Below are 72,089 nucleotides of genomic sequence, written 5' to 3' on the forward strand. Positions count from 1 at the left end.
TATTTGCCTGGTTGCTTTCTATGATAACTTGTTATTTCTTTGGGACACGGTATGGGACGTGTCATTTAAACTGAATTTATATTATAGTCGTTGTGGAAACTTCTGGACAATCTGTTTCGCTCAGTGCCGCGCCCTGATGATTCCGCCATCGGTTGGGGTGTGACATCATCATAGTCTGCAAAAATAAACCAAGTACTTGTATATTTACCCACATAACATGGAACAACACAAAAAAGCAAACTCTATAAAAATATTTGCTAGTCAACCCAGGTAAACATCTTCATCACCTCTGCAGGGGTATGAAGAATGCAGTGTGTCCAACACAACTAGGTCAGGAAAAACATCCAGACCATCTCCCAGCACAACGGGATGTCCCACATCGTCGTCTTCATCTAGTGACGCATGGGTTACTATCGGAACACCCCTCCGATAGCGAACATAGTAAGCACCAAACCGACGAGCATTGGGGTCATCAGTGACAGTCCTCAATACGGAACGTCGTTTTCTTCGTGGACACTTAGGAACTGGAGGATACAATCTAGGCATCATAGGCAATAGCCCACATGATTGAACCTGAACTGGCCTGCCGGAGCTGAGCCAGAAGAAGCAACATTAACATTCTCCGGCAATCAGCATAGATCAAGCAAGGCCTCAGCGGCCTCACAGGCATCGAGCACCTCTAACACACGATGACGACGATAAGGATTCTTCATGAAGTTAAGAAGTGTTAATCAGGTGTTCTTACACGTTCATATTTTATATAAGAAACGAAGGGTAATTATTATGATTGACTTCCGACAGTCACATCGCCCCCATGTCAAAGGGAGAGTCAGAGATAATACTGACAGGCTACAAGCAAAATATAGGGATTACATCATTTAACAAAAAGTAATTAAGTGTTTGCATACATAACTGTTCACAAAATCTCCCTAAACACGTCATATGTTAATAAAACCCTCAACTTGCATCAACATTGGAAGTGGAAGAGTCAAGCAATCGGCGTATTACCTTCGGGTCTGGGTTCCCCGCGGCTTATTGAATTTGTTAAAACTTGGGAAGAGGATCGTTTGCCACAGCGGATAGGGTCTCCGCCATACAAGTAGAAGCAGAAGCAGTGGCCGACCGCAGTTCATCGGTAACCAACTCAAGCCGACCACACTCGAAATAGGCGGCGTGCATCCCATCATGCTGACCAGTCTCGTATGCCGTAGTGGCCATATCGTCCAGCAAACTGCTAAAGTGTGGGGACCGCCTAAGGAACTCAAAGCAAGATGTTACGCCATGACTAACCCACCAGGATCTCTCATCCTTAAGTGCAACAAGTTGGACGGACAGTTCTTGTGCCTCGGCTAGTGCATGGTTCATAGCATTCTCGCTCTTAGCACGCCGTGATTTCTCAACGTCCAGGTCACGCTGCAATTGAGACCGTTGCACCACCACTTCATCACACCCCTGGTTGGCTTGGTCAAGCTTGGCCTGGGTATCCTCCATCTCCGCCATTAGAGAATGATGATGTTCCTACAGCTGTGACATAAATTCACGATCAATATATAACTGGGTAACCTGAGAGGGCAAGGCACGAACCTTTTCCGCCTCCAGTACGGCTTTCCTCTCCAGTTCCACTTGGACTTTTAAAGCATGAGCTATCACCCTCTCCTTCTCCTGAATATCCTGAGCCCATACCACATGCTCTTCGGCGAGGTTCGACGTTACCCTCTTAAGGTCTTCTTTAGCTTTTTCTTTTTCGGCAAGGAGACGGGATTCCCTGGCTTTGGCAGCTTCCAACAGGCTGTCCCGTCGTTGGATGTCGTCCAACATCTGTTGTACAGCATGACGACTCTTCTGAAGCTCACGGTTGTCTTGACCCAAGCAGCGTTTGATCTCCGCGATTCTTTTAACTCCCGCCACGGCATCAGCCAAGGTTGAATCTAACAGCGGTCCGGAGTCTTGGCCCTTAACATAAGATACCTCCACTGGGGGGAAGGCATGATCTACCCAGTGGTTGATAACCTGTGGGTATATGAGACAGGTGGACTCGACGATCTTCCAGTGGGGCTTATACGGCTTGTCAGGCATGCGCGGGTCCCAGGTAATGGTCGGCAAGTATAAACCTTCAATATGGGGCGTTTCATCACGCATACCACCATTGGATCCCGCTGTCTCCTCGTGACTGAAGCCTCGGTCACTGGAAAACTCATAAGAGGAAGTAGGTAAGGTGGCAAGCGTAGTGCTGGTGGGGGCGTGGCAGCGACACAGTCTTTTTATGGCTCGATGCTGAAGGAGGATAGGGAAGAATTCTAAAGGCTCCCAAAGAAGCAATGGCCGGAGCCGCAGTAGTGGAAACACTTGTGGCCTCAGTCAATATTGGGGCAGTAAAGGCCCCCAAGGTAACTGGAATCTCGGCAATGGCAGGCACACCCGTAGTTGCAGTCACGCCGGTGACAACATTGCTAATGGCGACATTCTCCGTTTCAACCCTAGTGATTTGAATGGGGGAGGAAGGAATAATAACGTCAGATGATGGTATGATGGGGGAACCTGCAAACGAGATAGCAAGTTAGATACGGGTGTGAAGCAAAAGTCAAAAGGTCAAATTAATCACACTTACAATCCCAGCAAGGACGCCATGCCTTCGCGCCTCAAAGTTGGTCAATTGAGGCATAACAGTTCTGACCCTCTTCAACGGCGGTCCAATCAGTGCATCCACTGTTGTTGTCGCCACACTGTTCTCAGGAACTTTTACCGCTTCAATAGCAGTGGTAGCGACAGCAGGGCTAGCAGCCCTGGATGGCTGACTCTTGGTATTACCTTCACCTCCGGCCCTCCGGATACGAATAGTTTTCCTCGGACCGGGAGCAGCCGAATCGACCCCTTCAGTATCCTCGCTAAGGGGAAGGCGCTGGAGCACCCTATCCATATGGGAGGGCGAAATAAGAAAATTACTAACATGAGCCCGTAGGATATCATCCTCTCCACGGCGCAGCGGACGGTCAGCGGCAAAAATGGACAACGACCTTTCCGGATATAGGAGGTTGGCGAGAGTAAAAGGAGCTGAAAACAAAACAAAAACCAATTTTTTTAAGAATGGCAAACTAGTTGCGACAAGCCAAGGGATATTGACAATATTCAATGGCTGATGACTTACATCCATCCGCGGTCTTGAAAGCGGGATAGATTTGCACATCACGCCAACATAAGCTCATGCCCACCAAGGCGAGGGCACCATCAGGAACGATAGAAATCTCCGAAGGATGGGTAGTCAATGCCTTGAAAATAGCGTTTTCTTGATATTCCGCCTTCGGCGGAGCAACATCTTTCACTTTTTCCTTGGCTGACATAGAACGCCAATACATTTCCCCTGGGATCACATCAACATCAACATAAAAGAACTTCTTTTTCCAGTCCTTATCCCGGCAACTGGCAGGCACGAGTCAAAGACACGTCTCGTCAGTGCTCCGCCGGTCAAAGGTGAAGAAGGGTGCTTTCCAAACCAAAGAGTACAAAGCATGAAATACCAGTGATTCTGGTAGATATCCCAAACTCAAGCAAGCATATTGAAATGACGGAGGTTAGCAAGCCCAAGGGGATGCATTTGAGATATGTGCACAACATACTCATCTAACATCGATTTACAGAAAATCGTAATCGGAAGTCGGAAATTACAGAACTTGAAGAACTCGGCAAATAAAGTGATCTTGCCACTCTTCAAGGGGAAAGTAGTTTCTCTCTCCGACGGCATTACCGGATGCCATTTCGGCCTTATGCAATACGTCTGCAGGAGTGCATCAAAGGCAGTCCTATTCCATTTGAAGTATAACACTTAATCACGAGACGAAGAATCTGCAGATTTGGGGGCCATGGTGAGCAATTGAGAAATTCTGCAGCGACGGTTAAAGTAGTGTGGAAGGTTCTGATTGTTTGGAATCAATCCCCATTTTATAACCCTAATTTGCACGTTTTCGAAATTTGAAAATGGAACCCAAAATAACGCATGACAACTTAGGTAATGATGGGCAGGCTGTTGATGTGACAACTAACGCCGCCAAAAACGCCCTTCAGGTACCAGGTGTGATGACGTATTTACTCTATTTTCTTTTATTTTTATATATACATTTTTGGTATTGGTTTTGTCGCTTTTTTAAGTCCGACCCCATGCAAAACCCCATAGAATCGGACTGAGGGGACATGTGGAAGAATGACGCGACTCGGTGCTTCCGAGTAAAATACCAATCGTTGACAAAACATAAATAAGGAAGATATTTCCACATATCTTTATCCACGTATATCTCCAATAAAATAGGAGTCGCCTAGCAGGCTTCCCAAAATATAGGGAAACCCTAAAAGCCACCCATAACTATAAATAGAGTAACTCGTCATAAAGGTAGGGACATTCTACTCTCTCTACTATTCTTCCATACTCTCACAAACGGATACTTATTCTCACGCCGGAGAGTGGTTACAAAAATAACCCCATTCCTGTAACGAGTCCTAACGGTGTCTTGTTTTGAAGACCGGAGGTTGGATCACTTCTCATCAGGTTACTGTTGTAAAATGATAATCAGAGACAAAGATAATCAAAGGGAACTTATTTATTGGTTTATTTCTTTCATACAAAACAGGGAAAAACGAGCCTTTATTTATAGGTTTTACAAGAACAAATAAAAGGAAATACTTAAATATGGAGATGATCTTGAGGAATAAATAATTTTCTCTAAATTATTTTTTCCTTTTCTAACACTCCCCCTCAAGTTGAATTGTGGGATTGCCACGATTCAACTTGGATGGTTTTGATTTTGGGTTTTGATTATGTTTGGTTTTTGGTTTGACTACCGTCTCCTTGACATGATAGTTTGAGCTATTGAGTTACCTCCTTTAGACATGGTAACTTTTGGTTTGATTTGAGCTACCGCCTTTCGACATGGCAACTTTTGGTTTAATTGATGCTACCGCCTTTCGACATGGCAGCCTATTTTGGGTTTTGGTTTCCCCTCAAGTTGAAAAAATCAACTTGGCCATTTGGGTTTTGGCATTCGTTTGGGTTTTGATTTTGTTTTGGTTTGGTTTTTGGTTTTTGGTTTTGGATTTTTGGTTTTGGGTTTTTGGTTTTGGGTTTTGTGGTTTTTGGGGTTTTTGAGGTTTTTTTTTTCAATGAAAAGTTGCAGGCTTGTCTTTCGCAGCCGGCTTGGCCTTCGCAGCAGGTTTTTTCTTCGGAGCAGAAGCTTTCTTCGTTTTCTTTATTTGCTTTTTCAAACTAGCACCATAACGGGTACCGTACTTTCCAGCGATGCCAGCCTTCTTTGTCCTCTTCGTCATTTTACAAAATCGGAAGACAAAGAGCAGTCTTCTCTTTATTTTTCCTTCTTGCGACCTCCTAATGTTATCGAAAAAAAAAATATGGCCACTTCCTCAAATATAATATGCCTTCCAATTCAGTCTAATATATATTGCCTTTTTTTTCTTCCTGCCGTATGCTCATTTGACTTTGTCTCCTTCTGACGCCAATTGCTTCTCCACAAATAATAGGCTTTCCCTCAATTGCCAACTGCCGTCAATGTCTTCTACCGTTTCCTGCCGTACCACTGTGTTTTTTTTTTCGAGAAAATCAATTGGCCACCACAATAATTCCTCCTCCCTCTGCCCTCTACGAAGAATGATTAGATGAAGTATGAATCTTCGTGGGCGAAGATTACTGTTCGTGGGGAAGATTCTTCGTGGACGAAGAATTGGTTTTGACGAACAAGGTTCTTCGTTGAGAAAGGTTCGTGGGCAGCGGCTGGTGTGACTGGCTGGAGATGGAGTTTCCGGTAATGGTGACGGCAGGTTTGATGTTTGATTTTGGTTTTGGTTGTGATTGATTGTAGAAGAATGGGAGTTTGAACGAAGATTGATTTGTTTGAGATTTGTTGAACGATTTTGGTTTTGGTTTTGGTTTTGGTTTGAGATTGACGAACAGAGTTTTCAAGGATCATAACTCCGCTCTGATACCATGTTGTAAAATGATAATCAGAGACAAAGATAATCAAAGGGAACTTATTTATTGGTTTATTTCTTTCATACAAAACAGGGAAAAACGAGCCTTTATTTATAGGCTTTACAAGAACAAATAAAAGGAAATACTTAAATATGGAGATGATCTTGAGGAATAAATAATTTTCTCTAAATTATTTTTTCCTTTTCTAACAGTTACTCGATCCAAGGACGTGCTCAGGTAGTGTTCTTACATTTTTGCTTTCTCTAAAATGTATAGAGAATGGGATATGGAGTAGTGTTTAGAATGGTTTTTCTAAATTATTCTATATAATATAGAGAAAAGAATTAATTTGTAAACATGTATAAATAGTTAGTGCTTTAAATGTCCGTTGTGAAAGTAAAAGGGTTAGTTTGTAAACATTGTAACAAACATTTGAAATGTTAGTTAACGGTTGAAGAAATAAAAGATGCTCATTTGGTTAAACTTCTCTCTCTAGTTTTCTCTCACTAAATTTCAAGCTAACACCGGTCACCTTTTCCCGAAGGGAAAACTAGATAATCAGCATCGAACGTTCATCAACCGGAGGTTATTCTCCGTCACCACCGTCATCACCTGTACGATCAAAATCGCATCTATTAAATCATCATTTATGTGTTTATGATCTTCGTCCACTTTTTCATATTTCTAATCGTCGTCTACATGATTATTTATTTCCCTTCCTCACAGATTTCATAATTTAGCCCGGTTTTGTTTAGCGTTGAAGATGATATTGTTTGTTGATATGTGGAATTATTCTTTCGTTTTTGTTGATTAGTGATTTGAATTCATATTATAATTGGATTGAACATCGCGATCTTGAATCGTTTGTGTTTATTCAATTAAATTTCACATAGGAAGATCTTCACATTAATTAATTAATTAATTAGGGATTGATTGAAGATAATCATATGTCATCGCCTTATGCAATTGACCAGTATTTGAACAAATTAGACCTTACAAGAGATGATGATGATTATATATATTTTAGTGTTTAAAAGCTAACAAGTTACGATATTATTGATACATATTTTTTCTTATTATCGAACGCCTCGCATACTTGATGCACGCGCTTTGCGTATCGGCTTTGAAGCATGCTTGTTCATTTTTTTGCAAAAATGACAAACAACTTTGATGTCAATACACTGATCTCAATGCATAGTTTTACCATTATTATGAGATTGCTTAAAACTTAAAAAAAAAAAAAACGCATTGATAAATGATGTTACAAAAATTGTATTTGCAGGATAGTTAGATATGGATATGGATTCAGTTAAGCTATGGCCTCCAAGCCACAGCACGAGGCTAATACTCGTGGAGCGAATCATAAAAAACCTTTCAACTCCGTCCATTATATCACGAAAATACGGGCTTTTAAGTAAAGAAGAAGCAGAGGAAGATGCCAAACAAATTGAATCTGCAGCCTTTGTGGCTGCAACCCAACACTTTGAAAAAGAACCCGAGAGTGATGGAGGATCTGCAGTCCAAGTTTATGCGAAAGAATCCAGTAAACTAATGGTAGAGTTTCTCAAAACCGGGCCCAAACACAAAGAAGACCGAGACACTATACCAGGGTTAACTACATCAAACCATGAACACGTGTTTGATATTTCTGGAGGGCGTCGGGCCTTCATTGATGCAGAAGAGGCTAAAGAGCTGCTAAAACCATTAAAAGAGCCGGGAAACAAATTCACGAAAATTCGCTTTAGCAATAGAAGTTTCGGGCTACCAGCAGCCCATGTTGCTGCAACGGTCTTGTCATCTGTTAAAGATCAGTTGACCGAAGTTGACTTATCGGATATTGTTTCTAGGAGGCCTGAGCCTGAGGCTATTGGGGTTATGCAGATGTTTTCATCAGCACTCGAGGGTGCTCAGCTGAGTGCTTTAAATTTATCGAATAATGCTTTGGGCGAGAAGGGGGTTCGGGCTTTTGGGGCTCTTTTGAAGTCTCAAGGTAATCTTGTTGAGCTAAGTTTTATGAATGCTGGGATCTCACATGAAGCTGCAAAGGCGGTTTGCGAGTTGATTCCTTCGACAAGTAAACTTAAGATTCTTCAGTTTCATCATAACATGATGGGAGATGAAGGTGCAATCGCCATTGCTCAACTTGTCAAAGGATCGCCAAATCTAGAGGATTTCAGGTAAAATTTTCACTTCTTCAACGCAATATCCAAATCTAGAGGGTTTAGGGGCTTGATATAGCAAAAATCAGTTCCGGGACTTTTACATATATAGGATCTTCAAGAGTAAAATATCATTTTAGTCCCTGAGTTTTTGTCCAAATTGCCATTTTAGTCCAAATAGTTTTTTTTCTTCTCTGGGTCCCTGACTTTTCCTTTTTCTTGTCATTTTGATCACATTGCCTAACTTAGTCTAAAAACCAGGTTATAATCAGGGGTATTTTTGGCATTAAATTATTATGAGGTTTATAAATTATGTTGTAAACTACCCATGGTTATCACTACACAATAGTTATGCCAAAAATACCCATGGTTATAACCAGATTTTTAGACTGAGTTAGGCAATGTGATCAAAATGGCAAGAAAATGGAAAGTCAGGGACCCAGAGGAGAAAAAAAACTATTTGGACTAAAATGACAATTTGGACCAAACCTCAGGGACTAAAATGGCAATTTACTCGATCTTTAATACAAAATTTAGGTAAAAAAGTTGTAAAAAAAAAACAATTGTAATTTCAGGTGTTCCTCCACAAGAATTGGGTCAGCAGGGGGGGTTGCACTAGCTGAAGCACTTAAAACATGTACCCTTCTGAAGAAACTGGACTTACGTGACAACATGTTTGGACCAAAACCGGGGGTTTCTTTGGGTAACGCTCTTCACGCAAATCTTACAGAAATCTACCTCAGTTACTTGAACTTGGAAAACGAAGGAAGCATAGCCCTTGCGAATGCACTAAAACAATCCAAATCTGCCCTCGAGATCATAGAGATGGCTGCAAACAACATCACTTCAGAAGCAGCAGCCAAAGCATTGGCTGACTGCATGATCTCAAACAAACAATCTCTGACCCGAATAAACTTGTCTGAAAATGAAATAAAAGACGCGGGTGCTATAGTGATTGCCAAAGCACTTGAAGACGCGTTTGAGCGATTGTGTGTGGTCGATCTGAGCACCAATGGGATTGAAACAGGTGGAGCTATGGCATTGGCTAAAGCGGTTGTGGGGAAGCCGGGATTTAGGCTGCTAAACATTAATGGCAACTTTTTATCTTCTAAAGGCATTCAGGGTGTTAGAGAGATATTTAAGGATTTCCCTCGTATGCTTGGACCGCTCGATGAGAATGATCCTCGTGGGGACGGATTCGATGAACTTGAATCGAAGCTCAAGGACCTTGAAATGAAGCAGAAAGAATAAGTTTGTGTTACTAACATCAAGCATTTTCAAGATTGTTCACTCAGGCAGTGGGTCTTAAGTTGGGTCAAAACGAGTCGGGTCGGGTAATTATAGTGAGTTGAGCTGACCCATCAATAATTGTTTTTGGTAAATAACTAAGTTTGCATAATAAAGAATGAAAAATATTATTTAAATAATTATTTAAATTTTAGTAAAACAATTGCGGGGTGGTGAGTATTTAAGTAGTTTATACAAGATTAGGCTAAAATATTTGTATGTTTGTATGGTTATACTTTCTGAATTATTTTAGAAATAGCAAGATAATGTTGTTTATTTTTGTTTGTTTTTGGTTTTCATTTATCGTGTTCCATCACAACTTTTCTAATATTTCATAATTCTTATAATCGTATTTCAATGAGGAGCCAAACCAAACGCTATATGTATGGTGTGGTTTAATTTACCAGTTTCAACAATATGAACCGGTAATGTAAAGTGGGGTTGAGTTACTAGTTATTACTTATAACTAGGATCTTCGCTCGGGTAGTTCCAAGCTCCCAACTAGTTTGGAAGAGCCTAATTCCTACATTTTTTTATATATTCCATATATTATATAGAGTAAACTGCTAAAATCATCCCTGAGGTTTGACTCAAATTGCTAGATCAGTCCAAAATCAACTTTTTTTGCTAAAACAGTCCCTGAGCCTAGTTTCTATTGCTATTTCAGTTCAATAAATTAACACCGTTAGAACATCCGTTAATGAATGGGTAAAACTACTAAATTCGTCCCTGAGGTTTGATTCAAGTTGCTAGATCAGTCCAAAATCAAGTTTTTTTAATTTGTTAATTATAAACTTATTTAGGTATATAATTTTTCTAGACTTGCATTAATTTTTTGAATTTGTTAATTATAAACTTATGTAGATTATAAACTTATTTAGGTATATAATTTTTCTAGACTTGCATTCATTTTTTTGAATTTGTTAATTATAAACTTATGTAGATTATAAACTGTGACAACTCGAATTTCCAAGATTTCTATTTCGCATTTATTGCACGTTCAAGTATTGTTTAGCTGTTTAATTGCACAATTGATTACTATAGAATTGTATACGTGTTGGTATAATGAAGTGTATTGTGTGATTGTGCATGACTATGTGTTAATTATGATAAACTTGTCAAATGTGTAAACTTGGTGGTGAAACTGTGTAATTGATTGGAATAGTGCACTATTGTAAAATATAATACTTGAGGATGTAGAGGACAATTAGTGGAATCCTAGTAATACTTAACCCTAACCTCTTTCACTAATCATTCTCTAATCATTTACACAAGAATTCAAGCACGTACTTTCATTTCTTTGGCTCCCTAGCAATCATCACCATCATCATTGGCACTAGATAATCATCACACTTGATTCCTCTTCCTCTAGAATCATTCAAGGTAATTGTTTAATCATTGTTCATGATTGATTGTTGATTGATTTCTTGGTTTTGTGTTCATGGAATGTGTTCATGGAAAACCCTAATTGATTGCATGTGATATTCTGTGATTTGATCTTGAACAATTGAGATTATGACATGATTAGATACATGCTCGATAGATTATCTTTGTGAGGATTGTTATTGTCATTGTTAAGCATAGATTGAATGATTATTGGTTCTGCCGTCATATGTATGAAATCAGGGTTGCTTGAAAGATAAACGTAACTGCTCAAATGGTTTGTGCGACTAACTGTTGATTGTTATGATTACTCGCTTGTCTGAGGATATTGATCCGAGTTTATTAAGATTTCATAAGGTCTGAGTTTATTAAAATGGCACATGGTCTGAGTTTATTAAAATTTCATAAGGTCCGAATTTAATTTGTTAGTGATGGGGTCCGAGTTTAAAAGGGTGATCAGGTCCGAATAACATGTATGATCCGAGTTTAACACTCATGTATGGACCGAGTTTATTCAGTCCATGTGTTGTCCGAATTTATTTGTATCAAACATTATGACCGAGATTAATATTGGAAGGTTGTCTGAGTTTAATATGTTCACTATGGGTCCGAGTTTAATGAGGTTACACTTGTCCGAGTTTGTGTAAAGGACCTATGGTCCGAGTTTGATTAAAGGAGCATATGTCCGAATTTGTTTAAATGTAATTATGCCCGAGTTTAACATCATGTCCGAGTTTAATGAGAATGATGGGCCGAGCTTATTTGATCAATGTATGGTCCGAGTTTAATTCCATGTGTTCTAGTCCGATTTTAAAGTAGGGAAGCCCCCCCCCCCCCTTCATCTTTTATCCGAGTTTTGGTATAATATGGTTTTATACTAACTGTGATTTCATGTTAAGGGGTTTAACTAGGTGGAATGTAAGTGTGTTGGTGCATTCCGTTAAGATATGTGCAAATTATGTCAACTGATTTGTCTGGTAAACTGTCTGCTAACTTGGTGAAGTATGTTGACTACATGTTCTTACTATCGCACATGAATTATGTGAATACGATGAACTGAGTTCATGACGTATGATTTTATATGTATATAAGTGTACGGTACTGAATGTAACTATATGATTCTACATGCTACTGTTTACTACTGATACGACTGTGTGATATTGTCTGATTATGACGATACGTGCTACTGAATGATACTGCATGATACGTTACCGTATGTTACTGTTTGAACACCAAAGAGTTGTAAACGTAATTGAACGTGACATACTTACATCAAGTCGTGTGCAATATATCCTAGGTCGTGTGTAACGGACTTAGAGATTAATAAACCCTAGAAGCAATAACATACCGAGCAAACCAAGGTGAGTTCACACTCTTACCAAGGCATGGGATTCCCGGAGTGTTGGGAATGGGATTGAAAGGTTGATTAGATACTCTATTGACACTATGACTAGACTACCACTTTACTATCCTCGGTTGTGAAGGATACCTATAGTTACGAGTAGTCTAGTGGTTATACAACGTGGAACACCACCACCAGTAACGTGGAACACCACCACCAGTAACGTGGAACACCACTACCAGTAACGTGGAACACCACCACCAGTAACGTGGAACACCACCACCAGTAACGTGGAACACCACCACCAGTAACGTGGAACACCACCACCAGTAACGTGGAACACCACCACCAGTAACGTGGAACACCACCACCAGTAACGTGGAACACCACCACCAATAGAACATACAATCGGCCCAGTAGAGCCACCTGTTACAAACGAACTTACTATTACGCATTTACTTTCTGTGAACTCGCTCAACTAGTTTGTTGATCATTCTGTTACATGCCTTGCAGATCGTTAGGTACTTGGAGCGTGCACTGGAGAAGCGGGTCGTTGGGGACAAGGATCGTGACCTTTCTGTTAAACTATTATGACACTTAAAACTGTTAACTACTACTGGTTTATTTACTATGCTTCCGCTACATTTTGAAACGATGATTTGTTTGATCACCTTTTGTATTGAATGGATGGTTTTCATTTATTTTACTTAATATTAAATGCATGTTCAATATGATTGGTGGCTTGATCCTGGTCAGTCACGCTCCCAAGCGGTGATACTCCGCAGGTGGATTTTGGGGGTGTGACAGATTGGTATCAGAGCCATTGGTTATAGAGAACTTGGTTTTAATATGGAAAAACGTTTTTATTAAAACCAGACTATAACCAGAACAGTGCTCTCAACGATCCACAACGACGCTTCGCTCCACGTGCAAGACTCAACTTCCTAGGTAATAAGGTTTATGTTTATTGCCTACATGCTAGAATTTGCATAGAACTTTGCTCGTAGTATGCTTACATTACCTTGCTCACAACTTGTCATTGCATGAGAATACTTATGTGCTTACACTCTTCTGTCATCGCACTATTCGTGAACCATTCTTACTTATGCTACCTTTACTGTTCGATCATGTCTGGACGTGTTGACATGACTCAAGCCCAGTTGACGGCTCTCATTAACGAACAAGTTGCTGCGGCACTTGCAGCCGCACAAGCAGGAGGTATAACCTGCTATTCCAGACCTATTCTAGGATGTTAGATCCTACTCTCGTGACCCAACTCTCGCGCTTAACCTTGACCTATCTTTCTCGCGCAACGGGTCAGAACGCATAGCAACATGCCTGCACATTCAAGAACTTCATGGACTGTCGTCCAAACACATTCAGTGGCCTAGAAGGAGCAGTTGGACTACTCCATTGGTTTGGGAAGCTCGAGTCGGTATTCGAGATGTGTGAATGCCCTGAGGCTCGCAGGGTCAAGTACGCCACTGGTACTTTGGAAGAAATCGCGCTAATCTGGTGGAACGCGCAAGTACGGATACTAGGGTTGGCAACTGCTAACGCCACCCCATGAAACGAATTCAAAGAACGCATTAAAAGGGAACACTGCACACGTTATGACATCCACAAGTTGGAAGTGGAGCTTTACCATTTGAAAATGACGGGGTCAGGAATTGATGCTTATACGAAACGGACGAACGAATTGGCCATCTTGTGTCCAACCATGGTGGACCCTCCAAGCAAGTGTATCGAATTGTACCTCAAGGGTCTAGCCTCAGAGATTCAGAGCCATGATACATCGGCTAACCTCGACAATATCCAAGACATTCAGCGTCTTGCTCATCGCCTCACGGACCAGGCAGTGGAACAGAACAGGCTGCCTAGTTGTATCATCCCTATTACTATCGCTACCACTTCTGCTACCGCTTCCAGCAAGGGTTCGGCTACCGTTCAGTCTCAAGCATAGCAGCAGCGCAAGAATAGTGATCATCAGAGCGCAGCAGAAGCTAAGGATTCAGGAGTCCACGACCTGCAAATCGGAATCGCCAGCAGCAACAGCAAGCAGAAATCCCATGCAAAGAAAAGAAGTTGGAAGACCATCCAGCTGTACGCGACTTTCCTCAGGTGTTTCCTAAAGATTTACCTGGTCTACCGCCTCATCGTCAGGTCGAATTTCTAATCGAGCTCGCTCCAGAAGCAGCACCCATAGCTCGAGCACCGTATCGCTTAGCTCCATCAGAATCGGAAGAACTATTGACGCAACTACAAGAACTCTTGGATACCAATTATCTGTGAAAAAGAAGGATGGCACCTTCAGGATGTGAAATTGATTACCGTGAACTAAACAAGATCACAGTGAAGAACCGTTATCCTCTTCCACGCATTGACGACTTATTCGCCCAGTTGTAAGGGTCGAGTTACTACTCCAAGGTTGATCTACAGGCTGATTATCATCAGCTGAGAGTCCGGGATGAGGACGTCTCCAAAACCGCTTTCAGAACTCGCTACGGTCATTACCTAAGCGCGTGTGAGCGCTACAGCTTACTATTCAGTCCAGTCTTCCTGCACAGATACGAGCTGCTCAGTTGGAAGCACTGAAACCCGAAAACGTCAAAGCTGAAGCCTTACGCGGCTCAAGGCAACGAATGGAACAAAAGGAAGACGGTGCCTACTATGTAACGGGGCGTATTTGGGTCCCACTTTATGGCGGTTTACGCGAACTTGTAATGGATGAAGCTCACAAGTCTCGCTATTCGGTACATCCAGGGTCGGATAAAATGTACCACGACATCAGTACTACTTATTGGTGGCCTAGTATGAAGGCTCACATCGCTACGTACGTTGGAAAATGCTTAACCTGTGCGAGAGTCAAGGTTGAATATCAGAAACCAGCTGGTCTACTTCAGCAGCCTAAGATACCGCAATGGAAATGGGAAGAAATTTCCATGGATTTTGTTACAGGTTTACCTAGATCTCAGCGTGGGAATGATACAATATGGGTCATAGTTGATCGACTCACCAAGTCTGCACACTTCCTGCCGATTAAGGAAACGGACAAGTTCTCCACTCTCGCAGACGTCTATCTTAAAGAAGTTGTTTCGAGGCACGGAGTGCCCACCTCTATTATTTCGGATCGCGATGCACGATTCACGTCAGAGCTTTGGCAAGCGATGCACAAATCCTTCGGCTCACGATTAGACATGAGCACAGCATATCATCCTCAGACGGATGGGCAGTCTGAGCGAACTATCCAAACTCTAGAAGGCATGCTTCGAGCGTGTGTCATCGATTTCGGCAACAGCTGGGAAAAGCACCTCCCTTTAGTGGAGTTTCATACAATAACAGCTATCATACCAGCATTCAAGCCGCTCCATTCAAGGCATTGTACGGACGTAAATGCCGGTCACCTCTCTGTTGGGCAGAGGTGGGGGATAGTCAAATTACGGGTCCAGAGATTGTAGTGGACGCCACAGAAAAGATTGCACAGATACGACAACGCATGGCGGCAGCACACGACCGTCAGAAAGCCTACGCGGACAAGCGTAGAAAGCCATTGGAATTTGAGGTCGGGGACCGGGTTTTATTGAAAGTTTCACCCTGGAAGGGTGTGGTTCGATTTGGTAAACGAGGCAAACTGAATCCGCGGTACGTCGGACCATTCGAAATCTTAGAAAAGATTGGCAAAGTAGCCTACAGATTAAACCTACCTCCTGAACTCGGTGCAGTTCACAATGTATTTCACGTGTCGAATCTGAAGAAATGCTTATCAGATGAAACCCTCATCATTCCTTTTAAGGAACTCACTATCGACGAGCGGTTGCAGTTCGTCGAGGAACCAGTTGAAATCACGGACCGGGATGTTAAGGTCCTCAAACACAAGAGAATCCCTCTTGTTCGAGTTCGTTGGAACTCCCGACGTGGCCCAGAGTACACCTGGGAACGCGAAGACCAGATGACAGAAAAGTACCCCCAGTTATTCGAAACCAATGCAACCACTACTGAGGCTGAAGCTACTACTACTGAATTTCGGGACGAAATTCCAAATCAACGGGGGGATGATGTGACACCCCAGGAAAACCAGTGAACGATGTAACTTACCTAGCTTCCTCAGTGAGTGCGTACCAAATTTCGGGACGAAATTTCTTTTAAGTTGGGGATAATGTGACAACTCGAATTTCCAAGATTTCTATTTCGCATTTATTGCACGTTCAAGTATTGTTTAGCTGTTTAATTGCACAATTGATTACTATAGAATTGTATACGTGTTGGTATAATGAAGTGTATTGTGTGATTGTGCATGACTATGTGTTAATTATGATAAACTTGTCAAATGTGTAAACTTGGTGGTGAAACTGTGTAATTGATTGGAATAGTGCACTATTGTAAAATATAATACTTGAGGATGTAGAGGACAATTAGTGGAATCCTAGTAATACTTAACCCTAACCTCTTTCACTAATCATTCTCTAATCATTTACACAAGAATTCAAGCACGTACTTTCATTTCTTTGGCTCCCTAGCAATCATCACCATCATCATTGGCACTAGATAATCATCACACTTGATTCCTCTTCCTCTAGAATCATTCAAGGTAATTGTTTAATCATTGTTCATGATTGATTGTTGATTGATTTCTTGGTTTTGTGTTCATGGAATGTGTTCATGGAAAACCCTAATTGATTGCATGTGATATTCTGTGATTTGATCTTGAACAATTGAGATTATGACATGATTAGATACATGCTCGATAGATTATCTTTGTGAGGATTGTTATTGTCATTGTTAAGCATAGATTGAATGATTATTGGTTCTGCCGTCATATGTATGAAATTAGGGTTGCTTGAAAGATAAACGTAACTGCTCAAATGGTTTGTGCGACTAACTGTTGATTGTTATGATTACTCGCTTGTCTGAGGATATTGATCCGAGTTTATTAAGATTTCATAAGGTCTGAGTTTATTAAAATGGCACATGGTCTGAGTTTATTAAAATTTCATAAGGTCCGAATTTAATTTGTTAGTGATGGGGTCCGAGTTTAAAAGGGTGATCAGGTCCGAATAACATGTATGATCCGAGTTTAACACTCATGTATGGACCGAGTTTATTCAGTCCATGTGTTGTCCGAATTTATTTGTATCAAACATTATGACCGAGATTAATATTGGAAGGTTGTCTGAGTTTAATATGTTCACTATGGGTCCGAGTTTAATGAGGTTACACTTGTCCGAGTTTGTGTAAAGGACCTATGGTCCGAGTTTGATTAAAGGAGCATATGTCCGAATTTGTTTAAATGTAATTATGCCCGAGTTTAACATCATGTCCGAGTTTAATGAGAATGATGGGCCGAGCTTATTTGATCAATGTATGGTCCGAGTTTAATTCCATGTGTTCTAGTCCGATTTTAAAGTAGGGAAGCCCCCCCCCCCCCTTCATCTTTTATCCGAGTTTTGGTATAATATGGTTTTATACTAACTGTGATTTCATGTTAAGGGGTTTAACTAGGTGGAATGTAAGTGTGTTGGTGCATTCCGTTAAGATATGTGCAAATTATGTCAACTGATTTGTCTGGTAAACTGTCTGCTAACTTGGTGAAGTATGTTGACTACATGTTCTTACTATCGCACATGAATTATGTGAATACGATGAACTGAGTTCATGACGTATGATTTTATATGTATATAAGTGTACGGTACTGAATGTAACTATATGATTCTACATGCTACTGTTTACTACTGATACGACTGTGTGATACTGTCTGATTATGACGATACGTGCTACTGAATGATACTGCATGATATGTTACCGTATGTTACTGTTTGAACACCAAAGAGTTGTAAACGTAATTGAACGTGACATACTTACATCAAGTCGTGTGCAATATATCCTAGGTCGTGTGTAACGGACTTAGAGATTAATAAACCCTAGAAGCAATAACATACCGAGCAAACCAAGGTGAGTTCACACTCTTACCAAGGCATGGGATTCCCGGGGTGTTGGGAATGGGATTGAAAGGTTGATTAGATACTCTATTGACACTATGACTAGACTACCACTTTACTATCCTCGGTTGTGAAGGATACCTATAGTTACGAGTAGTCTAGTGGTTATACAACGTGGAACACCACCACCAGTAACGTGGAACAGCACCACCAGTAACGTGGAACACCACCACCAGTAACGTGGAACACCACCACCAGTAACGTGGAACACCACCACCAGTAACGTGGAACACCACCACCAGTAACGTGGAACACCACCACCAGTAACGTGGAACACCACCACCAGTAACGTGGAACACCACCACCAGTAACGTGGAACACCACCACCAATAGAACATACAATCGGCCCAGTAGAGCCACATGTTACAAACGAACTTACTATTACGCATTTACTTTCTGTGAACTCGCTCAACTAGTTTGTTGATCATTCTGTTACATGCCTTGCAGATCGTTAGGTACTTGGAGCGTGCACTGGAGAAGCGGGTCGTTGGGGACAAGGATCGTGACCTTTCTGTTAAACTATTATGACACTTAAAACTGTTAACTACTACTGGTTTATTTACTATGCTTCCGCTACATTTTGAAACGATGATTTGTTTGATCACCTTTTGTATTGAATGGATGGTTTTCATTTATTTTACTTAATATTAAATGCATGTTCAATATGATTGGTGGCTTGATCCTGGTCAGTCACGCTCCCAAGCGGTGATACTCCGCAGGTGGATTTTGGGGGTGTGACATAAACTTATTTAGGTATATAAATCATTAATATCACAAGATTATAAACTTATTTAAGGCGGGTCCAGTTATATTTATGTTCGTTGAATAAATCATTAATATCACAAGAGAAAAAAAATGGTAAATGACAGGTTCTTAATGCATCAATACTTGTACCAAAAATGCATTATATATTTTCTTAAATGTCTTAAAATTTAAGATAAATTACAAGTCTACCCTAAATATATAATTTAAATTTGTGTTTAGTTATAAAAATATAAACAGAATGTAGCTCTTTTGGAGAGCGCAATTTTATTTGACATGTCTTAAACACTGGTTTGACCCGAACCCGTTTTGACTCAAACCAAAATAATCCTTTTTATGAGACTTGTTCTGGCACGACATATTGTCCGACCTCACCTGAATGATAAGTATTATTAAATAAAAACCACCTAATTAAGTAGAAAAAAATGAATAAAAGAACTTTATAATACAAATATTAAATTAAAATAATTGATAAATATTAAACATTAAATATTACGATTTAAATAAAAACAAATAAAAATTATGTTAATTTCTTAATATTTAAATTTACATATAATGTTTGTATTTTTCATAACTAAATATTGTTTAAATTAACTGTTGTCTTATTTAAATCCTTAAATAAATACTAAATATTTACATGGTAACAACAACAACAACAACATCAAAATAAAATCAGTATTTAAAGCTGGGCCGGTTAAATTACGCTCTTCAAAAAAGCTACATTTATATTTTTAAAACTAATTTTATTTAAATTAAATTAAGTATTATCTTATTTAAATACTTAAGTATATAATTAGTAAACATTTAATGATGATAATAATAATAATCAAAATAACTAACAAATAATTTTTCAAAATAACTAGCAAAAGGATTTTTTCTCTTGTGATATTAATGATTTATATACCTAAATAAGTTTATAATCTAAATAAGTTTATAATTAACAAATTCAAAAAATTAATGCAAGTCTAGAAAAATTATATACCTAAATAAGTTTATAATCTAAATAAGTTTATAATTAACAAATTCAAAAAATTAATGCAAGTCTAGAAAAATTATATACCTAAATAAGTTTATAATTAACAAATTCAAAAAACTTGATTTTGGACTGATCTAGCAACTTGAATCAAACCTCAGGGACGAATTTAGCAGTTTTGCCCATTCATTAACGGAGGTTCTAACGGTGTTAATTTATTGGACTGAAATAGCAACAGAAACTAGGCTCAGGGACTGTTTTAGCAAAAAAAAAGTTGATTTTGGACTGATCTAGCAATTTGAGTCAAACCACAGGGACGATTTTAGCAGTTTACTCTATTATATATTACTAGTTAAATAATGTTCTTTTAAGTTTTAATACATTTTTTAAGGTTAAACAAATAAACCAAAACGTAAGACCAGGGCCGGCCTTGAGAATTCGTGTACCCTGTTTGAGCTCGAAAAAAATGTGCCCTTAGGCTTTAACGAAATTGGGTATTTGGCTCACTAAATGTCTAAACCTAATGCCAAAGAGGTTAATAACTAATATAAACCATAAGAATAGTTTTGTAAGGGGCTTATGTTGGTGTTTGTATGGATGTACCCGATTAAAAAAATATTTTACATATACATATCGGGTTTTTTTTCATAAAAATGTGCTCCTCGAAATATCAGGCCCTGGCCGGTGGTCCTCCCCACCCACCCCTGGGCCTGCCATGCGTAAGACTCAAATTAGTGGTGCACAAAAGACCCATACCTAGAATCCGAAAAAAAAAACGAAATCGGTTTTTTAATGGTTTCATGATGAATAAAAACATATTTCTATATACTACAATCACCACCAAAGGGAATAGTTTCACGCAGCTGCCTGACACCCCCTCAATTAGGGGTGAGCAGGAAACCTAAATAATCGACAAAATCGAACCGAAAAAACCGAACCAAAACAAAAACCGACGGTTCGGTTTTCGGATTTTTAATAACCGAAAATTTCGGTTCGGTTTTCGGATAACCATTTTCAATAACCGAAAAAACCGAACCGAACCGATAAGTTAAAATACATATATTTTTATGTTTAAGTTTAAATTGTTTAAGTGTTTAACCCAATGCTTGTAGATATTATAATTCTTGAGAGTTAAGTCTTTATAATAAAAAGAGTGAATTGCAAGGATTGTCCTTTATCTTTATACCCATTTGCAAGCGATGTCCTTTATGTTTAAAATTGACGAGTTTTGTACTTTATGTTTTCAAATCATTCACGTTTTGTCCTTTAGCCCTAACCCAGTTAAAATTTTATGTTAATTCAGATCACAAAAGGGTAATTTAGTCTTTTTACCTATTTATACAAAAATATTTTAAGAAATAAAACAAAAATAAATTAATATAATATATGTGTATATATACATATAAAACCTCTTTATCTTTCTACCCTACTCTGTGTCAGGAACCACAAACAGCACCATCATCCACAAACATCCGCCACCATCCAACACCGCCCTCCGGCCATACATTCTTCGGCACAACCACCGATTCTCCATTCTCCGGCCATCGATTCTCCGTCCAAACACCGATTCAGTACTACCAGATTCACAAACTCGATTTCAGCGTTAAGCTTCTCTTTAACAAAAGCGGAGGAAGACGGCGGTGAGGATACGACCGCCATGGCCTGTTTATATATGTTAATCACGCGAAAATCCAGATTAAGTAGTGAATTTGGACACTTCGAGTGATGTTTCAAGAACAATTGAAGCCATTTGGGGTAATTTTTGGTTCAGGTATTACGTCGAGCACTTGGTGTGCATTTATTTGTATCTTTTGTTTTACGTTTCCGGCTGAAAAACCATTTATTAATTGGTTGAGGAAAAGAATTTCTTAACTTCTGATTAATTATGCTTGTTGGGTTCTTGCCATTTGGGTATGTTTAAGGTTTGTGATTATATACATATATAATAACAGAGTTCTATGTGAACTTTTTAACTTTAATAGTTTATATGTTTTGGTTCTAATCATATTGCTTATTCAACAGTGAAAATGTCTCGGATGTTATGTTCTAACTTGTATATACTTGGTTATTGGTATTTTTTGACTTAATCTGATGCTTCGATTTCGTAAATAATTATTGGTAATTAAAAAAATGGCGAGATGGGTGGTGGTGATGGCATCATAAATTTTAGGAGAAGAAAGGCAGCAGTGAGGGTTTTCAAGGATTTGAAACGAATGGCGATGATGATTGAGTGGGTTTGCATATAGGTAACAGAGAAGGAGAAAAAGAGTTAGGCAGCCGGAGTCTTACCTACCGGTGAAGATAGCCATGGAGTTGGTGATAAAGGGGTGGGTGGTGGTGGTTTGGCAGGCGGGGGTTGCGGGTGGTGGTTGCAGGTGGTGAAGGGGTGGGTGGTGGTGGAGTTGTAGAGGGTTATTTGTTTAATCAAGTCATTTACATAATCCATCCTTTAACATATGAATTGACAGAACTACCCTCATGTGCCTTGCACATGATCATATTTAACAGAAAAAATTAATTAGGTTAGGACTAAAGGACATAACATGCAAAATTTAGAAACATTAAGTACAAAACTCATCAATTTTAAAGACAAAGGACAATGCCTGAAATGTGGTATATAGATAAAGGACAAAATTTGCAATTCACTCTAATAAAAAACAATATATGTTTATTTATAATTGAAATGATTTATTTATTACCTACAATAAATAACAAATATTAATATAAAAATTAAATGATCTTTAAATTATAATAAAAAAAATGTCTTAATAAAAACTTTGGAGAAACAAAAAAATAGATTAGAAGGTTAGATTTATGTAAGCAATATTAATTAAAGAGGTAACTATTATATCTTAAATGTAAACATATAAGAACGATTCTTATATTTTAAATTATACTTTTTATTTTTTTTGAATCTTACATAATTTTGTTCAAAAACAAAAACGAAATAACCAAAAAACCGAACCAAACAGAAATAAAAACCGAAAAATCCGAAACCAAAATAACCGAAACCGAACGGTTTTAAAAAACCAAAAACCGACATTTCGGTTTCGATTTTGGTTTTGGTTTTGCCCAAAACCGAACCGTGCACACCCCTACCCTCAATAGTCATGGCTTTTTGTATTCTAATTTTAAACATTTAACTTTGCTAATGATACGCCCAAATTACACATTCCAAAATGTAATATTATCATACTATTATTTAACAAAATTCGGGCATGACCCGTTCGTAATAAGAACAATTCCCTGTAAGACTAACGCGTAATAACTTAAAATACGACGCAGCGGAAAACAAGAGCCCAAAAATTTCGTTCTTTAATAGACATATCAAACACATGAAGGTTCAAATGCGAAATGCCATATATTCATTAAAACGGATTATAACGTTTTATAACATTAATACTTCAAAACCTATATGAGTTACACTATGTGACCATTCTACCCCGTACAATCCTTGCTCTCAACTCGAACTAAGTCCGCTTCACTTCAATAAATGTAGAGAAAACCCAAGCGATACCTGTGGACATGCAGCAACGAGTCGGTCCTCTTCGTCCCCATCCATACCATGTTTCGTATTGACCTCGTTCATCCGTGTGACGAGCTTTCGCTTATGAACATTCTTTCACTGACCTAGATAGGTTTATCACACTATGATATCTGCCATACTCATTATAAAATTGGGGATTATCACATTTCATTCAAGTTCATTTAAACATGATGTTTATTACTTCTCCTTGTTTACATATTACTACTTCCAAGATTCTTTTTAAAGCACTAGTGTGTTAAGCTTATTCATAACGGGTCAATACATGACCATTTCTTAATATATATATATATATATATATATATATATATATATATATATATATCATTCTCATTGTTTGACCCGTTCTTGACGGGTAAACACATAATCATTTTTTCGTAATTCTTTAACTCATTTGGTGTACTATACTACACATTTCCTTTCTTCTCTAGCACTCCCTTGGTTTGAAACCAAATTATTTCTCAGCTTCTGCAGTTTGACTTTTCAAGGTCAACTGCCACTTATTTCTTATTATATACATGCGTATCGAAGTACACGTTTGCACTCTTTTTCAATTCAAACATGCTTACGACCTCATAGCTTCACTGTTCCAGTGTTTTCTTGCAAATTTTTACCCTTCCCGTTTTAAAGGTTAGTCATAATACTTATTTCGCTTACAACACCAACATTTTAGTTCCATTCGCTTATATACTTTCATTTCTTTTACGCATTCAAGTATCTAATTAAATGGGTAATGGCATATATTCTCATAATGAGATTCAAGCATACCACTTACGCCTCAGTAAAATCGAGTTAATTGTGTTCAACATAAATAGTCCGTTCTATCTGTATAACGGGTTGAGCTTCATACATTTATTATTGCATTCACGACCACCCGTTCTAAACGGATGGTACCCTATCCTTACTCGACTTGTTCAACTTGAACCGGTCGATTTGCATAGCTTATCATAACCTTCTTTAGCATAACCAAATCCGCAAGGGATTTGCATCATTCGTATCTTTCATTCTTTGAATCCGTTTCGCGGATTCAAGCATTGCATTCACATCTTTCATCCTTGAATCCGTCTCGCGGACTCAAGCATTGCATTCATATCTTTCATCCTTGAATCCGTCTCGCGGATTCAAACATTGCATTCATACATTGTCAATCCATACTTTCTTATGGACTCAATATTTCATTCTTATCACTTATACCTTTCACCCTTACATAGTACTCTCAACCTCCCGAGAGTCTTACTACCCATTTCACCCACACACCCAGCCGCTACCAAATCCTATCGGACATACCTGTAACAATCATTACGGTCTCACGAACGTCTTATGTTTCTTGTGTACTAGCCAGGTACACAATCCACATACTAGTTTCGTGTCTTCGTGTAATCGTCACCTTATGTCCGAAGAATTAGGTTTCGGCACGTGTAACATTTTCATAACTTCGTTTCCATTATATTATTATATTTCATTAAAATTTTCCTTCACTCGATAACTTTTAGCATTACATGCACCCTTATGCAAAATTTACGTACCTGGGCAATGGTCTTATTACATGCCTTGGTGTCAGTCCGAGACCACAGTCGTGGATCATCCTCATCCAAACAACTATGCTTATCTTACACACAACATAATGTTAGTTTCTTCATAAACATACTTAAATTCATACTTACATTTGCTTCTACCTTTAGATCTTGATCGAGTCTTGGATTGTACGGGTTCCTCGTCACAAGAGCACACAGGTTTGAGTTCAAGTATTTGCCTCCTCATACTTGATTTCCCTCAAACCAGGGCTCTGATACCAACTTGATACGCCCAAATTACACATTCCAAAATGTAATATTATCATACTATTATTTAACAAAATTCGGGCATGACCCGTTCGTAATAAGAACAATTCCCTGTAAGACTAACGCGTAATAACTTAAAATACGACGCAGCGGAAAACAAGAGCCCAAAAATTTCGTTCTTTAATAGACATATCAAACACATGAAGGTTCAAATGCGAAATGCCATATATTCATTAAAACGGATTATAACGTTTTATAACATTAATACTTCAAAACCTATATGAGTTACACTATGTGACCATTCTACCCCGTACAATCCTTGCTCTCAACTCGAACTAAGTCCGCTTCACTTCAATAAATGTAGAGAAAACCCAAGCGATACCTGTGGACACCACGTACAACCAAACCATTAGTCATTAACATACCATACAACATTAAACTATATAATAGAATTTCGTAGAGCATTCTATAAAGTAGTCGTGGAATTGTCCAAGCGCTTTCTTAAATACTCTTATCCAAATCCAGCTCCATTTCTTCATGAAGCCAACGATCCCATACCTACATTACATTCCAACTCAACGCACATCATTAGTATCCATAAATACTCGAACACTTTGATAACGTTCATGCATATGTCTTAAGCATTGAACATTCATTCACACACACATTCACACCTACGTACTTATTATCATACATACATACATATATATATATATACACTTATATATATACATGCGTACCTTCATACATGCCAATGTTCCTTCCTACGCACAATCAATTAATCACGAATATATACACAAGCTTCTTTTACATGTAGGTTTATGTCGGAATGTCACATTCACAACTTTACATAGTATAGACAATCTATGATTCAACCCACGTGCCCTTTGGATTCCTATACACATATACTTATAAAATTTCCTACACTAACACGAAACAATCCGTTCATTCACTAACCGACAACCGAATCATATAAAACTTGTTCCTAATGGTCCGGGAAATGTTCCCCTTACATAATGACTAAAAATTCTTACCCAAGGTCTTAACCATAACGAATTTCATTACATTACGCAACATATGCACATAAAATTCGACCCGTTTAAACCCACCAATTTACTTTCGGCTTAAATACAACCTTCTTCAATAATGAGGCATTATTGGCTTTGTACTTCTGATTATTACATGTTCTTTCATGATGCTTCGTAAACAAAAGTATTAAAATCTATTAAACCTACTAAAAAGTGAATCGAAATTCACTTACCTCGAGTACTCCAATAAGTGTATTTGTCACCTTGCCTTATCTTGACCCGTTATCCTCCTATGCTTGACCTCTCCTTGACACGTTCCTATTATCTCATTCCATTACATCCATTCAATAGTTAGTATACATAATCATACGCATCACTAATCACACTTCTATTCATGTGTCAATCGCTTAACGAGTTCAACATGTATCATAATACTACAATGCTAATCAATCTAACAATTTATCATTCCATCATCACAACAGTCATACATGAGCTTCTAGCATGCATAATTATGTATTTACATCATGTTCGTTATTCTTTCAAAACTCCATACTTAGAATGATAACCTTTTCTAAGTTAGGCAACTTGCTTCATATGTTAAACATTTCATACCATTTCTTAACACCTTGGTTTTTACACATCCATTCTACTATTTTCTATCAACAACCCGTTTCGACCCGTTGGTGCAATTATATGCATAAACTAGTTGGTAAGTGTTTTAGACACTTAAAACAATCAAATAACTTACTAATAATTTATTAAAATCAGTAGTTCATGATTCATACAAGTGTGCATAACAATACAACTATTTTTACTGAATATTTATACTAAAATTTGTGCAGCAACTTTCTGCGCAGCAGCTGTTCACGACACATTTTAACCCATTTATCTTCTGATTCAGTTCTTCATGTTCAAATATGAAATGATCTACACTCAGAGATCTTTCTAAGCATATAAAGATCGTAACAATCGGACATTCCTATGATTTTATATGATTTTTACAAAATCAGCACAGAAGCTTAAATGCTTCCAAACAGCTTGCTGTCAAAACGAATTTACTAACTTTTCATGCTGTTTTGACCCACTAAATCTCATAACTAGCCTCTTATGACCAAATATGAAATGTAATATGCGAAACAACCTTTTCAACGATATAAGGCTCGTTGTCTAACTCCTAATAACGAATGAGATACGGCGTTTACAAGATGACTATCTAAGGCTGTCAAAAGTGACGAATTTACTAACTTTTCATGCTGTTTTGACCCACTTAATCTCATAACCAGCCTCTTTTGGCCAAATATGAAATGTAATATGCGAAACAACCTTTTCAACGATATAAGGCTCGTTGTCTAACTCCTAATAACGAATGAGATACGGCCTTTACAAGATGACTATCTAAGGCTCTCAAAAGTGACGAATTTACCAACTATTTTACACAAACTTTGTAGGCATTTTATCAAACACTTGGCGGGTTTCGCATTTAAAAAAACATTATGTACAAGCTTTTAAAGCATGATTCCTACTAATTCTTCACATAACTTATTAACAATCAATCAAATTCATAACAATCTTTCATCCTAACTATGAACATATGGTTGTAACATCAATTACTTATCAATATTTCATCAACACATTGTTTAAATCATTGATACCATACTAATTAGCATCTAGGGTTTCACAATGTCCATTCATCTTTTGACATACAAATGGGTTTTGCTTCAAACTATCAATATAATCAAAATTGCACATAATACAACTTCTATATGAGCATATCATGTAACATTCAGGTTTAATCACACATTTAATCACGGATTACACACAACCCGTTTCATCAATCATCACCAAATCGTGAAATTTGACTTACTTGATGTGAGAAACGCTTAAGGGATCATCATTCTTGGTTCATGCACACAATCAACCCGCGATTTCCTTTTCAATTGATGATTTTTTTGTGGTTAGGGTTTACACCCCCTTTTTCCCCTTCTCCTGCGATCGTACGCAGACACACACCCTGTGTGTGTGATTTTTTTTGTTTTTGTTTTAATAAAATATATTTCCTTTTTGGCAATCTAAGTCCCTCAAGTTTACCATTCCATTATAGTTGCCACAAGTTTCATTCCTTAACTTGTTTATTAGGCATTTAACTAAGTTTAATAACTTAGTTATTGTATTTTATTTAATTACACATGGTGACATTCCTACGAATTTAATAATTCGAGTTTTGGGGTGTTACAAATCTACCCCCCTTAAAGAAGGTTTCGTCCCCGAAACCTCTTTCTTTTCTTCTACAACCCGTCTAGTTTTATTCTTCGTTCCCTCACTCATTCAAGTTACATTGGACGACTTACATAAGCATGTTGTGAGAATTTGCCTAATCACAGATCCCATAGTCCATAATTTGAAACTAGCATCCTGATATATTATTCATACTTATCAAGATTTCAAACTTCCTTGCGAAAACCAATCCCTAGTCATCATTAATTTATTCATTTCCGCATACAATCTCGTTCATTCTTACATATTAAACATATCATACCTATTCATATGGAGGTACTTTTTCAATGATAGTGTAAAATTTTCATAAACTCATCCAATCTTTCTTTACAAACCTTCTAGACGTGTTACTTATTTCATTCATTCGCATACATAACTTCCCGCACATACATCATTAAAACATGATAGTTGTCTTGAATTTCTTAGCTTCATAATCAACTTGGGGTGTTCCTAATGTTTAATGAATGCTAGAACTGAATTAAGGACCTTAGCCTAATAAACAAACAATTTCAGCATAAGCAGATAAGGGGGACCCGTCGCCGACGGCACATGGTGCGTCGCCGACGGGCTCGGGAAGGTCCCGTCGCTAAACATTGCCCGTAGACAGACAATTAGCGCGTCAGGTGGAGGGGTGCCGTCGCCGACGGCATAAAGGCCGTCGCCGACGGGCTCTCTGCTGTGCAGACGCTGTTTGACCAAAATTTTTTGTCCCCGGGTCCTTTTTCCAACCAGAAATGGTCTCGGGCAGTCCCGAAACCTTCCATAACATCCCATAACGTCCCAACCCAGGTTATAATAGTAATTTATCCATAACCCATTTCCGTTTTCATCTAAAAGCATAGCTCGAAATCCTTAAATCACTTACTTGTGTGGCGCTTAGAAACGAACACACTTTCACGAGAGCGTAGGTTTGAGGGATTCGAGCATCGTACCTTCATATATTAAATAATTTGCTAACCTTACTACCTTGGTGCAGTACTTGAACATGCAGCAACGAGTCGGTCCTCTTCGTCCCCATCCATACCATGTTTCGTATTGACCTCGTTCATCCGTGTGACGAGCTTTCGCTTATGAACATTCTTTCACTGACCTAGATAGGTTTATCACACTATGATATCTGCCATACTCATTATAAAATTGGGGATTATCACATTTCATTCAAGTTCATTTAAACATGATGTTTATTACTTCTCCTTGTTTACATATTACTACTTCCAAGATTCTTTTTAAAGCACTAATGTGTTAAGCTTATTCATAACGGGTCAATACATGACCATTTCTTAATATATATATATATATATATATATATATATCATTCTCATTGTATGACCCGTTCTTGACGGGTAAACACATAATCATTTTTTCGTAATTCTTTAACTCATTTGGTGTACTATACTACACATTTCCTTTCTTCTCTAGCACTCCCTTGGTTTGAAACCAAATTATTTCTCAGCTTCTGCAGTTTGACTTTTCAAGGTCAACTGCCACTTATTTCTTATTATATACATGCGTATCGAAGTACACGTTTGCACTCTTTTTCAATTCAAACATGCTTACGACCTCATAGCTTCACTGTTCCAGTGTTTTCTTGCAAATTTTTACCCTTCCCGTTTTAAAGGTTAGTCATAATACTTATTTCGCTTACAACACCAACATTTTAGTTCCATTCGCTTATATACTTTCATTTCTTTTACGCATTCAAGTATCTAATTAAATGGGTAATGGCATATATTCTCATAATGAGATTCAAGCATACCACTTACGCCTCAGTAAAATCGAGTTAATTGTGTTCAACATAAATAGTCCGTTCTATCCGTATAACGGGTTGAGCTTCATACATTTATTATTGCATTCACGACCACCCGTTCTAAACGGATGGTACCCTATCCTTACTCGACTTGTTCAACTTGAACCGGTCGATTTGCATAGCTTATCATAACCTTCTTTAGCATAACCAAATCCGCAAGGGATTTGCATCATTCGTATCTTTCATTCTTTGAATCCGTTTCGCGGATTCAAGCATTGCATTCACATCTTTCATCCTTGAATCCGTCTCGCGGACTCAAGCATTGCATTCATATCTTTCATCCTTGAATCCGTCTCGCGGATTCAAACATTGCATTCATACATTGTCAATCCATACTTTCTTATGGACTCAATATTTCATTCTTATCACTTATACCTTTCACCCTTACATAGTACTCTCAACCTCCCGAGAGTCTTACTACCCATTTCACCCACACACCCAGCCGCTACCAAATCCTATCGGACATACCTGTAACAATCATTACGGTCTCACGAACGTCTTATGTTTCTTGTGTACTAGCCAGGTACACAATCCACATACTAGTTTCGTGTCTTCGTGTAATCGTCACCTTATGTCCGAAGAATTAGGTTTCGGCACGTGTAACATTTTCATAACTTCGTTTCCATTATATTATTATATTTCATTAAAATTTTCCTTCACTCGATAACTTTTAGCATTACATGCACCCTTATGCAAAATTTACGTACCTGGGCAATGGTCTTATTACATGCCTTGGTGTCAGTCCGAGACCACAGTCGTGGATCATCCTCATCCAAACAACTATGCTTATCTTACACACAACATAATGTTAGTTTCTTCATAAACATACTTAAATTCATACTTACATTTGCTTCTACCTTTAGATCTTGATCGAGTCTTGGATTGTACGGGTTCCTCGTCACAAGAGCACACAGGTTTGAGTTCAAGTATTTGCCTCCTCATACTTGATTTCCCTCAAACCAGGGCTCTGATACCAACTTGATACGCCCAAATTACACATTCCAAAATGTAATATTATCATACTATTATTTAACAAAATTCGGGCATGACCCGTTCGTAATAAGAACAATTCCCTGTAAGACTAACGCGTAATAACTTAAAATACGACGCAGCGGAAAACAAGAGCCCAAAAATTTCGTTCTTTAATAGACATATCAAACACATGAAGGTTCAAATGCGAAATGCCATATATTCATTAAAACGGATTATAACGTTTTATAACATTAATACTTCAAAACCTATATGAGTTACACTATGTGACCATTCTACCCCGTACAATCCTTGCTCTCAACTCGAACTAAGTCCGCTTCACTTCAATAAATGTAGAGAAAACCCAAGCGATACCTGTGGACACCACGTACAACCAAACCATTAGTCATTAACATACCATACAACATTAAACTATATAATAGAATTTCGTAGAGCATTCTATAAAGTAGTCGTGGAATTGTCCAAGCGCTTTCTTAAATACTCTTATCCAAATCCAGCTCCATTTCTTCATGAAGCCAACGATCCCATACCTACATTACATTCCAACTCAACGCACATCATTAGTATCCATAAATACTCGAACACTTTGATAACGTTCATGCATATGTCTTAAGCATTGAACATTCATTCACACACACATTTACACCTACGTACTTATTATCATACATACATACATATATATATATACACTTATATATATACATGCGTACCTTCATACATGCCAATGTTCCTTCCTACGCACAATCAATTAATCACGAATATATACACAAGCTTCTTTTACATGTAGGTTTATGCTGGAATGTCACATTCACAACTTTACATAGTATAGACAATCTATGATTCAACCCACGTGCCCTTTGGATTCCTATACACATATACTTATAAAATTTCCTACACTAACACGAAACAATCCGTTCATTCACTAACCGACAACCGAATCATATAAAACTTGTTCCTAATGGTCCGGGAAATGTTCCCCTTACATAATGACTAAATAATTTGCTAACCTTACTACCTTGGTGCAGTACTTGAACATGCAGCAACGAGTCGGTCCTCTTCGTCCCCATCCATACCATGTTTCGTATTGACCTCGTTCATCCGTGTGACGAGCTTTCGCTTATGAACATTCTTTCACTGACCTAGATAGGTTTATCACACTATGATATCTGCCATACTCATTATAAAATTGGGGATTATCACATTTCATTCAAGTTCATTTAAACATGATGTTTATTACTTCTCCTTGTTTACATATTACTACTTCCAAGATTCTTTTTAAAGCACTAATGTGTTAAGCTTATTCATAACGGGTCAATACATGACCATGTGTTAAGCATGATTCCTACTAATTCTTCACATAACTTATTAACAATCAATCAAATTCATAACAATCTTTCATCCTAACTATGAACATATGGTTGTAACATCAATTACTTATCAATATTTCATCAACACATTGTTTAAATCATTGATACCATACTAATTAGCATCTAGGGTTTCACAATATCCATTCATCTTTTGACATACAAATGGGTTTTGCTTCAAACTATCAATATAATCAAAATTGCACATAATACAACTTCTATATGAGCATATCATGTAACATTCAGGTTTAATCACACATTTAATCACGGATTACACACAACCCGTTTCATCAATCATCACCAAATCGTGAAATTTGAGAAACGCTTAAGGGATCATCATTCTTGGTTCATGCACACAATCAACCCGCGATTTCCTTTTCAATTGATGATTTTTTTTGTGGTTAGGGTTTACACCCCCTTTTTCCCCTTACATACCTTGGCAGTGTGGTCTCCCCCTAAGACCGGGATTTCTAAGATGAAAAGTGTTATGGCTAATTGATTATGGGATTCCAATGGTGAGCACAGGCACCACTGGATTGCTTGGGACAACATTTGTCAATCCATGAAGGAGGGTGGGTTGGTAATTAGACAGGAAAGCTTTGCATGCCAAACTTGCGGGGGCTTATGTTGTTGGTCAGTTTCTCTGGGGCAAGTTTATGAGATCGAAAAGAATGCATTGGATGGATGCCCGGGCATTGAGAAGGAAGAAATGGCACCAATCGATTCAATAGAAGGCATTAAGCAGACAGAGCGAGAAGAGAGGATATCCTTTATCCTGTTGCAGCTTTCATGAAGGCTTTCATTGAAGAATCGAAAGAATCTACCAGTCTAGGGCTGAAAAGGGGGGGCTAAATGCAGAGACAAGGCAACTGAGGATAGTGACTTTCTCCTGTAATGAATAGAATAGGCCCGAGAGCTATGAAAGGAGAGACTTTCCTATTCCATATTCCGGTTGACCAATTCGCGCAGTATCCAATCCAGAATATAGCCTTGCTTTTGCCCTCTCCCGATAGTACATTTATGCTCCTAAATCACTGAATTCAAACTCTCTATCGGATGAAAGGGAGCGAGCGAGTGTAGGTTACTCCTAGAATGTTGGGTCTTAGAGCCAGTAGAGCGCAGTACAAGCGAATGGAGTGGAATCTACCATTGAAGAAATCTATTTGCTTAACCCAGGCCTTCAGATCGCACTTCCTGCTTAAAGAGGATCGGAAGAAGTTGAAGGTTGAGAAAGAAGGATCAGATGTGTACGAACAGAATGAACCCCAGATAGAGAAAGCGGACCAAGGGGAGATTCCCCTTTCGATTGGAGTTCTACGGTGGGAAAGAAAGTAAGGAGTTAGAGCTCGGAAGTGAGAACTAGCTAGACCATATTGATTTTTAGATAGTCTCGACCTTATCGTACGCAGACACACACCCTGTGTGTGTGATTTTTTTTTGTTTTTGTTTTAATAAAATATATTTCCTTTTTGGCAATCTAAGTCCCTCAAGTTTACCATTCCATTATAGTTGCCACAAGTTTCATTCCTTAACTTGTTTATTAGGCATTTAACTAAGTTTAATAACTTAGTTATTGTATTTTATTTAATTACACATGGTGACATTCCTACGAATTTAATAATTCGAGTTTTGGGGTGTTACAGCTAACATATGTGTTTAGCCCCTGACACTTCCTCATGGCCCTGACAAATTACGATTTTGCCCTCAATTCAAATTACAGTGTTGCTATCGTTTTAGGTGTTTTTTTTTTGCAAAACTATGGTAATGTTTTGTTTTAATTGGTTGACTTGATGTAATTTTCTTAGCTTTCTGACACTCGTTCATTGGTCCTGACAAATTACAATTTTGCCCGCAGTTAAAAAATACACTTTTGCCATCATTTTAGCTTTATGCAAAACTATAATAGTGTTTTGTTTTTATTGGTTGACTCAATGTAATTTTTATTGAGATGTATGTTTTTAGTAGTATGTACAAGTAACTGAAACAAGTGGATACATATTATGAAATAGAGAAATATTGGGTTTAGCACCCAGGAACGTGAGCAGAGTATAAAACTAGTTTGAAACAAAAACAAAGTTTCAACCTAATTGGGCTTTTTATTCGAATAATAGAGCTCAACTGCAACTACAGGGCACTGGCCTATCAACAAAGAGGCAAGGATTTTTGGGCCACGCTTAGGGTGAGTCTCTTGTGACCTTGTGGGTTTGTCAAATGAACTTTTGCGTTCTCCATCTTCAAAAATATTTGTTTTTATAAACGGATGCATAAAGTATAATTATAAATGCAGAGAATAATAACTAGAAATACATAATTATAGTTTATGATGATAGAATTACGAAAATATGTGTCTGTATAAATATATAATGACTTATTTTCTTCTTTTTTCTGTTAATTTGAGCCATTATCATCGTTAATTGAACACGATCACAATGCAATGTTGTACGTTGGTAAATTCCAAAAGAAAACTTCGATCAGGAAACGAATAAAAATCATGTATTAATATTTAATAAGAACGTGTAATCTAGTAGTCTAGTGATATAGTGTTCTTTTCATAAAATGATAAGGGTTCAAATTCTTGCAAGTGTAAGATTAGATAGTATTCAGATGTAAAAGGTTGTTAAAATAAGGTGCAATTTGTTTTTAAGAGCTAAATGTTTTTAATCTGCGAAGCACATCTGCAGACATCTGTAGAAGAAAAAGTGGACCAAACTTCTGCAGTCTCTAAGAAGAAAGCTGTTTGTTTTTAACTTATGCAGAATTCTTAAATAAACTAGTGGTGGTGTATGGACGGTGGTGTGGGTGATGGTGGTGGTGGTGGTCGACGATGGTGGTGGGTGGTGGACGTGGACGGTGGTGGTGTGTGGTGGTGTTTAACCATCTATAGACCTTAGAAGATCTTAAAAGCAGTTAGGTCAAGTCTGCACCAAGAAGAACTCGCACATACGTTTTTTAATTAAACGTATTCGAAAAAACAAACAATCTGCATATTGTAATGTATGTGCATAGTCTGCGCAGCGTAGACAGAAGAGTCTGTGCAGATTTTTTTTAGAAAAACAAACACCACCTAACTAAGTGTTTATATCGTTGCATAAATATAATTTTATATAATAAATAATAAAAAAGATATATCTTTAAAAAGCTCGTATATTGCATGTATTGAATAAAATATAATGTCATATGTTAACACACAAAGTCGTCAAGTTTATCTTTTAAAAACGAACTTTGATGTACTATATACTTATTTTAACATTTTACATTGTTTTTTTATTTTTCATAAATGTAATTTTTTATATAATAAAAAATATGTCTTTAAAAAAACTCGTATATTGCACGTGTTGAATAAAATATAATGTTATATGCTAACACATATAGTTGTCAAGATTTATCTTTTAAAATGAACTTTGAAACTATTCCTAATAAAAAACGGTTATCCTTATCTAAATTTTTGTTTAAAGTTATTTATAGAAAACAAATATTTATTCTTATCTAATTTTTTGTTTAAAATTATTATTATTATTTAATATGATTATAATAAAAACAAATATTTATCCTTATCTAAATTTTTGTTTAAAATTATTTATAAAAAAACAAATATTTATTTTAATCTAATTTTTTGTTTAAAATTGTTATTATTATTTAATATGAGAGATAAATAGCAAAATAAGGTAAGAACGCATCAGGAAATGACACGTGCCCAAGAAAAGATTTTTATTTATTATTATAGGAAGTTTTTTGTTTAAAATTGTTATTATTATTTAATATGAGAGATAAATAGAAAAATAAGGTAAGAATGCATCAAGAAATAATACATGTACAAAAAAGATTTTCATTTATTAAATAGGAATTATTAGATAGGAAGTTTATTTTGTATTTCTATATCGACACAATTGTATGGTTGTTAGTTAAAGCAGAATAGGTTTAAATGATTGATTAAAGACATTTGACTTGAATCATCTTTTGCCATTTTAATATGGTTTGATTTTAATATCAGTGTTAAGTTTTAAAATATGAACACATATAAAAGCAAATTTGTGGGGTGGTGTATTCTTGTCTTTGTAGATATACATATAATTAATATAGCAAAAGGCTAGGGTTATACTTTTATTCTATAGTTTCTTATTTAACTATCTATATTGTTATTCTCTAATTTCTTATTTATTCGTTTTTATTCTATAACTAGAATTACCATCCGCCGCAATGCAGTGGGGAATTCATTAGTTATATATCATGTTAGATGAAAGGCAAATGTTTCTCACATGACCAAGAGCCTATGTGTAAAACCGAGAAAAAAATAACTAAGTCGATCTCTGACTCGCACATTGTGACAGACCTATTAAACGGGAAAAATAGACGTGCTGCGATGGACATGTCAAACAGGAAAAAAATAGATGAAAAAACGTTAAACCCCAAATGCACGTTGTGGCGTGTTAACTCGAAAATTTAGAACGACCCGTTAAACGGAGAACTTATGAAAGATGAAAAGTTTATAAGAGACTAAAGTTGAAAGTAAAAAAAAGTGTTGAGATTAAATTACGAAAGATGAAAAGCTTTGGGTTGAAAGTAAAAAAAATTAAAAGGGTTAAATTGCAAAAGATGAAAACTTTTGAATTAGAAGTGAAAAATCGAATTAATCAAAGGGGTTAAAAAATCAAAGATTGAAACTTTAGACTTAAATTGCCAAAGATTGAAACTTTAGAGTTAAAAAAGAAATCAATTTCAGATTATGAAAACAAAAGAGATAAATAGATTTAGTTAAATTGATGTTTATTATTATTATTATTATTATTATTATTATTATTATTATTATTATTATTATTATTTAATAAAAGAGATAAATAAAAAATAAGGGTGAGAAATTACCACGTGTTCAAAAAGGATTTTTGTTTATTAGTATAGAAAGAATTTTTCTTTTATCTTATTATATTTTCAAATTCTTGTTTATCTAATTTTGTTTAGAGCTTAATATGTTTGGTGTTTGATTTATTTGTTTATAATGGTTATATTAATTTGATCATGTAATTTGTTTTTACCAATGTAATATATAAAACAAACTAGGTTATAACCCCGTATATTACACGGGGTTGAATAATCAAATTTTATATACTAAATAATAAAATAATATATCTTTAAAAACCTCATTTATTGTACGGGTTGAATAAATATAAATTTATATCTTAAATAATAAAAAGTTATATATATAAGAACCATATTGTACAGGTTGAATAAATGTAATTTTATATATCAAATAAAAAAGTTATATTTTTAAAACCACTTATATTACACGAGTTGAATAAATGTAATATTGTTTACCAAATAATAAAATAATACATCTTTAAAAAACCTCATTTATAACACGTGTTGAATAAATGTAATTTTATATACCAAATAATAAAAAAATTAAATCTTTAAAAATATGCGCATTACACGGTTTGAATAAATAATTTTCTGTACTAAATAATAAAAAATATATATCCTTAAAAAACCCCGTGTATTGTACGAATTGAATAAATCTAATTTTATATATCAAATAATAAAAAGTTATATCTAAAAAACCTCATATATTACATGGGTTGAGTAAATGTAATTTTGTATAGTGAAAATAAAAATATTTAATATATTAATACAAAGTTTGGTTTTCGTGATAAAAAGAGATTATTCTGTTGTTACAAAATTTGTTAACGAAGTCTCAATAAATTTAACCCTTTATTTAAAACTCCGTAAATGTATAAATGATAAATAATATTAGCTAATTTTATTTTAAGTTTTGTAAAATCTATTTGATACCAAACTAAACAAAACGTTCAAATATAATTAATTCAAATAAATAATATTATAAATAAGAAGGAGATTAAACTAAATAATAATTATCCATAAGATATTAAACCAATAATATTTAGCAGGAGGATTATCTATAATATAAGATATTAATCTAAATAATATTTAGTAGGAGGCTTATCTATAATTAATTTAAAGAGATTAAACTAAAATTATAATTATCTATAAGAGATGACCTAATATGATGACAAGTGTCCCTAAAGTGGTTAAAAATATTTAATATATTAATACAAAGTTTGGTTTTCGTGATAAAAATAGATTATTCTGTTGTTGCAAAATTTATTAACGAAGTCTCAATAAATTTCACCCTTTATTTAAAACTCCGTAAATGTATATATGATAAATAATAGTTAATTTTATTTTAAGTTTCGCAAAATCTATTTGATACCAAACTAAACAAAACGTTCAAATATAATTAATTCAAATACATAATATTATAAATAAGAAGGAGATTAAACTAAATAATAATTATCCATAAGATTTTAAACCAATAATATTTAGCAGGAGGATTATCTATAATATAAGATATTATTTAGTGGTTAAAAATATTTAATATATTAATACAAAGTTTGGTTTTCATGATAAAAATATGATTATCTATAATATAAGATATTAATCTAAATAATATTTAGTAGGAGGGTTATCTATAATTAATTCAAAGAGATTAAACTAAAATTATAATTATCTATAAGAGATGACCTAATATGATGACAAGTGTCCCTAAAGTGGTTAAAAATATTTAATATATTAATACAAAGTTTGGTTTTCATGATAAAAATAGATTATTTTGTTGTTGCAAAATTTGTTAACGAAGTCTCAATAAATTTAACCCTTTATTTAAAACCCCATAAATGTATAAATGATAAATAATATTAGTTAATTTTATTTTAAGTTTCATAAAATCTATTTGATACCAAACTAAACAAAACGTTCAAATATAATTAATTCAAATAAATAATATTATAAATAAAAAGGAGATTAAACTAAATAATAATTATCCATAAGATATTAAACCAATAATATTTAGCAGGATGATTATCTAAATATAAGATATTAATCTAAATAATATTTAGTAGGAGGGTTATCTATAATTAACTAAAAGAGATTAAACTAAAATTATAATTATCTATAAGAGATGGCCTAATATGATGACAAGTGTCCCTAAAGTGGTTTCTTTTATTATATAGTACTAGCGGTAAGACCTGTGTGCAAACACGGGTCGTTTCTTAGAAAACCATGTAACACATATTGACAGAGAGTAAAAAAAACAATTAGTGCAGACTTACAAAATTGATGTAAATTAATGATCAATAGGTTTATTCAACAGCAATTCCATTATGTTGATAGCAAACCATTGTTGTCTATTAACTGTTAAAAACCTATGTTGCTTTCCAACAGACTTTCCTAAAAACTGTTATCCATTATCTCCAACAGAGCTTGCCAGATGGATAGATAGTAAACAGATATGCATGTTAGTCAACCAATGTTAAAAAGGTCAGTCAACAGAAATTACAAAGGTTAGTAAACAGATGTTAAGAGAATAATGTTATTAACAAAGAATTTAGTACTCTCACTAAAAATGAGAGCTGCAAACACGGGTCGTTTCTTTGATAAGCATGCATAACACATATTAGTAGAACATATAGATATGTGCATAGATATTGTACCAAAACGTGTTATCTATTATAGCTAAAAGACAACTATAAACATAGATTATCGGTAAATATATCAGTTACATACAATTTAACTGTTTAACCAAAAAGACAATATAAAATGTTTATAGATATACGTACTTAATAGAATTTGAATACAACTTAAGGTTCAACAAACGTTAACTACAAACACACAATCACCTGCCTCAACAACTTTCAGCAAAACTAAATCAACGAATCAGCAGATCTTTATCCTCGCATCAACATTTCCCGGATTTGCCCTTTGAATTGGAGCTCAAAATCCAAGGAATCAGTATCATCTTCATCCCTATCAAGCTGAAGGTTAAAAAGATCTTGGAGGTCAACTGGATTCAGACCAAGTGCATTCTCCCTTGATATCTTTTCAACACTACCATCAGACTTGATCAAAGTCAATTCATGGGTCTATTTGCCAGACATCCACTTTACTATTTTTTGATCTGATGGGTTTCTTGGGAGAAGTTTTATTTGAGAGGATTTGGCGATTGAGGCCTGCTTGCCAACTTCTGAAATGCTTGAGAAAATTGAGCTTGTAGTTGCAACAAAGCATCATCCCATCCATATCGTAACTGATTTCTGATAGACTCTTTTCTGTACTCAGCATACCTATTTTCATCTTCCTCGTCCATTAGTTGTTGTCTTTTTCTTTGGTTCAAGGCAGCGATGGATACATCTGCTGATGAGAACAGCTTTTTAGATGTAACGGTCTGCCGACGTATAACAGTCATTTCATCTTTGTATACTGGCTTTTTAGGAAGGGATGGATCTGTCTTTCTTCGCTCTTCTAACTTACTGTAAGCTCGATCAATATACTACCTAGTCCACCTTAGCTGCTATGTCACACCCCCAAAATCCACACGCGGAGTATCACCGCTTGGGAGCGTGACTGACCAGGATCAAGCCACCAATCATATTGAACATGTAATTAATATTAAGTAAAATAAATGTAAACCATCCATTCAATACGATAGGTGTTCAAAACATAACCATAGTTTCAAAGTGTAGCGGAAGCATAGTAAATAAACCAACAATAGTTAATAGTTTTAAGTGTCATAATAGTTCAACGTAGAAACCACGATCCTTGCCCACAACGACCCGCTTCTCCAGTGCAAGCTCCAAGTACCTAACGATCTGCAAGGCATGTAACAGAATGATCAACAAACTAGTTGAGCGAGTTCACAGTAAGTAAATGCGTAATAGTAAGTAACGGGTGGCTCTACAGGGCCAATAGTAAGTTATACAGGTGGGGGCTTCCCATGTTATGTGACCACTAGACTATTCGTATTATCCCTGTTCTTCGTCCGAGAACAGTAGCGCGTATAGGGTGTACGTGGGTTTCACGTACGTATCCTTTGTACCGAGGATAGAAGTAAGTAATGCGTACACGTAGGTTTTACGTGCGTGCCTGACATCCGAGGCAGTAATGGCATATGACCACGTAGGTGTTATCCAACCTACGGAACCACGTAGGTGTTATCCCAACCTACGGAACCGTCCTGACATCCGAGGACCATGATAGGTGATAGTCTAGGAAAAACGTTTGTACGTTATAAGTCAATTGAAACCTTTAACCCATTCCCACGACCCGGGAATCCCATGCCTTAGTAGGAGTGTGAACTCACCTTGGTTTGCTCGGTATGCTAGGTTATGCACTCACAAGTAATTAATCACGTCCTATTGTATGCACGTATAACAAATCAGTTCATGTTTGCAATGATACGCATGCAATCTAATGTCACATAGTGCTTGATAGCCAATATCATGCATCAATCATGTATCACATAACAGTCAGTTTGCATATCGGCACAACACGTATCATTTCACATTTAATCATCAGCTAGTGTACACGAATACAAATGTTAACATTCATCACCAAGCATGGCATGCCAAGTACATCAAGCATACATTCCATCATTCAAAGTATGTTTATAACCCCCCATTATCTTTCGTCCCAACTGTTATCTTTCGACACAACAGCTATCTTCCGACATATTAGTTATCACAGTTATCTTTCGGACCAATGTTATGTTTCGAACCAAATGTCATCTTTCGACCAAATGTCATCTTTCGACCAAAAGTCATCTTTCGGTCAATGCTATCCTTCGGTCAACACTACTATGGTTCGGTCAATGCTATCCTTCGGTCAACACTACTATGGTTCGGTCAATGCTATCCTTCGGTCAACACTACTATGTTTCGACTAACAAGTATCTTTCGGTCACAACTATGTTTCGAACAACTAACATCTTTCGGTCAATATCAGTTACGTTTACTCAAAGTTTCCAAGTTTAACCGTGATTATCAATTAACACAAAATCAAGTATTCGGTTACAATCACATAGCAGTTTCCAATTAACACCAACCCACAAATCAATTAACCCAATTATCGACTAAACATGGTATTTTATCAAGGACCCTTATAAACCCTAACAACATTCTTGTCGATTCACATGATCATTACACTTAGATATGATCATCCAATTTAACATAACATCATAATCGAACCGGCCCCAATCCACTATCATGCAAATTCTATTAGAACAACATCAAAACCTCAAGTATAGACAACCAATCATACTAACTGAACCGTTCGGATACATCACATACATGATCGATTAAACAGATTAACATCGTACAAACAATCCGGCCGATTAAGCAAATCTGATTATATGTCCGGCTGATCAATCAAACATGTTCGGCCGGCTACATCTAATAAGATCATGTCCGATTCACACATTCATACTCGATAAATCAAAAACACATAATCACAAATCAATATAGACACTAACCGAAAATCTGGATGACGGAATGAAATCCTTCGAACAGGGAATGGGTCTGCTATGCCGTCACACACACACAAGGGAACTAGGGTTTTTGGAAGTAACTATCGGTTTACATGCATTCACGTATATAAACGTATCACAGGAATGGGCCAAGCCCATTAGAAAGACTGGGCCGAAAGATGTCGAAGGATCCTATCTTTGCTCGAAGGATAGAGTCCTTGGTCGAAGGATATGTTTCGTGATCCTTCGAACCGAAAGTTGATCCTTCGAATCGAAGGTTATCTTTCGTGATCCTTCGATTTGTAAGTCATGTTTCGTGATCTAGACTAAGCATTTTAATAAAAATTCTAATATTATTTTCTGCCACAGCAAGTAATCACATATAGGCAAAACGACAATACGTTTCATTAAAACACAACGCGTACAATTTCGAGTCCACAATCCAAACAACTAAACAGTCAAAGTCAACGCGCATTTAATGCGAAAGTGAAAGTCAGAAACTCGAGTTGTCACATTATCCCCAACTTAAAAGAAATTTCGTCCCGAAATTTGGTACGCACTCACTGAGGAAGCTAGGTAAGTTACATCGTTCACTGGTTTTCCTGGGGTGTCACATCATCCCCCCGTTGATTTGGAATTTCGTCCCAAAATTCAGTAGTAGTAGCTTCAGCCTCAGAAGTGGATGCATTGGCTTCGAATAGCTGGGGGTACTTCTCTTTCATCTGGTCTTCGCGTTCCCAGGTATACTCTGGGCCACGCTGGGAGTTCCAACGAACTCGAACAAGAGGGATTCTCTTGTGTTTGAGGACCTTAACATCCCGGTCCGTGATTTCAACTGGTTCCTCGACGAACTGCAACCGCTCGTCGATATTGAGTTCCTTAAAAGGAACTATAAGGGTTTCATCTGATAGGCATTTCTTCAGATTCGACACGTGAAATACGTTGTGAACTGCATCGAGTTCAGCTGGTAGGTTTAATCTGTAGGCTACTTTGCCAATCTTTTCTAAGATTTCGAATGGTCCGACGTACCGCGGATTCAGTTTTCCTCGTTTACCAAATCGAACCACACCCTTCCAGGGTGAAACTTTCAATAAAACCCGGTCCCCGACCTCAAATTCCAATGGCTTTCTACGCTTGTCCGCGTAGGCTTTCTGACGGTCGCGTGCTGCCGCCATGCGTTGTCGTATCTGCGCAATCTTTTCTGTGGCGTCCACTACAATCTCTGGACCCGTAATCTGGCTATCCCCCACCTCTGCCCAACAGAGAGGTGACCGGCATTTACGTCCGTACAATGCCTCGAATGGAGCGGCTTGAATGCTGGTATGATAGCTGTTATTGTATGAAAACTCCACTAAAGGGAGGTGCCTTTCCCAGCCGTTGCCGAAGTCGATGACACACGCTCGAAGCATGTCTTCTAGAGTTTGGATAGTTCGCTCAGACTGCCCATCCGTCTGAGGATGATATGCTGTGCTCATGTCTAATCGTGAGCCGAAGGATTTGTGCATCGCTTGCCAAAGCTCTGACGTGAATCGTGCATCGCGATCCGAAATAATAGAGGTGGGCACTCCGTGCCTCGAAACAACTTCTTTAAGATAGACGTCTGCGAGAGTGGAGAACTTGTCCGTTTCCTTGATCGGCAGGAAGTGTGCAGACTTGGTGAGTCGATCAACTATGACCCATATTGTATCGTTCCCACGCTGAGATCTAGGTAGACCTGTAACAAAATCCATGGAAATTTCTTCCCATTTCCATTGCGGTATCTTAGGCTGCTGAAGTAGACCAGCTGGTTTCTGATATTCAACCTTGACTCTCGCACAGGTTAAGCATTTGCCAACATAGGTGGCGATGTGGGCCTTCATACTAGGCCACCAATAAGTAGTACTGATGTCGTGGTACATTTTATCCGACCCTGGATGTACCGAATAGCGAGACTTGTGAGCTTCATCCATTACAAGTTCGCGTAAACCGCCATAAAGTGGGACCCAAATACGCCCCGTTACATAATAGGCGTCGTCTTCCTTTTGTTCCATGCGTTGCCTTGAGCCGCGTAAGGCTTCAGCTTTGACGTTTTCGGGTTTCAGTGCTTCCCACTGAGCAGCTCGTATCTGTGCAGGAAGACTGGACTGAATAGTAAGCTGTAGCGCTCGCACGCGCTTAGGTAGAGTGTCTTTCCGACTGAGGGCATCAGCCACAACATTGGCCTTGCCTGGATGATACTTGATGGCGCATTCATAGTCGTTTAGAAGTTCAACCCATCTTCGTTGACGCATATTCAAATCCTTTTGCTTAAGAATATGCTCGAGACTCCTGTGATCGGTGTAAATCGTGCACCTGGTACCGTACAGGTAGTGTCGCCATATCTTAAGCGCGAAAACAACAGCTCCCAGCTCTAAATCGTGCGTCGTGTAGTTCCGTTCATGAACCTTGAGTTGCCGAGAAGCGTAGGCTATCACTTTATCACGTTGCATCAACACACATCCAAGACCCTGGATGGATGCATCACAGTATACCACGAAGTCATCTGTGCCCTCTGGCAACGAGAGAATAGGTGCGCTGCAAAGCCTATCCTTTAAGTACTGAAAAGCGGTCTCTTGCGTATTACCCCATCTGTAAACGACACCTTTCTGTGTTAGCATAGTAAGTGGTTGCGCGATCTTTGAGAAGTCTTTAATAAATCGTCTGTAGTAACCCGCCAAACCCAAGAATTGGCGTATTTCTGTCGGTGTACGTGGTGCTGGCCAGTTTCTGATCGAATCAACCTTGGATGGATCGACATGAATCCCATCCTTGTTCACCACATGGCCTAAGAAGTGGACTTCACGAAGCCAGAAGTCGCATTTTGAAAACTTTGCGTACAGTTGCTCCTTTCGAAGAAGTTCCAAGATAAGACGTAAGTGTCGCTCGTGCTCTTCCTGACTCTTGGAGTAAATCAGGATGTCGTCGATGAAAACAATGACGAACTTGTCGAGATAGGGTTTGCACACCCTGTTCATAAGGTCCATAAATACTGCAGGTGCGTTCGTAAGCCCGAACGGCATAACCAAGAACTCGTAGTGACCATAGCGAGTTCTGAATGCTGTCTTAGAGACGTCCTCCTCGCGGACTCTCAGCTGATGATAACCTGACCGTAGGTCGATCTTGGAATAGTAACACGACCCTTGCAACTGGTCAAATAAGTCGTCTATGCGCGGAAGAGGATAACGGTTCTTCACCGTCACCTTATTGAGTTCGCGGTAGTCGATGCACATCCTGAACGTACCGTCTTTCTTCTTCACAAATAACACTGGAGCTCCCCAAGGCGAAGAGCTTGGGCGAATAAAGCCCTTTTCCAAGAGCTCTTGTAGCTGCTTCGACAGTTCTTCCAGTTCGGTTGGAGCTAAACGATACGGTGCGCGGGCTATTGGTGCTGCTCCAGGAGCTAACTCAATCTGAAACTCAACTTGACGATGAGGAGGTAAACCAGGTAAATCTTCAGGAAACACTTGAGGAAAATCACGCACAACTGGTATATCCTCCAGCTTCTTTTCCTTTGCTGATGCGTCAGTGACAAGTGCCAGAATGGCAGTATGTCCCTTTCGTAAACATTTCTGCGCCTTTAAGAAAGAGATGATGCCAACCACAGCACCACTCTTGTCACCTTGTACTTCGAGAGGTTCTTGACTGGAGCGAGGAATACGAATAACTTTTTCCTTGCATAAGATCTCCGCGTGATGTTGGGATAACCAATCCATACCGATGACGACGTCGAAACTACCCAAAACTATGGGTATGAGATCAATCGAGAAAGTCTGGCCCGCTAGAACAATACTACAACCCTTGACTACCTGTGCGGCTTCTACACTTTTACCATTGGCTAGTTCTACGACGTGTTTGGTGTCTAGGGGTGTTGGTGTACGTTTTAATAATTTACTCATTTTCAATGACATATAGCTTGTATCAGCACCCGAATCAAATAAGACAGTAACATAAATATCGTCGAGAAGAAACTTACCCATAACCACATTGGGATCATTCACTGCGTCACCCCGACCTAGCACAAAAGCACGACCCCGAGCTTCGTTGCCATTGTTGTTGTTGTTTCCCCCGTTATTGTTGTTATTGTTCCCGTTGCCCTGATTGTTGTTGTTGTTCTGGTTCCTGTTTAGCTGAGGGCAGTGTCTCTTGATGTGACCTTCAGCACCACAATTATAGCACCCCTTGTTGCCCTGTTGCTGATTCTGCTGTGCTGGTAGCTGCTGCTGGTTCTGGTTCGCAGGTCGAGCGCTTCTACAATCTTTGGCCTCATGACCCATCTTGAGGCATCTTTGACAACGAACCTTATTACACTGGCCACTGTGATGTTTGTTGCAGGTGTTACACTTTGGAAGGTTTCCTCGATACCCTCCCTGTCTGTGGCTGCCTGAGGAGTGCTGACTGGGACTCTGGTAACTGTCTGTCTTTCGTTGCTGAGCTTGTGACTGTACTGAAGCTGACCCCTTGCTAGAATCCCCATCCCATTTTCTCTTACTTTCACTGGGAGTAGCAAGTGTAGTAGAAGCAGTAGCGGTAGCAGTAGCACTGATACGCTTAGGCAGTTTATTCTGTTCCACTGCCTGATCGGTGATGCGATGAGCGAGACGCTGGATTTCCTGGATGTTGTTGAGGTTAGCCGAGGTAACGTGGCTCTGTATTTCTGGTGCCAAACCTTTGAGATACAACTCAATACGCTTGTATGGAGGGTCCACCATAGTTGGACATAACACAGCCAACTCATTTGATCTCTTGGTGTAAGCTTCGATTTCCGAACCAACCATTTTCAAGTTATACAACTCGTCCTCCAACTTGTGAATGTCTTCTCTAGTGCAGTATTCCCTCTTGATCAGTTCTTTGAAATCATTCCAGGGTGTGGCGTTAGCAGCTGCCAACCCTAAGATCTGCACTTGTGCGTTCCACCAAGTGAGCGCAATCCCTTCAAGTGTGCCAGTGGCGAACTTCACCCTGCGAGCCTCAGGGCATTCACACATTTCGAAAACCGACTCGAGCTTTTCAAACCAGTGGAGGAGTCCAACTGCTCCCTCCGTGCCACTGAACGAGCTAGGACGACAATCCATGAAATTCTTGAAGGTGCACCCAGGTTGTTGCTGAGCGGGTTGACCTATTGTGTACGAATAGGGCAAAGTTAAGTACGAGAATTAATGTAGGATCTAAAGATCCTAGTGTCTATACTGCAGGGTATACTACCTGCTTGGGCGGCTGCAACTGCCGCAGCAACGAGAGCCTCTAGCTGGGCTTGAGTCATGTTAATTCGTGCGGCCATTGATCTTCACATCAAAGGCAACATAAGTGAGAAAGGTTCGCGAATAGTGCGATGACAGAAGAGTGTAAGCACATAAGTATTCTCATGCAATGACAAGTTGTGAGCAAGGTAATGTAAGCATACTACGAGCAAAGTTCTATGCAAATTCTAGCATGTAGGCAATAAACATAAACCTTATTACCTAGGAAGTTGAGTCTTGCACGTGGAGCGAAGCGTCGTTGTGGATCGTTGAGAGCACTGTTCTGGTTATAGTCTGGTTTTAATAAAATCGTTTTTCCATATTAAAACCAAGTTCTCTATAACCAATGGCTCTGATACCAATCTGTCACACCCCCAAAATCCACACGCGGAGTATCACCGCTTGGGAGCGTGACTGACCAGGATCAAGCCACCAATCATATTGAACATGTAATTAATATTAAGTAAAATAAATGTAAACCATCCATTCAATACGATAGGTGTTCAAAACATAACCATAGTTTCAAAGTGTAGCGGAAGCATAGTAAATAAACCAACAATAGTTAATAGTTTTAAGTGTCATAATAGTTCAACGTAGAAACCACGATCCTTGCCCACAACGACCCGCTTCTCCAGTGCAAGCTCCAAGTACCTAACGATCTGCAAGGCATGTAACAGAATGATCAACAAACTAGTTGAGCGAGTTCACAGTAAGTAAATGCGTAATAGTAAGTAACGGGTGGCTCTACAGGGCCAATAGTAAGTTATACAGGTGGGGGCTTCCCATGTTATGTGACCACTAGACTATTCGTATTATCCCTGTTCTTCGTCCGAGAACAGTAGCGCGTATAGGGTGTACGTGGGTTTCACGTACGTATCCTTTGTACCGAGGATAGAAGTAAGTAATGCGTACACGTAGGTTTTACGTGCGTGCCTGACATCCGAGGCAGTAATGGCATATGACCACGTAGGTGTTATCCAACCTACGGAACCACGTAGGTGTTATCCCAACCTACGGAACCGTCCTGACATCCGAGGACCATGATAGGTGATAGTCTAGGAAAAACGTTTGTACGTTATAAGTCAATTGAAACCTTTAACCCATTCCCACGACCCGGGAATCCCATGCCTTAGTAGGAGTGTGAACTCACCTTGGTTTGCTCGGTATGCTAGGTTATGCACTCACAAGTAATTAATCACGTCCTATTGTATGCACGTATAACAAATCAGTTCATGTTTGCAATGATACGCATGCAATCTAATGTCACATAGTGCTTGATAGCCAATATCATGCATCAATCATGTATCACATAACAGTCAGTTTGCATATCGGCACAACACGTATCATTTCACATTTAATCATCAGCTAGTGTACACGAATACAAATGTTAACATTCATCACCAAGCATGGCATGCCAAGTACATCAAGCATACATTCCATCATTCAAAGTATGTTTATAACCCCCCATTATCTTTCGTCCCAACTGTTATCTTTCGACACAACAGCTATCTTCCGACATATTAGTTATCACAGTTATCTTTCGGACCAATGTTATGTTTCGAACCAAATGTCATCTTTCGACCAAATGTCATCTTTCGACCAAAAGTCATCTTTCGGTCAATGCTATCCTTCGGTCAACACTACTATGGTTCGGTCAATGCTATCCTTCGGTCAACACTACTATGGTTCGGTCAATGCTATCCTTCGGTCAACACTACTATGTTTCGACTAACAAGTATCTTTCGGTCACAACTATGTTTCGAACAACTAACATCTTTCGGTCAATATCAGTTACGTTTACTCAAAGTTTCCAAGTTTAACCGTGATTATCAATTAACACAAAATCAAGTATTCGGTTACAATCACATAGCAGTTTCCAATTAACACCAACCCACAAATCAATTAACCCAATTATCGACTAAACATGGTATTTTATCAAGGACCCTTATAAACCCTAACAACATTCTTGTCGATTCACATGATCATTACACTTAGATATGATCATCCAATTTAACATAACATCATAATCGAACCGGCCCCAATCCACTATCATGCAAATTCTATTAGAACAACATCAAAACCTCAAGTATAGACAACCAATCATACTAACTGAACCGTTCGGATACATCACATACATGATCGATTAAACAGATTAACATCGTACAAACAATCCGGCCGATTAAGCAAATCTGATTATATGTCCGGCTGATCAATCAAACATGTTCGGCCGGCTACATCTAATAAGCTCATGTCCGATTCACACATTCATACTCGATAAATCAAAAACACATAATCACAAATCAATATAGACACTAACCGAAAATCTGGATGACGGAATGAAATCCTTCGAACAGGGAATGGGTCTGCTATGCCGTCACACACACACAAGGGAACTAGGGTTTTTGGAAGTAACTATCGGTTTACATGCATTCACGTATATAAACGTATCACAGGAATGGGCCAAGCCCATTAGAAAGACTGGGCCGAAAGATGTCGAAGGATCCTATCTTTGCTCGAAGGATAGAGTCCTTGGTCGCAGGATATGTTTCGTGATCCTTCGAACCGAAAGTTGATCCTTCGAATCGAAGGTTATCTTTCGTGATCCTTCGATTTGTAAGTCATGTTTCGTGATCTAGACTAAGCATTTTAATAAAAATTCTAATATTATTTTCTGCCACAGCAAGTAATCACATATAGGCAAAACGACAATACGTTTCATTAAAACACAACGCGTACAATTTCGAGTCCACAATCCAAACAACTAAACAGTCAAAGTCAACGCGCATTTAATGCGAAAGTGAAAGTCAGAAACTCGAGTTGTCACATTATCCCCAACTTAAAAGAAATTTCGTCCCGAAATTTGGTACGCACTCACTGAGGAAGCTAGGTAAGTTACATCGTTCACTGGTTTTCCTGGGGTGTCACATGCTACAAGTTCTGCCTTCATTCTCTTATACTTCAACACTTCATCCACTTCAACCTTTTTGTATTGTTTCCAGTTGGGAGCAGATTTTGGCATTTGAGGATCTTTATTCATCTTTTCAATTCTATTAACTTCCTCATTAAGAGCCTCAAAGGGCCAGTCTTTGAAATCAGACATGTAGGCTTTGTAGGGCTTGGTTTCCATGATAGTGTTCAAGAAATCATTCCTTAATGTCTTTTCTAGCTCAGCATTTGGTGACAGATTTGACATATTCTTACTCATGTCTATAGCAAAATCTTCCAACTTCTTGACTTCACCAAGCCAATGTTGCATGCGAGCTGATAACTTAATGTCTCCTAGCCCTTTACACTCTTCATTTGCCTTATCTTCTGCTTGCTTGCCCTTTAGCTTCAGATATTCATAAATATTCTTTGGAGTTTTGAATCCCTAAAGAGATGGGAAGGTTCTTTTGGATGGATCATCCTCTGTGTAAAATAGAGTTATTTCATCTTGAACTGCAAGCAGTTCCAGAGGGAAAGTTACTGCCAATGGGTTGATCTTTGTTGATGGAGGTGGGACGAATGGTTTGGGTGAAGTTTGAATGAATGGAGTAGCTGATAACGGAATTGGTGCGGGTATATCTTTTTCTTCCTTCTCTTCTTCATGCACCATGAAGTTTCTCTTTCTTGTGTAAACAGATTTTGGAGAAGGAGGAGTTAGGGAAGAAAAAGGTGCTATGAGTGTAAGGGTTGATTGTGATGGGAATTGAAATTGGGTAGAATCAGTGGATTGACTAACAACTGTCGAAACAACTGGTGTCTCAACCGCTGTTGTCTTAACATATGCTGAAACATTTGTTGCATCAACAGTTGTTTCAGTGGAGGTTGGCAGTGGTGATGAGGATTTTGTATTCTGCTTTTTGACAGGTGGTTTTTCTGGTGAGAGTTTTGTTTTAGGTGTATCAGAATCTGACTTCTTAGGTTCAGCAGTGGTTTTAAGTTTCGCAGCAGTGGTTGGTTTTTCTGGTGATGATATTGGTTTAGGAAATATGACAATAGGAGATTCGTTGTGTTTCTGTGATTTTTTTCTATTTGAAGTTCCAATGTTGAGCACTTCATCTTCCTCTTTTGTATGCTTCCTTTTCTGCTTTCGTTCAATCTCCTTATCTGTCTGTTTGTTAACGGTATCATCAATTCCCTTTTTCTTACAAGTATCAGATTTTCCATGGTATTTTGCAGAAGTTTGCTTGGCAGGCTTTGGATTTTGTTTTGGTTGATTCCTTGTTGTTGGTTTGCCAAATTTTTTCATGGAATCCTTTTCCCTCTTTTCAACATCATCTTCATCGTCTTTTTCAAACACGGGTGCAGGGGTAGTATCAGTTATCTTTGCAATGCATTCTTTTATGCCCTTGATGTCAGCCTGTGTGTCTTTGTATCTTGCTTCAACCATAACTCTAATTAGCTTCATGTGGGAATTAAGTTGAATCTCAACAAGTTCCCTTTGAGCTGCAAAAATGGGTTGTACCGAATTCCAAAGTTCTTGGCATAACTGCTGATGAGAAGGTCGACTTTTGAAAGCATCCACCAACTGCTTCAATTGATCTTTCATATCACCAACAGTTGTTTCCAAGTTAGATATCCTCTCCGTCAAATCCAAGTATTTTAATCCATCACCTAACTTAATAGGATCATCGGAACTCCAACCAGAGGTGGTTGTATCTGCTTTTGAAAGAGGAGGTATCTCTAAATTTTCATTAGAAAATGCCACTAGTTCTTGGTTCTAGGGACTTCCCTCTGCATCAGTGGTTACCTTAGTGATCTCATCCATAGTTAACTTGAACTCACCAGTGGATACCTTGATAGACACAACAATGGTTGCCTTCAAGGGATTCTGACTGATGAAACTACTGTCCAAATGTAAATCAGTGGATTTGACATTTGTAGTAGCTGCTCCACTTGAAATACCATCAAGAATTTGCTGAAATTCAAGAGGTGTAGCCTCCTCAACTATTTCTGGGTTAGGTAATTGAAAAGGTTCAGACATAGCTATTGTTGAAGTTAAACTCTCAGTAAAGTGTTCGTGGGAGGGATTGCTATCAGTGTGAATGTCAATAGCTTGAAACAGTGTTACAAACTTTGGTGGAATAGAAGATGAAGGGATTGTTGTCGAAAGAGACATTGCCGCGGGATAAGGGCTTTTAAGTATACTCGCATATGAGGGTATGACATCATATTGTGGTATCCCTGTGAATACAACATGTTCCTTTTGTGAGGAATCATGAGGAGTTTGGTTTATAGGTTAAGATCTTTCCACATGTTGTGAGGAAGTAGCAACAGTGGTTTGTAGTGACATCTGTGTTGTGACGGGGTTAACCTCTGGGATCTCATCTTCCAGAGGACCCGTTTTGCTGGTTTCAGTGGGCTTTTTGGATTTTGTTTTGGTCTTTTTGAGTTTTGTTAATGGGGGTTTCACAGCAGTGGTTGTAGTGCTGTGATCACCAAGAGCAGTGGGCTCAGCAACAGACGTTTGAGGAGCAGTTGTGGACTCATCTAAAATTTCCTAGTTCCCCTCTGCTTCAGTTTTGAAAACATCTGACTCTTTAGCCATAAGGCGAGTAAAAGTTTCAGATGTTAGATTATTCATTTTAATAGCTTCACCTTTTTCAAAAGCTTTTTGAGAAACATGTTTTTGCAGGTAGTAGCTTAATAATCTAGGAAACATAAGAAAACCAGCAGTTTTCCCCTTTTTAATAGCAACAGTTTTCCCCTTTTTAATAGCAGCAGTTTTGCCCTTATAATGGTTTTTAAATTTGCAACCAAATCAACAAACAATGCTTGGGAGTAGTTAAAATCAGTATTTGTCAAAATTGCATACCCCAATGACTGAATTTTCAAAGGTATTTCATTAAAAGAAGTAGTTTTATTTGAGAGACAGATTAAGAGAGTATGGAACAGGACTTTCATTGGTGGTAGAAAATTACCTTTAAACATAGTTGCCTGATTCAACTGTCCATCATATCCCCTCCCAATCAAGTATGTTTGAATCTCATTTTTCGGCAAAAAGGTCTTACCTGCCAAGTTGTTTACCTCAAATGTTGTTGATATAGTACTGGGGGTAATAGCAACTGATTCACCTCCGACTTTTGAAGTTATACTTACGACCACATTGTTTTGTTCTTCAATATCGCATTAGCCCAAAAATCGCGAAGCGTCTCTTGGAAAATGGATGCGTCGGCGGTAAGAATGACCTTATATTTTGATGATGTAAGAACATCAATCATTGAATGATAGAGAGTATTGTTCTCGGTTTTCTCAAAAATAGCAAGGTAGTTATGCGAATTTTTCATCATCAAAGTCATGATCAGAATTGAAAGTTGCGAGAGGTTGATGAAGAGGTGTTGAAGAAGAAGAAGGTGGAAACCGCTCTGCTGAATTTTAAACTCAAGACGAAAGTAAAACCTCAGTTTGGAGATGAAACAGGGGTTTATAAAGTGAAAAGGTGAATGCTGACGTGTCAGAAGTTAGAAAGATCTGATGGCTAACATCTGTCCACGTCACAACCTCTGCTCTGATAATGGATGACAGTTATTTGAAAACCATTGTTGGCCAACAACATATGTTAGCCAACATTAGTAACTCAGCAGTCCTCAGATTAAACAGAACCTATGAGAACAGACAATACCCTTCAGCAGCATTTGGAAACCACTATCGGGGAACAACAGATCTTATACAACAATAGTAAGTCAGCAGTCCTTTCAACAGACTTTTAATATAAATGAATAAATTGATATTAAATATCAGCAGCCATTTAATGCAAAACATTTAAAAAATAAATTTTCATGGGAAAACTATAAAATTAAATATCAAATAACTGAAAGTACAAATTTTAAACCTCTGCCATAAAAAAATTAAAAAAAAACCTCTTTATTTAAAGACCAACAAATGTTGTAAATAGTGGTAAATCAACAGTTGAGCAATAACAGATGTTCAGAACTGTTGTGAAGTGGTAAATCAACAGTGGTAAAAAACCTCTTCATTTAAAGACGTTTTACAAAGATCTGTTGAGCAATAACAGATGTTCAGAACTTCTATTGTGTTAATCGTTGACAATTCTTTGGAAACTACTGTTGGGAATAACAGATGTTCGCAACAATAGCAACTCAACAGTCGTTAAAAAAAACAGTAATTATGAGAACAGACAATACCTTTAAAAAGTGGATGAATCTTTTGCCAAACTGATGTTTTAAAAACAGCTGTTTTCAACAGACTTTTAAAGATTTTTGTCAAATTTTTTTCAAAATACCTATTTTTTAAGAATGTTCAGAACTTCTATTGGGTTTTAATGGTTGATAATTCTTTGGAAACTGCTGTTGGTTGGCAACCGTAGCAACTCAACAGTCGTTAGAAAAAACAGGAATTATGAGAACAGACAATACCTTTAAACAGTGGATGAATCTTTTGCCAAACAGATGTTTTAAAAACAACTGTTTTCAACAGACTTTTAAAGATTTTTGTCTATTTTTTAAGAATGTTCAGAACTTCTATTGGGTTTTAATGGTTGACAATTCTTTGGAAACTGCTGTTGGGAATAACAGATGTTGGCAACAGTAGCAACTCAACAGTCGTTATAAAAAACAGGAATTATGAGAACAGACAATACCTTTAAACAGTGGATGAATCTTTTCCCAAACAGATGTTTTAAAAACAACTGTTTTCAACAGACTTTTAAAGATTTTTGTCTATTTTTTAAGAATGTTCAGAACTTCTATTGTGTTAATGGTTGAATATTCTTTGGAAACTACTGTTGAGAATAACAGATGTTTGCAACAATAGCAACTCAACATTTACAATAGCAGGTATCAACACTAACAACTGTTGATGCTCAAATCAGTAAAAATAAAATGCATTACAAAGATTAATAGGATTAAAATTTACATATCACATATGACGATAGATCAACAATTACATTGAGAACTGAACAACGAAATTTAATAATCTTCAGCTCTTGAACAGTAGCCCTATCCTCATATACTTGATCCTCAACTTGCTTGATAAAGCGATACTTTAAATCATAAGAACCTACAGAGGGATATAATGGTAGTAAAACGTGAAGAAAAGCTTCTGCACTGTTTTTGAAGTCTGAAGTGCAGAAAGACATGACCCATCAGGTTTCTGGACACTTGGTCTCTCGTAGACAGACCAAGATGCAGTCCATCAAAACACCTCTACAGCTCTTGAACAGTAGCCCTATCCTCATATACTTAACCCTCAACTTGCTTGATAAAACGATACTTTAAATCATAAGAACCTACAGAAGGAGAAGGGTATGATGACATTTTTAACTCTTGAATGTGGAGCCAAATTCATATATGTTATTTAACTTGTATATTTCTTCAAGTCTCATGTAAAAGAAGGATATAATAATCGTAGTAAAAAGTTAAATATCAAGAAACCGAAAGAAGAAAAATAAAAATAAAAAAACAGGTTCTCATAATTACCATTAACTTCTTCATTTATCATAAAGAAGTACTCCATTTTCTGCACTTCAGACTTCAAAAACAGTGCAGAAGAACTCCCCACTACTCGCTCGAAAAAAAACTGAAATATATCAACACCTTAAAATAAATATTATCAACATATATCAACAGTTTAAAAGAATCCACAAACCTAAAATTACCCGTAACTAATTGTTTGAATTTTAAACAACTCTGATTTGGCTGAAATATAAACAGAGAATTAGAACAGATCAGTTCAAATTTTAAGATTCAAAATCAGAGAAAAAAACATACCCTCAATGATGTTGCAACAATGATGTTGGAAAAAAACTTTGTGAAATACAAAAAGCTGCAATCGCAAATGAACAGATTGAACATGCAAAGCCGAGGTTAAAGGTGAGTGTGTGAAACAGAGCTTCAATGAAACAACGATGTTGGAACAATGATATTGGAACAAAGAACTGTATATGAAGATTAACCGGCTCAACCATGAGTGCTATGCATTTGAGTAAGAGAAATATGATCGCAAATGTAGATATGAGCGAGAGAGATTTGAATGTGGAGCCAGATAATTATATCTTATTTATAGGATTAGAATATATGGTTTGAATTTTGAATGTGGAGCCAGAATTTTGAATCTGAAGCCAAAATTTTGAATTTTGAATGTGAGCAGAGGTTTTTTGAATTTTCAATAAACATCAGTACTTTAAATTATGAATGAGGGCAGAGGTTTGCCAATTTGTATGTGGGCAGACCTTTGAAAAGGTGGATGTGGGCCACCTTTGAATTTTTAATGCTTTTAATATTAGGCATTATGATATAATAATGACATAAGAAAAGCCTTGTTGGACAGCCTCTCCAACTGACACATCAGCTTTTCTTATGTCATTGGGATTTCTCTTTTTATAGAAAGTATAGATAGATGTCGTATGTATTTTCATGTATAAATATTATATATATTTATTGTAATCGTCCAATTTTACATGAGATTCCTATAATAAGATTGATGAATCAATTATTATACTGGGTTGTTTGCTTTTCACTTGTAAAGTCTTAATATATTATAATGTTTGATTTTTTAAAATCTATGTTATTGAGATTCGAATTCTTGACGTAATATCTTCCAAAAATAGGTTAACAAAACTATGAGTTCATATGTCTATTGCTTCCGTCAATCACGTATCGTAGCCGGAAAATGTTCAAGACTAGGTTTAGAGGTGGTTTTATATTAAACATAATGTTCATGTTTAGTTTAAAGTCCATCCTCTCGAAAGTCTATCCTCACGAAATGGACATGCTAGTTGGAAAGGATGGACAAAAACTATAAATAGAGTTTATGTCTTGACATTTTAGGACTTTTGCTCACTTGAGAGAAAAGTTGTGAGAGATTGATTGAAGGTGCATGTAACTTTCAGATTATCAATAGAATCAACGTTTAATTACGTTCTTGTGTCTGATCCACTCTCGTACACGGATTCTGCACGTGATACGAGATATTCGCAGTCATCGGGATTACGAAATCGATCTGGAAACGAACATACAAAAACCAACTAATTTGTAACCGGTTCAAGCTGTATTAATTAAAGGAGTAAATTATATTAATGATTTAATATTTCAGATATTAAATTAACATAACTATTAATTTTAAGAATAAACTTTAATTTTATAAATGATAACCTGTTAGTTTCGTCAACACCGTTAGTTTTTATAAAACAAGCCTTAACGAGGTTAAATATGTTAGTAAATTAGAATTATAAATTAAAGGGTTGTTTGTGTAAATAGTTGAAACTATAATATTTAACAAACCAACTAGCTTGGCTAGTTTTCATAAGTTAGACAATGTTAGCAAGTTATAAATCATGTGGGGCCTAAGTGGCAAGTGAAAGTTGTAAAATGAAATAAAAGAAAAACTGTGTGGGGTGGACTCGAACCCAGACGCCCCCACACAACAAGCGCACATGTAACCAACTGAGTTCACTGACTTTGTGATTAAACCTGATGCACCCGCGTTATAAATTGAACCCAGAACTATTTCCCCCACTCGCCCTAGGCTCAAGACCACGCGCCCCCACCCAAAATCCTTCTTCTCCACCCGATTTCACATGCAGTGCAACCCATTCCCCATTAAACCCAGTGCCGTCTCCGAGAAATCTCGAAAGGTTTTGGGCCAGGAGTCACTAAAAATAAATCAGGTCCATATAATTTAAACACAATAATCATATATAAAAAAAACTATAATATGACACTAATTGTTAAAACAATCATCAAAATAAAAGTATTGTACCAAAATGATCTAAATTTACCTACTTAAGCGAATCGTGCGGCTCTCCTAGCGTTTCTAGAAGCAAAGCTTTCGATCAAGTCTTCGTAATCCATAATCTCTAATATGTCGTTTTCAATAGATATCATTGCTAAGCCATTGAGTCTTTCTTGGGACATACTCGATCGTAAGTAAGTCTTCAAAAACTTCAACTTTGAGAAGCTTCTTTCCGCTGATTCAACTGTTACCGAAATAGTCAACAACACTCTATATGCAATTAATGCATTAGGAAAAAAACCAATCTTCTTTAAACTATTGAAAGCATCAAAATGCAAACAATATGACTAGGTAAAAATGCCTCAAACAATTTCAACTCCTCATAAAGTTCATCAGCATCAACATCGGATTCGTCTTTAAACTTTAATGCAACTTGAAGACCATAACAACAAGACTTGAGATCTTTTTCAGTAAGTTCCCTCAAGTTTTTAGGAAACAAAAAGCCAAATATTTTTTTATATTGTTGGTATTGTTCGAGTCTTGTTTCAAGAGAAGCAATCGCTTGGTCCACACTACATAAAAAGTAATTGACTCTAAAATCCTCCTTGGGTGAAAATAAAACTTCTTGTACAGTTGAAGTCTCATCAAATTGTTGTTTCCTAAATATTAGACGTTTTTGAGGGAATACCGTATCAACACCCATTTTATTTGCAATTTCTTTAGCTTCATTAATCGCCTTATCGAACCCTACTTCTCTATAATTCTTGAAATGTTTAATCAACTTGCCCACTTCATCAATGGCAACATCAAGAACCATATCCTTCGATTGTAACTTTTTGCTCACCACGTTCACCGTTGTTAATATTTCATACCAAATGACGGTTGCTACCAAAAAATCAAATTCACCAAGTTCTTTTTCTGCTAGTGATTTAGCTTCGCTTTGAATTTTAGCATCATTATCAGTAAACCTAACTGTAAGCAAAGCTTTTCTTACATCTACAAGTTGTGTTCGAATAGGCTTAACACTATCTACACAACTTTCCCAACGAGTGGCAGACAAAGACTTAAGAGTCAATCCTTTAACATTGTCTTTCAAAATTTGCCACCTATTTGTAGAATTGGCAAAGATGGTATAAACCGTTGTATGATTCCAAAAAAATCTCTAGACTTAGTGCATGTGTTAGCCATGTCACATAATGCAAGATTAAGACTATGACAACCACAAGCAACATATAAAGCTCTAGATTTTTCAATTAAGAATCTCTTTTGAACTCCATTATGTTTCCCTTTCATGTTTGCTCCATTATCATAGCCTTGACCTCGCATATCATTGATATCAAGACCAAGAGACTTTAATTCCTTAACAGTAACATCAAAAAGTCCTTTACCAGTGGTATCATCAACAATTAAAAAACCTAAAAAAGATTCGTCAATGGTGGTATCATTAACATACCGCACAATTATGGACATTTGCTCTTGATGACTTGTGTCGGGTGTGCAATCAAGTATGATGGAATAGTACTTTGCTTGCTTTATTTTCTTGATGATTTTTGCTTTAACTTTATCGGCTAACAATACTATTAACTCGTTTTGGATATTTCATCCAAGATAATGTATATGGGTTTCATCATTCATGATACGCCACACATATTCTTTCATAATCGGGTCAAACTCTTCCAATATCTCAACCAATCCCAAAAAATTTCCATTACCCTTTTTATATAACTTCTCATTTGGTCCGCGAAATGCTAAACCATGTTTAGCAAGAAATTTCACAAGTTGAATGATCCTTAAAATGACCTTTTTCCAATAATCTCTTTCTTTCTTAAATTGCTCGTACGCTACTTTGTCAATTGTTGTGTTGCAATCCAACATTTGACGCATTTCAAACCATTGTTTCATATTCTTCAAATGTTCAACGCTAACTTCATGATATTTAAGTCTAGTAGCATGTTTCCAATCTGAAAAACCTTCACCATCCAACGTGCCTTTCGGATGCCCTTGTCTAAAAATTTTGCAACAAAAACAAAATAGCTTATCAAGCTCTTTCGAATACACTAGCCATTCTCTATCACAAGTCTCTCTATTCGGTAGAATTCTAGTGTATATGCTTGTAGAAAATCGTCTTCCATGTTTATCAACGGGACCCTTATTCATATTTAAATCTCGTTTTGGACCTTTCTTAACCAAATCATTGATCATGTTACGATTAAGTCCATCCCAATTTCTAGGATCAAAAATATCAATATTAGGATTAACATTAGCATCCACATTAGCATCAACATCGTCTTCATACATTAGCGTCAACATCGTCTTCATCTACATTAGCATCAACCTCATCTTCATCTACATTAGCATCAACCTCGTCTTCATCTACATTAGCATCAACCTCGTCTTCATAAACATTAGCATCAACATCATCTTTATCCACATTAGCATCAACATCATCTTCATCCATATTAGCATCAACATCATTCTTATCCACATTAGCATTCACATTATCATTATTATTAACTTCGTCTTACTCAACATTAGAACTTTGTGGTTCTTTTTGAAAGAACTTGCCTATTGCCCCTTCTTGAGACCTTCTTTTTTCTTCCTTTATTTTCCTTCTTTTACGTTTTTGACAACCGGACAAATGTTTGTATTTAGGAGGCATATTTCTGAAAAGAAAAAAAATATGAAAATTCAAACTTCAAAGTTTCAATTTTCAACAATCAACATTTAACGTGAACCGACCAATAAATCAGAAATTCAGAATCATACAAAATCGTCGCTGCTGAACAGTGAACCGACCTGTAACGTAATTCCGAATCACTGATTCGTGGCCGCTGCGCTGCTGAACAGTGAACCGAACAATGATGATATATATACACAAACATATTATCATAACCTAATATCATACTTCAATCAACACTCACATCGTTCAAACAAATCGAGCAAATACAACAATACTTCAACTGAACATACGTGAAAACTTACTTCAACCGTCGGATTACCATGGCTATCGAAGATCTGACGAGCTTTAACGGCCTTGATCGTCGCCCGACCCGATTTGAATCTTTGAATTCTGATCGCTTTGTGTGTGCACTGCCTGTTACAATCTGTCATCGCTTCGTACTGCTATTCCCGATTCCCGCTCATCACGTCAATCACAAATGAAGGGCCGATTGATTATAATAATTAGGTTAAAACAGTTGAGGCCCAATAACAAACATATAGTATATGGATATTTATTAAAAACTCTGGGCCCTCAAGAACTTTGGGCCTGGGTCCATTGCCCTACCTGCCCCTACATATCACTGGGCCTGATTAAACCCGACCCATTGAGATATTCTTTGTGTCACAATTCCATACCTTCGCTCCAGCCCTAAAGTATTCGGTGTTATGGAGAACTTGAATTTATAGCATTTAATCACCGTATTATATGTCATAACTAATAAAATTTATACCAAAATTTAATATCAATTATTACACCTCAAGAACATGAAAGGGTTTTGATCAAAATCATTATATTTGTTTATGAAACCGGTCCCATTAGATTCGTAGTATTATTTCACACAAAACCCCATTAATAGTTTCCATTAACCTCATCTATGCAAGACGGATTCAAGTGAAGAAAAAGCTAGGGCTCGTAAGTTCTTCATACAATTTCTCCTTCCATTACCAAATCAGGTAATTCCAAAACCTAATCTGATTTATTTTTCAAGCTCGAAAAAAGCCATCTATTCATTTCTATAATAGAGGACATCCAAATTCATATTTGATGCCATGCTAGATTAGGGTTCTTGAACTATTAAATATGGGATTTTGACCTTAGAGACTTGTTATGATGAAATCGAAATTATGTTATTGCTTGTGATTATGTTAGATTAGATTGTAGAAGTTTCGGTGACTACTGGACATCATATAGATTTTTTTCATTGATTAATCATGTTTATATATTGTAGGAAATCATGTTAAAATACAAATTTAACAAGATATTATATAACAAATATTAATTTTGATTTTTAAAATAAATAAATGAATTATAAATTTTCATATTAAATATCTAGAGTAAATTACAAGTTTTATCCTTTATGTTTACACCATTTTGCAAGCGGTGTCCTTTAACGCAAAACTTTACAAGGTTTGTGCTTTGTATTTCAAAATCTTGCACGTTTTAACCTTTAGGCCAAACCCAATTAGATATTTTTATCAAGTTATGTCATGTGCAAGACACATGAGGTACTATTGTAATTTTACCTATTTATGAAAAAAAATAAAAAAATGCATATATAAACCCAAGAATAAATTACAAGTTTTGTCCTTTATGTTTACATCAAATTGCAGGCGCTGTCCTTTTGGTCAAAAGTTTACAGGCGGTGTCCTTAACCTTCCAAAATCTTGCACGTTTTGTCCTTTAGGCCAAACCTGGTTAGAAATCTCAGTTAATTCTTTTCATATGCAATGCACATAAGGGTACAATGGTCTTTTTCCCTCTAAACCCTTTTTATTTCCCCCATTTATAACCCTTGTCATGTAAACTACTGCTGAACTTGAATTTCCATTTCAATTTCAGTGTTTAAACTTTAAAACCAACTGAATTTCAACTTACAGTAGCAAAATGAAACAACCCTTATTTGATTGATACTTGCAGCAGACACCTTCGTCTTCCCCACAAATACTCTTTTAACATTCCACCACTTTACTTCAATCAATGTCCACCATTTCCAACAACCAACCACCACCACCCCCTAACAAAAACCCTTCAACAAAACCCCCAAATTTCTCCCAAGTTTCTCCCAAATCTCATCCAAAGTGTCACTAAAATCCACCACACCAAAACCCTCTCTCAAGGCCATACAGAAAACATCCACTTAATTTCTTTATCCAAACAAGGCAAAACCCAACAAGCATGGCACTTCATTACACAAATGCACAAATCCCATGTTCCTGTACACCTTCAATCATATGATTTCTTGCTCAAAACGTGTGCCCAGTTCGGGCACCTATCAACTGGGATGCTAGTTCATGATCACATGAAAAGGTTTTATAAATCCCTACTTGTTTATATCCAGAATTGTATGCTTGAAATGTGCTGCCAATGTGGGAGTTTAGTGTTATAAAGGGGGAAATAGAAAGAGTTGAGAGGGAAAAAGACCATTGTACCCTCATGTGCATTGCACATGACAAGAATTAACTGAGATTTCTAACCAGGTTTGGCCTAAAGGACAAAACGTGCAAGATTTTGGAAGGTTAAGGACACTGCCTGTAAACTTTTGGCCAAAAGGACAGCGACTGCAATTTGATGTAAACATAAAGGACAAAACTTGTAATTTACTCTAAACCCAATAACACACTCTCTCTCAACACTCTTTCTCTCTCTCTCTCTCTCTCTCTCTCTCTCTCTCTCCCCTTTAAGAATCAAATTCATATGCAAGAACCCCAATCCAACAGATTCAAATAGTAATCATCTAGAAGATTCGTTGCATCCAGTGTCTTCTCAAAAGTCTATATTCAACCTCTTTCAAATTTAGCAGTTCCTCACACAAAATTACTTAAAAAACAAATTGATACGAAATCCACAACAAGCTGAATAACGTAACGAACTCAAATCGATCTCATAACAGTTTGCACTAATTAGCATAACAAATAGCAACTTATCACATAACTACACAACAAACCCTAGCTAAGACAGAACAATAATTGAACAATCAACCCTTTTCAATTTCAACAATCTGATCAAATAATCCAAATTAGCATATCATAAAGTAACGTAATCAAACAAAATCACTTCAAAATCAACAATAAGCTGAACAATAACCTATCAAACTCTGATCGAGTACGATACTTGTAACGGCCTGGGAACTGTGGACGTAATGGTTGACTGCCGGACCACCGGAGGTGCCGGGAGGCAGAACCGGCTGAGGAAAACCAATCACCGGCGGTGCAGACGGCGGCGGATAGGTGTTTACGCCTTGAAAAGTACCGTAGTAATGATGAGGCGGTTGCTGCTGATCTGGATCATGCTGCTGCTCGTTGTAATCGTTTGGTGATTTACTAATGATTTTGTTGTAGAAATAGAGATTGAAGAAATTCTAGGGTTGTAGGTGATTTTGATCATATATGCATTTTATTTTTTTATATAAATGGGTAAAATTACAATAGTACCCTCATGGAGGCACATGATATAACTTAACATAAAAATCTAACTAGATTTTGCTTGAGGTTAAAACGTGCAAGATTTTGAAACATAAAGCATAAAACTTGTAAAGGTTTGCGTTAAAGGACACCGCCTATAAAATGGTGTGAACATAAAGGACAAAACTTGTAATTTACTCAAATATATTATCTTATAATAAAAGGATTTATTATATTATAAAACCCAACTAGTTAAAGCCCCCACTACCTACGTGTACCTAAGTGTATGGAGGCTTTATTCCACATTATTTAGATCTATTGTAGATTGATTTATAATAGATGTAAGACCCCGTCGCGTTGCGGCCGGGGCTTAAAAATTCAACTGGCATGGGTTAGTTAATAATCAAGGGGCTGTTTGTTTACCTCTTAATGAGGGTCTGAATGGTTCAGACCTCTTACTAGTTCAACACTTAATGATTCACACTGTTTGTTTCATGAGTAAATGTCTGAATGTTTCAGACATTTGCATCTGAATGGTTCAGACATTTGCATCTGAATGATTAATTATTATACCGAGTCTCAATGGCTAAGACCTCTAATCTGAATTGGTCAGACATTTGTCTCTGAACGGTTAAGCATTATACTGTCTCTTAATAGTTCAGACCTCATACTGCTTAATTGTTGCCATAAAAAGTTTACGTCGAAACGTAGAGCAAATTTTATTTATATCGACACGCACATAAAAATATGCACATAAAAATTAGTTTTTCTTAAGTAAAAGAGATATAGTTGTGAACTCGAAACAAATTATTAGTAAAAAACTTCATAGGTTAAATACGTTCGTAAAATCATGCCAAGTAGCACTAATGCCACAGCACTGCCAACAACCACCAACATCAGAAGAGGTTGTAAAAATAAAATAAATAAAAAAGTAAAAAATAACACCGAACGAAAAACAGTCGTAGAATCGTTGAACCACATACGCCCATTGCAACGTGTTAATTTGAAAAAAATTAGGCATAAATGTTAGTGCATATGTCTGTCGACTTTGTCTTGTATCGAGTCTTGTAATAGATTAGATAGATCGGGGCACGAAGTACGAGAAAATAGAGTTTTAGAGGATGTTGTCCATTTCGCACGAAATGGAACATGTCCATTTCGTACGAAATGGCACTAGCCAGATCGCATGAGCCATTTCATGCGAAATGGTCTCCCTATAAATATGTGCCTTGTGTCTTTCATTTGTAACTTTCTGATTCCGGTGCCGAGGTGCTGTCGAAGTGTCTCCAGCCTGTAAAACGTTGTGAAATCAATACAAGCGACAATTATAAGTGATTCGGTGTGTAAATCAAGCTGATTCAACATCGATACGTCTGTTTCCGCCTTTCGTATTGATCAAGAACTCTTCTGATAGACTCGTATAGATCGATTCTCGATCCTACAAGTGGTATCAGAGCTCAGGAGGAAGAGTTCATACTGATTCAGCTTGTTTTCATCAAAATTTCTGACTTCTACTCATTCTTCTTTACATTTTTTCAAAATTAAACGAGTTTTCACAGATAAAATGGCTTGATTTTCACATATAACGTACGAAACACTGTTTTAACAAATCCTTGAAAGAATCAGACCTAAAATCGAACTAAAACCTGATCAATTTTGTCAAAAACTGTCCAATTGTGTGACATCAGCATCAATTCGTACGATTTGGACTTTCAGTTCGCTTGAAATCACTTCCAATTCGCACGAATTGGACATTGTTTATCAGTTCGCTTGAAATCACTTTTAATTTGCACGAATTGGACATAGTAGACCCCATTTCGTATGAATTTGGCCTAGGTCGCTTGAAACTGTAGTGCAGATTTCCATTTCGCACGAATTGTACTTAGGTCGCATCAAGGAGTTACCATTTCGCACGAATTGCACCATTTCGCACCAAGTTGTTCAGGACCAGATCGTGTGAAACTTCATCCATTTCGTTTGAAAGTGTTGTCTTTGTGAATTTTCAAAACCGAATCATGGAGAACGAATTCTACAACGCGTTTGCTACTCCGATTACTATTACTCAGAACACGATGTTAGAAAATGAAACGGGCACTATGCAAAAACCGCCTAAGCTAATGAGTATCGAGGAGTATAGTGGATGGGAAGAACGTTTTGAAAATTGGGTTCAAGCAAATTACTTGAACATCAAGAAAGATAATGATGAATTGATTGAAAAATTGGCCGATGCGTTGCCACAAGATGTTTGGGGCACGTATCTTATGATGTTGAAAAATAAACCTGCATTTGACAATCTAACGCTGAGCACATTTATTGAACAACTCGAAGCTCAAGAGATGGAACAACGAAAGATAGCGAGAATGAAGGACTTTGATGGTGCAGAAGACATTGGTTTGTATTACAAAGGAGGTATTAGTGATAAGACCAACATTGCACCAAAGATTGAAACTGCTTTCAATGCAAAAAGTTCTTCTGGAGAATCATCTCAAGGATCAATCAACAAAACTAGATTCTCTTCATATCCATCATTTGATCCAAATTTTTCAGCAACCAAGAATGGAAAAGTACTACAATGCAACATTGCACTAAATCTTGAGAATGATCAAAATTACTCTGAAGAAGTAGCCAAAAGTCATATGTCTTTGTTGGTGACTGTGTTAGAGTCTTATGGAAGTTTAGTTGCAGGAAGGATCAGAAATCCAATGTTGACAAAAGAGGATTACGATCAGATTGATGCTGAGGAGATGGAACTTATGGATATAAAGTGGTGTTTGGCAAGCGTGTTGAGGAGAGCTGAGAAGTTTAAACAGATTACGGGAAGAGATGATTTCCGTGATGCTAATGTTTCTATTTTAGGATTTGATAAATCTAAAGTTACTTGTTTTCGTTGCAGGGAAAAAGGGCATTTCAAGCGAGAATGCACAAAACGCGAAGCAAGTGGAGCTCAAAATCCTTTCGGAAACAATGATTATTATCGAAAAGCAATTTATCATCAAGTTGCTCAACAGCCGTATCAACAACAATCACCACAAATGTCACATGCTAGGAAGGAGATCGAAGAGTCAATGAAAGCTTGTTATGGTATAATAGACCAAGATGATGAAAGATTGCCAGAGGGTTTTAGATGGGACAAATATTGTCTGCATGAAAATCTTTTAAAGTATAAAGCGTTTGTTGCTCAAATTGTTGAAGATAGTGCTGATGATTATTATGCAAAAAGAATGAAAGAATACATAAGATTACGTGCTCAGAAAGATGACAGTGACGAAGAAGATATTCGAGTGATAAAGAAGCAGGTCAAAGAAATTCCAGCTTTCAAGATTGAAGAGGAAGCTGATGCAACAAAGATGTCTGAAAGTGTGAAAATTGTGAAGATGTGAAAAAGCAAAACAACACATTGATTCATAACATGAACAGACTAAAAGAATCTTATGATGTACTAAACAAAGCTATGAATCAATACAACGAATTAAGCAGTGAACAAGCAACAGCTATGAAGACATTTCAAGGAGCGTTCATGACGAAGCAGAAAGGCATTAATCATTACATTGATAAATGTGCTGAACTTGAACGAAAATTGGAAACCCAGAGAATAGAAACTGAAAGGGTTGACAGATTATTGAGAAGTTACTCATGTGTTTCTTATGTGATTGACAGGATATACCCAACAGTCGAAGGCATGAAGGCGTTTGAAGAAGAGACATCTGAAATGAAGAATTCTGGTAAGAAACACAGTACTAACTATAACAAGTGTCCGCCTCCGCTTGAAAATGGATTTTCTCCACGAAATCCAAATTCAGAAAGAGTCAAAAAGGCAACCAACTTACAGTGGGAATCTGAGCATTCAGATAACTTGCCAGACAACATCGATGTCACTTTCACATCATCCGACACTGATCATGAATCCGAGTTAATAAAGAAAGTGGTCGATCAGGTGTTGGATAAAGATGAAACAGAGGAGTCAGAGTCAAAGTCAAAGTCTGACACGTCAAGTCTAACAGTTAAAAAGGGCAAACGGGTTTACAATAAAGTTTTTCTGTTATCACAAAATAATTTGAATGACGAAACATTCAAAGTAGCATATACTTTGAATGAATCCGACAAATTATATTCTGATGAGGAGTTTCCAATAAGAGGTGTTAAAACTGAAATGATCAAAAAGGTTTTCAAATTAACAGAAATTAATATTTCTGAAATAAAAGATGTAAACCTTTCTGAAAAACCTAAAAAATACACCTCAAGAGTTCAACAAAGGTTAAACAAGAAAAAAGGTTCCAGTTCTGGTTTGAATTTTCAAAAGAAACCAAACCATAACGGTAATTTTAAAAAGAAAGGTTTAGGTTTTATTCCACCAGAAAATCACAAAAATGAGAAAACTTATAAACCAAAAACTGTATTTGTTTCAGGATCAAGTTCGGAGGAAGAAGAAAAGAGCTCATTCTGGAAGCAGACAAACAAAGAATTCCTTGCTAAGAAGCAAGAAGGAATTAGGAATGAAGCTGCTCAGAAGAAGAAGGAAACGAGAACCTGTTATCAATGCCAAGAAGTTGGTCACATTGCCTTGAACTGTACAAAGGCAACCAACACAAAACAGGGAGTTTCTCTTAAACTGAAAGAAAAGATGGTTGAAATTGAACTACCAACCAAACAATTTATAGTGTTCAAAAATTCAAAATTTGAGGTTGGTGAGAGTTCAAAAAGTTTTTACAAAAGAAAGGTGAATCTTAACAACCAAAAGTGGGTTGTTAAGAAATCAGATATTAGTTCTGGCGATGAATCTGATTCGTCAAAATCAGAAGAGCCACAAGTTGATCTAAAAGAAGAAAATTCAGCTCCGCCTATGGATGATGTCAATTTTCCACCATTGCGGACTAAAAATTTTAAACAAAAAGTTGGAAAAGTTGAGATTTCAAATCAATTCTATTCTGAAAAGAAAGAATTTGATGTTGAAAAAGCTTTTAACCCCAAGGTTCAAAATATTTTTGGAAAAATGGTTGACGGGGAGGTCAAAGGGGTAAAGGAATTTTATGAGAAGAAAAAGAAAGGAAACAAACCAGATGAAGATGGTTCACCCATGTTCGTTTCGTCATGTGATATAACCTATCACGAGTAAACTCTGGACTTGCCGGAGCTCCCAAGTTGGTAATTGTGGAGCAGGAATCGGCATCATTCTTGAAATGTTTTTGTTTGGAAAACCTACAAGTGGTAACACTCAAAACTGTCATATTTCAACTTACAAGTGGTATTGTTGAAGTGAATATACAAGTGTTTGTTCCTACAAGTGGTTAATCAAGGTCATTAAGTTGAACTTGATTTAACTTTCATATAAGTGATTGAAAAACAATGTGATGAAACCCCTAACCTACAAGTGGTTTGTGATTTCAACAAAACTAGTTTTCCGGAAAAACCATTTTGATTAAAACAAACTTAAGTGTTTTGAAATCATAATGGGAAAATAGTTTGTTGTCAGGGGGAGTTCTGATTGTTTACACCAAGTGAATGGAGAATTGAAGCAATTCACATTGGTTTGTCAAATTTTCTTTAAATGGTTTTGAATTTTAGGGGGAGTAAGAAATTTCAGAAAATCCAAAAACATTAGAAAATTTGAAAAAAGCCAAAAACATGATAAAATCAAAATCCAAAAATATTGAAAAAATAAAAAATGAGTGTTGTTGTGAAAAAGAGGAAATGATAGTGCATCAGTGGACTATCACAGCACGCTAAAGAATTGGAAAGTCAAATGTGGTAAACGATCTCACACGATCTCACTGACGATATGCCAGTAGGTTTTTTATACATTCAGTAGATTGTTTTCGAGATATAAACCTAAATATCAATTGCTTACTTATCTCGTGGGGAACATCTCTCGGATATATGGGTAACCCCCGAAATCTTGTTTGAAGGGCTTTCTATTTCTGACATACTAGGTCTTTGTGCGTGATGATATCTGGGGTATTATACCAGGACTTCTGATTTTGCGAGAGCAATAGCCTAGTCCTCGTATAATGCTCTGCACAGCTTAAATTTTTAAGCCCACCCTCAGCATAAAAAATAATGTAACATTGAAAAATGCTAATCATGTGCTGTTGAAGAAAAGATCCCCAAACGGGACACACTTAAAGACGAGCCATCATCTCTTTGTCTGAACGGAAGTTCTAACCTGAGCTCTCATGGTCTCGCATTACCCGTTTACAGATAACATTAGTGTACACTCACCTATAAGACTGAATATAGGAGTCTGGATACGAGAGTATATTCTGAGGTGGTACAGGCGAATAAGTTTAAGTCATTAAAACACTAAATTCGTATATCGAAACAGTTGAACTTTGTGTGAAAATTTAAGTGGATCAGTATACTGTGATTGACCCTTGTCTTGGATTTGACTACTATGTCATCCACATAGTCTATACATCATCTCATGGAGTATACTGACAATCTAAGTGAATCGTTTAGAACTTAAAATGTTTAAAGCTTAACGGTATTAGTGATTTGTCTTATAAACTGATATGATTCTCTTACACAAACTCACAAAAATATTGTCTGTAAATATTTCCTTACTGTATTTTATTTAAAAAATTCAAAAAGATTTTCGGAGTGTTTTAGCATAAAATTTTGAAAAATCCAAAAAGATTTTATTTCATCTTATTTTTGACAACTGATGTTGAAAAGCTGATTTTCAAAATTCCGAGTGCTAAACATGATGAACAAATGGTTTGGGAGAGTTTGTTTGAGATGAGAAAAAGATTTTGAAATGATTAAATGGTTCATTAAGTTGAAACCAAATCTGAATGTTCCAATTACAAGTGGTTAGCAAAGATTCTAAAATTGTTAAATCTTAAATAATTTTGAAACTTATGTTTTGGGTAGAGGATGTGCAGGTTAGCTAGGTTTCGACTCCTGAAAGATATGCGAAAGCCAGGTTTCGATTCCTGTGGACTTTCAGCATGAAGATATGCAGATAAAAGCCAGGTTCCAGATCCTGTTGCTATGGAGAGCCAGGAAACGTTTCTGAACCTGTGAAAGCTGCAAAGCGTGATGAGCAGAGGTTGAGCCAGGTTTCTGATCCC

General features: G+C 37.1%; 3 protein-coding genes and 2 long non-coding RNA genes across 8 annotated transcripts; 1 reads left to right on the top strand and 4 right to left on the bottom strand.

The window, feature by feature from the left end:
• Nucleotides 1-5,380: 5,380 nt before the first annotated feature.
• LOC110890204 (RAN GTPase-activating protein 1) lies at nucleotides 5,381-9,630 on the top strand. Its single transcript, XM_035980262.1, has 3 exons — nucleotides 5,381-6,208; nucleotides 7,254-8,148; nucleotides 8,706-9,630. Exons 2-3 carry the CDS (start codon nucleotides 7,265-7,267, stop codon nucleotides 9,379-9,381), a joined length of 1,560 nt encoding a protein of 519 aa, XP_035836155.1. The 5' UTR covers nucleotides 5,381-6,208; nucleotides 7,254-7,264; the 3' UTR covers nucleotides 9,382-9,630.
• A 13,539-nt stretch (nucleotides 9,631-23,169) lies between these two features.
• LOC110890205 lies at nucleotides 23,170-28,247 on the bottom strand. 4 transcript variants are annotated; one of them, XR_002564303.2, is made up of 4 exons: nucleotides 28,091-28,247; nucleotides 26,460-26,544; nucleotides 24,944-25,756; nucleotides 23,170-23,503 (listed from the first exon to the last, which is right to left on the bottom strand). It is a non-coding gene; the product is annotated as an uncharacterized LOC110890205 (long non-coding RNA). The 4 variants fall into 4 exon arrangements; XR_002564304.2 differs by having other exon boundaries at nucleotides 26,460-26,551; nucleotides 28,091-28,243; XR_004873073.1 differs by having other exon boundaries at nucleotides 24,944-26,544.
• A 551-nt stretch (nucleotides 28,248-28,798) lies between these two features.
• On the bottom strand, nucleotides 28,799-32,291 carry LOC118484261. The gene is made up of 2 exons (XR_004873075.1): nucleotides 31,015-32,291; nucleotides 28,799-29,590 (listed from the first exon to the last, which is right to left on the bottom strand). It is a non-coding gene; the product is annotated as an uncharacterized LOC118484261 (long non-coding RNA).
• Nucleotides 32,292-58,949: 26,658 nt separating this feature from the next.
• LOC110888215 (zinc finger MYM-type protein 1-like) lies at nucleotides 58,950-60,369 on the bottom strand. The gene is made up of 3 exons (XM_022135752.1): nucleotides 60,068-60,369; nucleotides 59,268-60,005; nucleotides 58,950-59,169 (listed from the first exon to the last, which is right to left on the bottom strand). The coding sequence occupies exons 1-3, from the start codon at nucleotides 60,367-60,369 to the stop codon at nucleotides 58,950-58,952; spliced, it is 1,260 nt and encodes a 419-aa protein (XP_021991444.1).
• Nucleotides 60,370-60,498: 129 nt separating this feature from the next.
• LOC110888216 (zinc finger MYM-type protein 5-like) lies at nucleotides 60,499-62,010 on the bottom strand. The gene is made up of 3 exons (XM_022135753.1): nucleotides 61,882-62,010; nucleotides 61,262-61,375; nucleotides 60,499-61,218 (listed from the first exon to the last, which is right to left on the bottom strand). The coding sequence occupies exons 1-3, from the start codon at nucleotides 62,008-62,010 to the stop codon at nucleotides 60,499-60,501; spliced, it is 963 nt and encodes a 320-aa protein (XP_021991445.1).
• Nucleotides 62,011-72,089: the final 10,079 nt, after the last annotated feature.

This window comes from Helianthus annuus, chromosome 11 (assembly GCF_002127325.2).
Source record: "Helianthus annuus cultivar XRQ/B chromosome 11, HanXRQr2.0-SUNRISE, whole genome shotgun sequence".
NCBI classification, from domain to species: domain Eukaryota; kingdom Viridiplantae; phylum Streptophyta; class Magnoliopsida; order Asterales; family Asteraceae; genus Helianthus; species Helianthus annuus.

Excerpts from the sequence above, each read along its gene's own strand:
- LOC110888215 (XM_022135752.1), bottom strand. The coding sequence starts at position 60,369 with ATGTCCATAATTGTGCGGTATGTTAATGATACCACCATTGACGAATCT. Across the intron at positions 60,006-60,067 it reads ATGGCTAACACATGCACTAA|GTGGCAAATTTTGAAAGACA; the intron begins GTCTAGAGATTT and ends TTCTACAAATAG. Across the intron at positions 59,170-59,267 it reads CTTTATGAGGAGTTGAAATT|AGTGTTGTTGACTATTTCGG; the intron begins GTTTGAGGCATT and ends AATTGCATATAG.
- LOC110890204 (XM_035980262.1), top strand. The coding sequence starts at position 7,265 with ATGGATATGGATTCAGTTAAGCTATGGCCTCCAAGCCACAGCACGAGG. Across the intron at positions 8,149-8,705 it reads CCAAATCTAGAGGATTTCAG|GTGTTCCTCCACAAGAATTG; the intron begins GTAAAATTTTCA and ends TTGTAATTTCAG.
- LOC110888216 (XM_022135753.1), bottom strand. The coding sequence starts at position 62,010 with ATGACAGATTGTAACAGGCAGTGCACACACAAAGCGATCAGAATTCAA. Across the intron at positions 61,376-61,881 it reads ATGGTAATCCGACGGTTGAA|AATGATGTTGATGCTAATAT; the intron begins GTAAGTTTTCAC and ends AATGTGGATAAG. Across the intron at positions 61,219-61,261 it reads CTAATGTAGATGAAGACGAG|ATGAAGACGATGTTGACGCT; the intron begins GTTGATGCTAAT and ends ATGCTAATGTAG.